Here is a 72089-nt window from a genome sequence, read left to right as displayed (position 1 = left end):
CATGCAGGATTTGTCAACACTGAATCCCTAGGGATATTTTCTGCAAGAATGAAGGTGTTATGGATCTTGGTACTGAACTCCCAAGGACTTCTGACTTGCCATTTTTACCCTGGTTCTGCACTGGGGACCCAGACCTTTCCTTTTCCTTCCTGTGACTGGGTCTTGAGGATTGTTTTAGTTTCCTGTTCTCAACTTGGTTTCTTCCTTACCGCAGTGAGATAAACATGTATCATGGGAATTAACTGACACATGTTAGTGAATTTGTAAATGAAATAGATGTCATACAAATGAACATGTTTAATTTCACATTTTTTTTTAAAAATGGGCCATGAGAGAATCATGGAGTATTCATCTGAAAACGTGGTAGAGTTGGAATATTGGGTCTGAAAACAGAAAATTTTGGAAATAGCAGAGGCAAAAATCCTGTGGGTCTTGTATTTCTCTATGGAGTATGGATGGATAATGTATTTAGGAAACATGTCACAGGCATTACCCATCCAGTTCTTGTTCCCAGTTAAAGGGAAATTGGAAGTCATTCTAATCAAATGACTGCATTTTGCAGAGACCAAAAGGAAAACCCAAAGAAGTTGAATGTTTCCCCCTCTGTCCTAAGACCTGTTAATGTCTCAACCTCATGCTTTAGAGTCTCTGGGTCCAAAGCTCTTTTATAACCAGTTCCCAAGTCAAAACATTAAATGTGAAAACGAATGTTTCATTTAGAAAAGTGATGACTTTTCTAGGAAAAAATTATGACAACTGAGTGAGCTTTATCATAAAATGGGCCTGAGATACTTTTTTCTTTTTGAAGCATAACAATAATAATGGTAATTGGAGTTATCTGAGCTCTCCTGAGAGAGCATGATCATCTTTTTCTGAAAAGTGCATGAAGTGTACCACACATTGATTGTTTTTTACTCTCCCTCAGGAGTTTTCATTTTATTTTTACTTGTTTTCCTTCAAAACCTCAAGGCCACTTTCTTTTTCATCCCCTATCTTAGAATCAACAAAAGTCTGGATAGCGCTAAGCCATACGGGATAATGAAGAAAAATGTACAAGGAAATTCCACTTGTCACCACAAATATATAACTGGACATATAGCTACAATCCTGTGATTAGGACTGCAGGAAGGGGCAGCACGAGGAAGTCATTTTGAAATGATGGAATTGTTCTGTCATGATTTTGATCATGGTTACATAACTCTATGCATTTGTCAAAATTCATAAGACTGTCCAGGAAAGAGTAGATTTTCATGCACATAAATTAAATAGATAAACAGATGGATGGATGGATGAATAGATAGATGTAGAGATGGGGAGATGGATAGATGGCTGGTAGATAGATAGATGATAGATCTCATGATTACGTATGGTCAATTGGAATTACTTTTTAAAAGTTAAATCATACTACAGTAATCATCTCTCCATCTCTTACACTTCTGTTTCTCATATGAATATTATTTTATAATTTGTCATATTATATTTATGTTATATATAATACAAATATATTATTTATATTATATAAAATATGATATATATCATTATATTATTTATATTATATTACATATATAATATAAAATATTATATTAAATAATATTATTTGGGGAACATTTTTTAATCCAACATGGACCTTCTCTTGAACCCGGTCACGATTCTTCCAAGGTGTCCTGTATTTTTTCTGCCTCCACATCCTGACTCATGCTTTTCTTCCTGCCCCTGTCATCTCCTCCACATATGGCAGGTATGCCTGATCCTGCCCCCCAACCCCAATCTATTGCAATTTCTCCAAACTAGGAGTCTCAACTTCTCCATGAAACTTCCTAAAGCCCCTGTGGTCCATACATTTCTTGGTCTTCCAAACTCACAGAGTTTATTGTCCTTATATTTTTGTCTGTTGGTACTCCTGCACTGCCTGTGACATATTTCAATCATTATTTACCATATTCTCACCATTTCACGGTGAATTTATTTTCACTTACCCAGTGAAATAAACCATAACCCCCTAGGGATGGATTCCGTGCTGTGCTTATTGTACTTGCAAGTGATGAACCAAAAGGTTTAATTGATTTGACGACTTGGGGTTGGACCTGTCGGATTTAAGCAATATGGGTAGGTTATCATTGTCATCTGTCAGGTGGGGATAATAACAATGTTATTATATTATATTATATTATATTATATTATTATATTATATTATATTATATTATTATATATTATTATATATTATATTATTATATTATAATATTATATATTATATTATATTATATTATATTATATTACATTATATTATAGGATTGTCATTTTGTTAAATGTGGAAACTTATGTAAAATGCCAACAGAGCAACTGCACACAGCTAGTAATAAGTTTGTGGCTATTATTTATTCAACAAAGAATAACTGAGTAATTGCTGTGTGTTTGGGACATGGCAAACAAACAAGGTAGATATAATCCCTGATTTTGTGAAGTATATCTTCTGGAAGGGAAGAAGCTCAAAAGTGATTTGTATTATACTTTATTGTTGGAACAAGGTACCCCCAAGTCCTCAAGTTTTCTGTTATTATCCAAATATATGGGTATGTGGTATGTGAGATGACTCATCTCACATACTTGGGACATCTGGAGCTCTCCCAAATATTCCTGAGTATCCTTTGAGTGTCTTACAGTCCTCTGGCCACCTCCTTCTCAATCCCTGTTCCCACAGATCCCTGGCCTCCAACTGTGTCCTAGGCAAGAACACAGCCTCTTCTCCTTCTTCTGCTCTCTTTTACTAAATGTTGGAGGAAGAGAGAGGTGGACTAAAACAATGTATAGAACAAAAGCCAATTTCAAACTAAATGGCAGATATGGCAAATTAAGGACAGCTACATAGTTTTTGACATTTTTCCCATGGAAAGGTAGCATCTCTTGCCCCTGGTTGAATCTGAGTGAGACTGTGATGACTTTGGCCAATACAATATGGTGAATATGGTGCTACACCTGACCCCCTCCAAAGCCAGCAGCTCCCACTTCCTGTCTGTTGGAACTCTTGCTCTTGGAGCCTGAGGTGCTCTGCAAGACATCCTACTGACCTGTAGGGGAGACCATGTAGAGAGGCCACAAAATCTATAAGAGGAAGAGGAGTCATAGTGAGGGACTGACCAGAGCCCAGCCTCCCTCCAGCACAACCCAGCTACCAGCTGAATCCCATTTGATGACCCCAGTAAGTGCCTCATGGAGCAGATGAATCACGAGACCTGCAGATTGGGAAGATGATAAAATGACTAATAGTTTAAGCCATAGCTTTAGGTGCTTCGTTCCCTAACTGTACATAATCAGAGCAGTCAAGGACATTGACACTTACTGCTATGTGGCCAGTCCTCTCCTCTGGGTCTAGACCCAGCCCTAATCTTCTTCCTCCCTTAGCCCCCAAACTCCTTGATGTACATGTAAAACCCAAAAATTGAATCTCTGCTTCAACCACTCTTGTTTCAGGCTGGTTTGATACCTGGTGCCCATCTCCATGCACACAAAGTTCCTTCGCAGTATCTCCTGAGTCAGTCTTGTCAACCTTGTGCCCACAGTTCTGAGAGGTTTAAAATGATAGTGTTTCTTTAATTGTCTCACATCACATTCTCTAGAAGCATCTCTCTCACCTCTGAGACATAACCCAAGGAGTGGCTAGGTGGGTATTTCTCCAAACTATTTGAATAAACATACAATCTAAGTAAAACCAACGTACTTGTAGACAAATATGTCTTCTAGACAGCTCTCTGAGTGCCTCTGTCCACACAACCAGGTACCTGCTCATCAGCCCCTTCCAAAGAATAATTTGGGATTACCATTCTGTCCCACTAAGCATAATTGAGGAGCGCAATAAGGTATTTACATGCATTCTATATGGAATAAACACCAGGAGTCTTGTTTGTTGTTCTTCAGATTACATTATTCTAGCTATAATGTTTTGATTGATTATGTATCCCTGAAGAACTAGGGCCACATGCTGATCGCCTGCCCAATATGTGCACACAACTTTGTAAACAGGAGAAACCACAGCAGGTGAAGGGAGGGTGCCTTGACCCCATCCTTCTGGTCTTGTGGGCAGGTTATTAGTTGCCCCTTTCATTAATAGACAATATTCAGTCCTGCCCAGCCTAAAGACACAACCCACAGAGAAGGACTGGAGCTTTCTCCTCCCAGAGTCTGCCAGAAGCCAGTCTCTTTCATAGAAGATGAAGGACTACAGAAAAGGAAAAGATCAAATGTGAATGTGTGGCATGCTTTGAGAGTGACTAGAGCTGGACCAGGCTAGGTCAAGTGGAGGGCTGAGAAGGCCATAAAAATCTCTGGACAAGACACCATAGGCATGAGTCAGATGTGGCCTTGGGCCCAAGACTGCCCTGTTCACCATGCATAAGCTGCTCCGCATGTCATCCTTGTCATGAAGGAAGGACTTCTGTTAACTCTTTAGCAGTTGCTTCAAAAGCTCATGACCTCAAGCCAGCCCCCATCTAAGAGCGGCCTCCCAGGGGCCTGTATAATCTGAAAACTGTGTGTCTTCATTCCTGCTCTAGTGCTGGCTCAGTGCATAGTACTGAAATTTAATTAAAAAAATAAAAAAAAACAGGAAAGAAACATGTCAAGGCAGCTGACACATGCCACTTACTCCAATAAATGTACTTTATTTTCAGCTGACTCAATTATAAATAATATGAATCAAATAATGGGTGAAACATCCATGTTACTTCAAAATAAAAAAAAAATTTTCAAAGTCTTACTTGGCTTCATACAGCTTCTTGAAAATACTTTCCCAAAAAGCACTCTTAATGCAGGTAAGTGGGGGCAGGCCTCCACTTTGCAGATTGGAGGTAAGGCCTCCACTTTGCACACTGTCCAGCTATCTGCCTTCCTTCGGTCATTAAAACAAAAGCAGAGCTACAAGTGTTTCTGTTTGTAACCTTTAAATGTTGGACAGGATATTTTAGCTTGTAGAAATTACCTGAGAATATGTGCACACAGGCAAAATGAAATGAAAACTTGGGCCCACATTCTTTAAAAAATCCAAGTGGGTAGAATAGCTCTTCCCAGACATAAGCCATTCCCTAAATTGTCAATGTAAGTGTGGATGCCCTAACTTAACAGGGTGTTGCAAATCCAGATCATTGTGCATATGGCTGTAAGCTGTCTAGAACGTGGTAGGCACTGTAACACAGCACTCTAGAGACAGTCTAGATGAAACCAAATTCCAAGGCCACCACTTGACCAGCTGTGAGCAACTCATAGTCATCCGGGTCCTCTGTTCCCATAGCTTTCAAGTTAGTTTGGAAAGAGAAAGGACTGATCGGAACATTAAAGTTTAATAGTGCCTGGTGCAGAGTGAGTGCACAAGGTCACTAGCTATTACCATTAAGAAATTTTGAGGGCAGCCCTTTGGGTTCGGATGGGTGAGATACTGATAACCTCATTTCCCAAGTGTCCTCACTGAGCACCCGTGCATGTGGAGCCTTGGAAATAGGCAAACAGCCATGCTCCCCAGCTCCCAGTCACTGCCTCGTGGGCCGATCAATCAGTACAGAAGGGTGCCTTGCAGGTGTATATACATAGCTTTATATATCCTAATTGATGTATATATGAATAATACAGGACCATCATTTTTGCTCAGATGCTATGAAAAGATGTAAACATTCTCCTTTTCTACAATGGTTTTAGTCATCCGTATGAGTTGGGAAGAGTTAGGAAGGGATAAGCTTCAAAGTTATCAAGCAGGCGTCCATGATTTCTGTTTTAAGTCAGTGAGTTGGCTCCCACCCCTTGAGGTAAGGCCTCCACTTTGCAGATTGGCACCTGCTTTAGGAGAGGCTGGTCTGATGCAGTGCCTGGGATGGAGCACAGAAGGTCCACCAGGACCTGTGCTGGGACTGACTGACCAAACTGGCAGTCCTTGCCATTTGCGCTGTGCCACGTCTGACTCTTTGCAGACTCATTATCTGGTCCTCAGACTTCTGCTTTCACTTCCTGTCTGAATCAGGGCACCAGGAGCAAAGCTGCAGCTCCCCATTGGGCACTAGACTTTCAGATGCTGAGCAGGGACACTCATGGGGGGAGCACTCAAATGTCCTTCTGGCTTTCTCCCTCCATCACTTAGTCCTTATCAGGACTTCAGCCTGGAAGGGCGGGGTCCTCTCCCTGCATGTCCATCATCAATCCCACCACCCTCTAGGAGGGGAATGGGAGTGTTCCTTCTCCTTCTCTGGCAGGGTTTCCCCCAATCCTTCCCCCAGGGACAAACCCTCAGGATAAACTCCATTCTCTGGGAAAGGTTCTCTATGATCCAAACCCACCAGGTGAGACTGTTGAAAAAGAACCATCAAGAATGAGAACAAAGGTGAAAATTCACTGCTTTGTATCTCATAGCCACCATGCCCAAGGGTGTGAGTGTGTGTGTGTGTGTGTGTGTGTGTGTGTGTGTGTGTGTAGAGTTGTTAAATAGTTGCTTTTCCACTTAAAATGAGTCATCACTTATGAATACAAAGAAAAAGGAAAGAAAAAGAAAAAACTGTAACCACGGGTGGTGACAGGTGTTGACTAGACTTACTGTTATCATCATTTTGCAATGTATACAAATATCAAATCCTTATGTTCTACACCTAAAACTAATATAATGTTATATCTCAATTATACCTCAATAAAAAGGAAGGAGGAGAAGGGAAGGAAGGAATGAACAGAACCAAGGAAGGAAGGGAGGGAGTGTGGGAGGAGGGGAGAGGCAGGAGGGAAAGAGAGAAAGACTGTCAAGTGAAAAGTTGGGGAAGGCGCTCTCCATCCTGTGGTGCTGAGAAGTTACCAGGTAAAGGCACCAGTAGCGGTCTCTGTAGAAGAGAGTTGGAGGCAAGGCTGAGAAGGAAGGTAGAGGCAGGGATGCAGATCATCAGGAAAGAAGAGTCTGTGGAAAATCCTCAGGGGACCCACGGGCTGCAGGGAAGGCAGCCAGTCTATGCTGAGAATGAAGATCGGATGGGAGGGTGGGAGGACAGTGTGTGTCCATGTGTGTCTTGCTCAGTAGTTAGGGGGAGCAAAGAGCAGTTGTAAATGAGAAATAGGGTGGTAAGTTATGCTGGGGATGCAGAGGTTGGGGATTCAGAAGTTGTTGACAGGGCTGGAGAGCCAGGCAGCAAAACTGAGATTCAGTGCCTAGGGCAGAATGGAATCCAGGCAGATGGAAGCCTGGACAGGGGTGTGACAGGGCCCCCAGCTGAGGAAGGGTCTTCTCTATAGGATTCCCTGGGAGTTCTCAAAGGAAATAGAGGATTCTGTAGTTGGGTGACAGGACCCTCCACACAGAGGGAGGCAGAACTCTTACAGTCATCACTGTCTCATTGCAGTGTTAAGATGTAAAATCAAGGCTCAGCATTTTAAGCCTCCTTGACATCTGGTGAAGCCAGGAGGGCCTTGAATACTCTACGTCCCAGTTCCCCTCCCTACTCTGCTCTTGCACATGAGGTCTCCTAGCCAAAGCACCCTCCTTATGAAAGGGACCAGACCCAGATCTTACTCATCCTAGAGCAGAGGGTTTCAGTTCAGCCTGAAAAACTATTCAAACAGCCAATCACAGCCTGCCTTGGGGACCAGGGTTCTTGAAGAAGGAAAAAAAAAGGACAAAAATATCCTAGCCAGTTGGCTTAACTATTAACTATTTACAGTAGTAGCCCACAAAAAACTACCTGGACCACTTTCCTTCTTGGGATAAAGGTTTCGAGCAGTCATTGCTAAGTGGAGTTTTATTTTGCCATAAATTGTATGTGCATATCATTGTATTGCTATTTTGTATATGCTACAACATATTAACATTTTAAGGGAATAAGATAAAAATTACTAACTTATTACTATCATTAAAACTCTAGTATTTTCTTCCTCCCTGTAGACCCCTAAGACCAGGCAAGGTACTAATCATTCCAGAGAGTCTAGTTAGCTCATCCCGGGGGCGGGGGGGACAAGACCTCTAGAATCTGAACCATCCCTTTTAAGGCTGTCCTGTCAGCTCAGGAATTACTATCCCTGCATTCCAGTTCATCTGGGAAGACACGTGATTTGACTCAGAGATCCCATTGTTCCTGGGATGACACCGCAGAGAGCCTGGTCCCTTGATAATGTCTCATGATCAGCCTCTCAGATGCCTGGCCATAAAAGGACTAGAAGAAACACAAGGCCCAGGGGAACAAGGAGGCAAATGTGGTGGTCACTCTGTTAGTGGAAATGTCAGCGTCCTCTCCCAGGAGTGTCATTTTGCTCAGTACTCTAGACTTTCTCCTTACAGATGTCATAAAAACACTTAGTACAATCATAAAAATGCCTTTGGATCAAAGTGACACAGAGTCATCTCTCTGCTTGCATCTGAATATTCTGATGATCACTCCCAAGCTGACACAGAAAGGTCGGCAGGAGGGTTGCTGCCAAAAATCTTTGCTCTCCCTCGCCCTTCCACCAACAAAGCTACAGACCAAAACTCACTTCTGTCCATCCTCTCTGCTTCTTTTCCTCTGCAGCCCACAAAGCCAAGAAATTCTCTGCCACCTGCTGTTCCCTCCCAAACTACCCACTACTTGCTTGTTCTCAATGTTTCTCTCTCTCCCTGTCAGATCACTCTTACCAGGGTATGAAGTGATCCATGACTAAAGGCACCTCCGGGCCCTCTTCCACTCAGCTCAGGTTTCTCCTTTATTTGCTCTTTTCTCTTGTGAAGCAAACTACACCTATGACTCGTTGTCTGAACACGGTCTCCTCACCAGCCCTCCACCCTGGTCCAGTCCTCCCATGATACTCATATCATCTTGCCAAGGTCTGTGACCTGTTTCTCACTGTCAAGCTCATGGCACCTCTGTATCATCCTCCTGTCTAACCACTCAGCTGTATTTGGGGTAGCTGACCACCTCTTTCTTCCCAGCACATCCACCTCTCTTGAATTTCTGATGCTGTGCTCATGGCCTTCTCCCTATGGTTTTGTGCGTTCTTCTCCATCTTTGTTGTTTCCTGCTCCTTCTCTGTGCAACCTCTAAATAGTGCACTGTCTTTGAAATTGGCTTTAGTCTTTCTTGCTTCTCCAACTATACTCCCTTCTTAGGTCTTCCCAGTTAGTCTCATACCACCTGTGTTCTTTCTAGTCGAGAAGTGCATCCTTAGCTCAGGCTTCTCCTCTGAACTCCAGATTTGCATTAACAATTTCGTGCTTGGTACCTTCACTTAAATATCTAGCAGGAATTTCAAACTTAATATGACCAAAACATCAGGAGGGTTTCTACCCATCAGAGTCTACTTATACCTGAGTTTCCTATATATGATATCATTGCCCACTGGATTACCAAACTAGAAACCCAAGAGTTTACCCTGTCCTCCTACCATCTCTACCCAATCAACCACCATGTCCCACGCATTAGTTTCCTGCTATAAGGAAGTGTCACAACCTTGTGGCTCAAACAGCACAAGTTTATTATCTTACGTTATGACATAAGTCCCCCTGGGCTAAAATGAAGATGCTAGCGGGACCATGCTCCTTTCTGGAGTCTCTATGGGAGAGACATCTTGTTGGCATAATTGTCTTCCTGCAGTTGTGGGACTGAGAACCCTTTCCCTGCATGGCTGCCAGCTAAGCATATTTCCCAGCTTCCAAGGACCACCCACCTTCCATCCATCCATCCATCCATCCATCCTTCCTTCCTTCTTTCCTTCCACCACCTTCATACAGTCCCCTTCCCCCATCCCTAAAACCACTAATGGTAGGTCTAGTCACTCTCATGGTCTAAATCTCTTCTTCATCTATTACATCTCTCGGATTTAGCTGGGAAAGATACTATGCTTTTTAAGCATCCATTAGATTAAACACTCTTGGTAATCCAAGGTAGTCTTTCCATCTCAAGGTCTGCAGTCTTAATCACACTCACACAGTTTTCTTGACCATGTGGGGTCACACAGTCACAGATTCTGGGGATTAGACACAAACATCTTCAGGAGTCATTATTCTGCTTTCTTCCCATCTTTTCTGTACCCAGTGCTTATCTCTGATGGGTTACCATTTCTCTTTCCACCCAACCACCCTCAACCATACCACCATCCTCTGTCATTGGGTTGACCCAATGGTCAACTCACTGTTCTTTCTGCTTCCACTCTTACACTTCCCCACAAAGTAGAAAAAATGATAGACGCATAATCATCTCCTACCTCCAGCATAACCCTTCCCTGTTTGTTACTGAGACTCAAATTGAAATACAAAAAGGCCTTTGTGATCTTGTACTTGCTCGCTTCTCTTATGCTGGAGGCTTCTCATCCCACAGCCCTTGTGCCTTACTCACCAGACAGTTTTCTTCCCTTGGAAGATTCTTTATCTTTCTCCAGCTCTTTAAATTTTTTTTTAAGATTATTTATTTATTTATTTGACAGAGAGATCACAAGTAGATAGGCAGGCAGAGAGAGAGAGGGAGACAGGCCCCTGGTGAGCAGAGAGCCCAATGCGGGACTTGATCCCAGGACCCTGAGATCATGACCTGAGCCGAAGGCAGTGGCTTAACCCACTGAGCCACCCAGGCGCCCCTCTCCAGCTCTTTAAATGCATGGCTGGATCCCATCCTTAGGCAGCAGACCAAACAATGTTTCCTCAGCTCCACCTTCCCTGGCCATCTGATTCAAATCAGCCTCTGGTCTCACCCATTCCAATTATGAGCACTTTGTCCTGCTTATTTCCCACACAGTAATGATCACAGTTTGTCTTTATTTTGTCTTTTTAATTTATATCTCACTTGTTTATTGCCTCTCTCCTCAAGTTGAACAAAATGGAGGACAACCGTTGTATCTGCTGGGACATCTCGTCTCTCCAGTAAGTAGCACAGGGCCTCATACACAGCACATGTGTGATAATTACCTGTTGACTGACTGAATGAACCAATGAATTATGACCACTCCTGAAACCTTAGTGTGAGTCACAGCTGCATGCTCAGTCAGAGAGGAAAATCCTCAAGAAGTATAGATCCATGCCATCGTTTTATTAGTGTAAACAGGGAAAAGTTAGTCTGATAATAACCATGAATACTACCCAGATTCTGGGAAGCAGAAAACCAACAGAGAAAAAATATTGCTTCTGCCGTAAGAATTAAAAGAACCTGAGCATTCTGTTAGAAGGTAAGCATAGGTGAGGTAGAGAACAGATTATGTGAGTGTAGACTTTTTCAACTCCCAAAGATCCATGGCGAGTATTATCACTGTGATAGACAGGTCCTGCTCACCACAGGCCCAGAATAAATGGCTGTTGCCATGAGCTCTTGCTTGCCCGTGCTTAGTATACAAGGAATGTGCATGTGTGACTATGTGCAATCTTTTTTATTATTGACTTTTACAATTTGCATTGCCTTTCTAGAGACAATTTGTTCATTGCTTCAGAACCATTCTACTCAAACAGTTAAGTTCTCTATTGTTTGGTTTTTGGCTTCCATTCCCACACACACCTTTTCTGAGACAACTTTATGGCTGGGTCACTATTCATCTAAAATCTATTTCTATGTTCTATACTCCTACCCTGACAAGCATTTCAAAAAGTACAGCTTGATCTCCTTGCTATAGATCTAGAACAGTGGCACTCATTTGGGGCAATATTATCCCCTAAGAGACATATGGTATTGTTGGGAAAAATTGTTGGTTGTCACAATTTGTGGGGCGAAAGAGGGTGGAGCTGGCACCTGCCAAAGGCCAGGATGCTGCTAACCCTGCTACAGTGCACAGCCTGTCCCTCCACAACAAAGAGGTATCTGTCCAGAAAGTCCATGGTGCTGAGGTTGAGAAATCCTCTGTCAGACAGGGAAAGAGCACACCTCCATCCTCTGCTCCATCATATCTTGGCAGTATATCAGGGAGTTGAGAGGGGATATCACCCAAGCAAAGGCACATTTGTCCACTCAGAGATGGGACCCGGAGTTTTATTCCTCTTTACAACAACGGACCTAAAGATTAGCATCCCCAGCTTAGACAACTCATAGTAGCTTAATTTTCTTTATTCCAAAACAGGACACAGCAGCAGGTGAAATCCATTTGACCCTCCCTGTGCCATGTGGTGTCTCTGGTGGCACCTGAAACCCCTCTTCCTTTCTCTCAGGACACACGTTCCCTGGGTGTCCCCCTCGACTACTTCCTCCTTGTCTCCTTTGTGAGCTTCTGTCCTCTTGCCCTCCCACACTGTGGCATGTCTTCATTCCACATCTCTCCTAGACAATCTCATTCACTGTCTATTTTTAACTCTACCTGTATGCTGATGATCCCAGAAGTACATACCGGGGCCAGAACTCCGCTGGGCTCCTGACTTTACTGTCTGGTTGCTTCCAGTTCTTTATGAGAATGTCCCTCAAGCATCTCAAATTCAGTGCATCTAACATGGAGCTGTTTTTCTGCTTCCCATCCACAGTCTTGATTTTTCTCCTCTTCATTAATGAATGCATCACAGTCTACCCAAGCCCAATCGTGGTGGTCAGTCTCATGTTTTCCCTTTCCCACACAACAATTTCCAAACCTCAGTTCAAATCAGGAATTGAGTCAGGTTAATGTTTCTCATTGATGCCTCTCCCATTCCCTTCCTCTCTTGTCCTCACTGACGCTGCCTTGATCACGTTAGCACCATTTTCTCAGCAGCCACTCTAGCCTTCTCCTAGCAGGTCTTAGGGATTCTGGTTTTTCCTTTTCTCATTGGAGTTCCTCTCACCCACCAAAGTGACTCTCTTAAAACAACAATGTGATCATTTCAATCTACTACTTAAATACTTGGGTGGCTCCTGTGTGCTTGGCCTGCCAAGGACTGGCCCAACCTGCCTTCCCAAACTTGATTCTGTTTGCATCTCTACCCACATCCAACATTTGAATCCTACTGAACGTCTTTCATTTATCAACCTGCCTTGCCCATTTCTCACCTCATATCCTTTCACACCCCACACTCTGGTTTCTACCCAGAATTATTAGAGAGAGAGAGAGAGAGACTAGCTCTAAGAACCTTCCTGAATACTTTCCCATCTTCCTTCCACTTGCACAACCGAACAGCCTCTCTTCGGAGCTTCACTGTTGTAGTAGGTAACTCTGTCTCAAAATCTATAGTTTATTGTTCTCATTTGTATTCTTTATGTCTTCTTTTCGATTGTATCCTCTTTGATGGCAAAGAGTCATGTTGTGCACTGCATGCCTAGCAAACAGCCTAGTAGCAGGAACAGATCTGGCACAATAATTATTTGTTGAGTTAATTAATTGAATAAGCATCAACTTTGCTCCAAACACCTCTACCATCCTCGGTGCAGCTAATCATAGGGACTGAAACATCAACCACTCTGGTAAGAAATCCAATTTGCAACAATCTTTCTTTGTATCATGGAAGTTTAATATTCACTAGGCTTGAGGAATTTAAATATAAGTAATAAATTAATAGCCATTCTCCACGGAAATAAAAGGCTGTGATAGACATTTATGTAAATCATTTTCATCTTAAACCACCTCACTTTTTCCAATTACATAGTCTCAGCCAACGTCAATACCATACGTCTTTCAGAATTTCCTAACCATAAAGTAACTTGTAATTTTCTACTTACTTATAAAAATAATTATTAGTTCTGTGATCTATAGCAAATCTAGAATTATCCAGTGCCTATTAAAGCTAATGGATTCAAAAGCTTACATACCATTTCTCTATCCTCCCGTCCTTTATGTCGTTCTTCCCCAAATATAATGAGCAATTCAACACAGGGAAGGATGATTGTGATAATTTATTCAAATATTCCTTTATGAATGAAATTCTAGTTGGTAATAACATTGAGTTACCCCATAAAAATATAACCAATGACTCAAATATGTCAAAAGTCATGAAATTATCAACTTCATCTCAGAAGCTTATTAAACAATGATAAGCATAAAAATATAACTATCATATATTATAAAGGGAGAATTGATAATGTATGTAGGCCTTACTCATTACATGGCATGGCATGTAGATGTATTACTTAATATCCTTAGGTCATAAGCAAAAGACCTTAACTCTGTCTAATGAAATCAAAGGTACAGAAAGATTTTTTGGAAGAATACCAAGACCTCACAGTATCACTGGGGGAGATTACAGAGTTTTGCTTGGAAACAGGCAATAGAATGGGCAGCTCCAAGAGACAAGAATGTAGGAATAGTAGGGATATCCGATAATGGGAAACATGTGATCAGGGGCCTATAACACAACTGAATGAACTCCAACTATTTTTATTCTCCTCCCTTTGTTCAAGACTCACTTCCGGGAATAAGATGTCCAAATAGCTCAGGTTAGAGCATACCTTCCCATTATGTAGAGGAGAGCAGAGCCCTGCATTTTGTCTGTCTTAGTTAGCTTGGGCTGCCATAACAGAATATCACAGAATTGTGGCTTAAACAACAGAAATGTATTTTCCCATAGCTCTGGCGACTGAAAGTCTGAGAACAGGATGCCAGCATTGTTGGGCTCTGGTGTGGACCCACTTCCTGGCTTGCAGAAAGCTGTCTTCTTGCTGTGTCCTCACATGGCAGGAAGAGAGAGGGTTCTCTGGTGTCTCTTTTTACAAGGACGCTAATCCCATCATGAAGGTCCCACCCTCATGACGTCATTGAACCCTAGTCACCTCAGAAAAGCCCCTTCCAAATACCACCCTATTAGGGATTAGGACTTCACCATATGAGATTTAGGGAGACACAAACATTCAGTCTGTAGCTAGCATTGATTATAGCCCATGAGGAAGACGTAAGTGCCCACAAAGGGCATGAATCTCCCTGAATAGCCAGACAATAACAGATTAAATTAATGAGTGAGATGACTAAGTGTATGAGGTCACAATATAATTATGAGAGACCACGAAACTTTAACATTCTTGATTAAATTAAGAATAACTTGGGGCATCTGGGTGGCTCAGCAAATTAGCCTCTGCCTTTGCCTCAGGTCATGGTCTCAGGGTCCTGGGATCGAGCCCCTTGTCAGTCTCTCTGCTCAGTGGGAAACCTGCTTCCCCCTCTCTCTCCACCTGCCTCTGCCTACTTCTGGTCTCTGTCTGTCAAATAAATAAATAAAATCTTTTTTTAAAGATCTTTTTTTAAAGATTTTATTTATTTATTTGACAGACAGAGATGACAAGTAAGCAGAGAGACAGGCAGAGAGAGGAGGAAGCAGGCTCCCCACTTAGCTGAGAGCCCGATATGGGGCTCAATCCCAGGACCCTGGGATCATGACCTGAGCCAAACGCAGAGGCTTTAACCCACTGAGTCACCCAGGTTTCCCCAAATCTTTTTTTTTTTTTTTAAAGAAGACTGGGTATTAACTAAGTTGGGATAATTTTAAAGACAACTAAGCTATATTAATGCATAATTCTATGAAAAGGCAAATCGTTGAAATATGCATTATCATGTCCCTTTCCTTGTTTGATTTTACCCCTTTCATTAGTAACTTCCCTAACAGAGAAGCAGTGACTAAACTCTGAAATGTTATGAAAAATAAATAAGGAGCCAAAAGTGAACACCGCCAGTATCTTATCTGTTACACTCATTTTGAGATTTGGTGAGAAAATCATCAGATTTTGGCAGCAGAGTATAGGCTCCAAGGGGCACAGAGAGTGAAGGGCAGGCACATTGCTGATCTCTTATTGTGGGTCAGGCATTATGCTAGGGCTTTACAGGTACTAATGCACAATGACTATATGAGCTGAATGTTATTGCATTCCCCATTTAACAAATGCCTTGTGCCTGCAACTTCAGTTGGTCCCCTCTACTTAAATCAGAGCCGAAGTAGTAACAAGCATGTGCATGTTGAGGGCTGGGATGTAGGGTGGTCCAGGTACCCTGTCAGGTATGACAGACAGAGTGATGAACAAAACAGACAAGACCCCTGCCCTCATGGAGCTGCCCTTTTAGGGAGAGGAGCCATATGATGGGTAAGAGTAAGAGGTAAATAAATACATAGTATGTTTGGAAGTGATTATGCTAAGCAGGGAAATAAAACTCAGAAGCAGCATGAGGACTTGGGAGGAATGAGGAGCACCTTAAACAAGGTGGAAAACAGCAGTATTCCTATGGAGAACGGACCTGTCAATATTTAAAGGGGTTAGAAATAGGACTTTGGGAACCATTTCTCAAAGGACCATATGTGTGAACCTCCCAGTGTTACAGGAAACACTAACCTGATGAGAAGCTGGAGGAAAATCAGCCCATGTCTTTCCCTCTAACCACCTGCTTCCACACAGGGTTGGGCCCAGTTACCAGGCATTCTGCAAGTCTTCACTGCATGACTTACTCATGTTAAGAGAACACTCCTTATACTTAGCAGTTTTACATGTCCAACTAGTCCAACTAAACTTTTTTGTTCCATCAGGGGAACACAGCTCAAGTGCTGATATTTGCCTCTGGGGATGGTGGTCATTTTGGATTTCTGCTTGAGCATCTTTCTGGCGATATCAGAATTAGAACAAGATGAGGTTTTCAGGCTCTTCTGCATTGATCAAGGGTGGGGTGATCCCATGCCCTATACCTCTTCTCACAAGCCTCTACTGTCTTGCCCAGTCTAAAGGTTTTCTGGCTCGGCATTTTTCTTTTTCCTCATCTGGCAACTGTACTCCCTACTGTCCACACGAAGCCTGTAAATTCTTACTATCTTTTACCTTCAGGGCTCCCTAAAGGCTACTTTTCCTGAGTAAATCAAAAACCAAACTGATGACATCTGAAAATGAAACAATCCCAACTGCACTCTCCCTGAGTTATTAATGTAGCAGAGCTTTGCCATCTAATGTCTCTTTTCTGAAAGCATCAGATTCCCCTAAGGAGTCTCAACATTTAAGCACATAAAAGAAAATATATTTTGTGGTTCAGAAGGTGCTCCTGAGCAATTGCCAGCCACTGAACACCACCGGGAAGATCCAATGACTCTGATATTATGCTCAGTGAGGGGGTGAACATACTTACCAGAAAGGAAAGGGGGACTGGATTGACCGCCAGTGACAAAACCCAGCAGACAAGGAGAACTGACAGGAAAATAAAGAATCAGGAAGGGGGAAAGACACAGGAGGGTAGAATGAGTGGTAAAGTTGGGCAGGCAGCATGGCAGCCAGGCCATGGACAGTCTGGCACAGCAATAATATTATTGTCACCACACCCTGGACAGTGACTGAATATTGATTGGAAAAAAATACTTCTGTGGGGTTTGGTCATTGGACCTCAAACTGACTGTGGTGTGTTGAATTGTGTCTCCCAGAAAGATATGTAGTTCTTAACCTCTGATCCATGTCCCTGAGAACTTGTTTGAAAACAGGGTCTCTGCAGATATAATCAGGATGAGGTCACACGGGATTAGGATGAGCCCTAAGTCCAGTGACTAAGATATTAATAAAGAGAGGGAGCTTTAGAGACACACAGAGACACAGGGAAGAAGGTCATGGAAGAAGATTCAGGGACTGACATGATGTAGCTACAAGCCAAGGGATGCCAAGACTTGCCAGCAGCCACCAAAAGCTGGAAAAGCAAGGAAGGACAGCCCTACAGTGTTCAGAAAACAGTGTGGCCCTCAAGACACCTTGATTTTGGACTTCTGGCCTCCAGAACTGTGAGAGAGTAAGTTTCTGTTGTTTAAGCCACCCTTTTTGTAACAGTTACTTAGCCCTATGTACTAATACAGACAGCAAACTGATCCCAGGATAATGCCTCAATTTGAGTGAGACAGTAGCTGAACTCACCTTCCAAGTTCAGAGTTAATGTCCTATATATTTATTTTCATTAACTTCCTCCTTCACTTCCCACCTTACTGGATCCAACCAATGGATTATGAAGTTTTCAAAGCACATATTAGAGAAGAGATTGTATGAAGAAATCAATCCACCATGGAGGTTAATTTTAGGAACTTTATTTTTTAGATGCAATTTTTAACAGAAGTCAGAACTCTAAATTATCATTCAAACATCAAGAGAGCTTATAAAGGATTGTAGGCTATTGGAGGCTTGTGTCATGTTGGCCAAAATGTCTTCTCCTTGGAACTGGATTTCTCAACCTCCACACTGCTGACATTTGGGGTTGTCATGAGGGCAGAGAGATGGCCTGTTAGAGGACATTGAGCAGCACCTTTGACCTCTGTCTGATAGTTGTGAATAGCACTCAACCCTCAGTCATGGCAATCAAGAATATCTGTTGGCATTGCCCAATATTCCCTAGGGAGAGGAAGCAAACTCATCCCTGGTTGACAACCAGGGTTCTAGGTTTAGTATGCTTATCCCATGCCTGCCCCTTGCCCAGATCACATCAGTGGGGAGAGAAACATCCTCCTGCAGCCTTTACAAAGGAATCTGGGATGACCAAGTAGATGGAAATTGATGTGATCTGGATTAGCGATATTGTATAGGCATGGGTGATCCCAATGAATCAAAGGGGACTGGGCTGATATGAACAGGAGGGTTTGGGGAGGACAGCACTCAATGAGAGACAGAGACAGGCTCAAGCTTCGATGCCCTAAGTATGCAGGGAAGCTGGTACATGACGTTGGCTAAGTGCCCCTTAGGAGTCTCGCTCCCAAAAAGGACAATCGAAATCGGGTTCTGAGAGCATTAAACTCAGTGCCATTCACCTTTTACATCCAAGTCAGCATCTGTCAGTCCACTCAGAAGGCTGCATGGTGCATGTCAAAATAAACATTGTGCATGGCAACCATGAGAAACTACTGAGAAGATTGAATTATCATTTATATGAATTAAAGATAAAATAAATATAAATTAAACTAAAAGTGGAACTCAGACTTCAATGTTCTAGGGAATAAGAGAGTGGCCCTTCAGCTGTCTGGTCAAATAGTGATTCAGATTCTAGATTCAGAGATATTTATTTAAGCAAACCTTTACTCAGGAATCATATACCAAAGTCAGTAACATTCATAGCTTCTGAAGCCATAGAAAAAAAACACTAAAACTATTACTGAAGGAGGCATGGCAGCCTAAATAGACCAAGCTCTCACATAGTCAAAAGTGACCCAAATTCTTTACAGAGCAGAGGTGGAAGTTTGACTAGAGCACATACAACGGACCAGGAGATCGATAAATTAGCCACCTACAATGACATTACATTTACAGCTCTAGGCAACAGGTGAGTGGGGGTTCCTTCCCATTAGAGTCCATACCTATAAGTCCTTAATCAAAAACTTAAAAAAACAGAAGATACGGGCATCTGGGTGGCTCAGTTTGTTAAGCTTCCAACTCTTGATTTCAGCTCAGGTCATCATCGTAGGGCTATGGGATTAGCATTGGGTGGGGCTCAGAGGGGGTCTGCTTAGGATTTTCTCTTTCCCTGTCCCTCTGCCTCTCCCTCTGTTTACACACACTTGTGTTCTCTCCACCCCCCCATAAATAAATAAATAAATAAATAAATAAATAAATCCTTAAAAAAAAGAAAAAGAAAAACAGAATATGCCACCGAGAACTTCCTGTGAAGCTACACCATTCTCTCAAACTGTGAGGACAGGGTTTTCCATCTCCTGTCATGTCCCACCTGTGTCCCTCCTGGAGGACTCACAGCCCACATTGTCAGCAGCAACTGTTGTATGATCACATCATCAGGCAAAGCTCTTTGTCTGACAGGCTGGATATTTTATGTATATATATATTTGCCTAGGGGATTTAAGATATTCACAGTGATCCCAGTAGAATATTATGATTTAATCAACTTTACCTTTCCTAGACTCAAAGGAGCCTTTAGATCAATGTGCTCAAAAGCAGACACCAAATCATTCCAAAGCAAGAGCCACAAGCCAGTCGGGCTGGGTCTCTGTTTCCCTTGCTCCTGGCTCTTTCTTCAGGACTTGAATTCCCCAACTGTCTAGAACCAGATTGGTGGCTTAAGAAGAATACACAATTCCCTCTCTGAAGAAGTGGGGGCCCAGAGTCAGATCCCTAGCCAGGGTCCAGGTGGCCTGGGCTCTGAGAGGGGAAGAGCAGGAGTCAAGAGGCAGCTAGACGGTGCTAACAGCCAACACAAGTGCCAGTCGAGGGATGGGATCATTGAGATGGGAGATGGCGAGAATGGGTAGAGAAGGTGGGGTGATAGAACAGGCTTCAGAGCCTGGAGTCGGACATTTCCTGAGGTTGCCCAAGCAACACCAGGGTGGTGTTATGGGTTTAACTGGGTCCCTTAAATTCCTTGTCGAAGACCTAACTCCCAGAACCTCTTAACATGGACTTCTTTGGAAATAGGGTCTTTACAGATATAATTAGTCAAGATGAGGTCATACTAGATGATGGTGGGCCTTAATTCAATACGACTGATGTCCTTATAAAAAGGGGAAATTGGGACACAGACACACAAACCTTGTGCCTTGTGAGGCTTGCATTTGTGTCTCTGTGAGCCAAGGAATGACCAGAAGCTAGAAGAGAAGGCTGGAACAGACTCCCTCAGAGTCCTCAAAAAAAAAAAAAAAAAAACCAAATAAACAACCACCGCCACCAAAACCCAACACTATCCTCATCTTGATCTTGGACTTCCAGCCTTGTTTATTGAGGGCATGGCTGCTGCAAACCCCTGCTTGGTATGAACAAAGGACAGTTTTATTCATTATCCTTCTTAGAACAACACTAGAAGACATTACTTATCTTACACCCCAAAGGAAACTTGCCACAACCAAGTGTTTGAATATTAGCAAAGTCTTTCTTTTTGAGACTCAAGTTTTGATCACTTCATGCCCAATAGTTAAAAGAGTTTTGCATGGAGCACTGGGTGTTGTGCAAAAACAATGAATACTGTTATGCTGAAAAAATAAATAAAATGGGGAAAAAAAGAGCATAGAAATATATCTCTGTGCCAATTCAACTTATATGTTTTGGGCAAGAATACTATTTGATAGTTAGAAACCAGTTTTGTTGTGTTTGCATCTCTGAAATGTGTTTTAAAGATCACATGGTAACTATTCCTCATTCTACAAATTTTTCCTGTAGTTTTTATGCCAAAACCAATTAAATTTTGACCTCAACTGACCCAACTATCTCTACAAGATAGGAGTCTGGTTTTGCTTGGCCTCCTGTGGTTTGATAGATTAATAGAGTGTGCCAGAATGGTATGGAAGACTGGGATGTCTGGGTGGCTCAGTCTTTAGGCATCTGCCTTCAGCTCAGGGCATGGTCCCCGGATCCTGGGATCGAGCCCTGCACCAGGCTCCCTGTTTGGTGGAAGGCCTACTTCTCCCTCTCTCACTCCCCGTGCATATGTTGCCTCTTTCGCTGCCTCTCTCTCTGTCATATAAATAAATAAAATCTTTTTAAAAAATGGTATGGAAGACAAAGTAATTGCTGGACAGAGAGCTTAGAGAAATTTTGATGGAATTTGCAAATTAAAGCAAATCTAGCCCCCCCCCAAATTCTTTCACCCTGACGAAATACATCATAAAACAAAAAACAGCAAACTTCTATTTGTAGAGAACTAAATTTGTATCTCAAATATTGGTGGCAAGGCAAGGCCCAAAACTATATACATTATCAACTCATAATATGAAGCTGTAATAATCAGACACTGGCTGTTTGTTCCCATTTAGCAGTGAAATACATACATTTAAATGACAAAACGTCATTTGCTCAGAGATGTTAATTATATGATGATCCTAAGGGCAGGCATGGAAGCAGTGATTTGTTAGTGAAATCACAGTCTCACCAGTCACCTGAAGGAGCCCCAGCCTCAGAGGGAGACAGACGTGGATCTACCACATTCCTCACTTGTCTTCCTGCTGTTGGATCTGCTGTGCTTACTCATTTTCCCTCAGAGTCAAATTATCTTTGTTGGTATCAAACCAGCTTCATTTGTCCTGGATTTATTTATAACCTTTCTGATGACAATTCACAGAACGAGTCGTCCCCGCAGTGACAGCATAATTATCTCTATGCATCAACTCGAGGTCTATGGTATTTGTCCCAACATCCATCGCCGTATGTTGGAAGAGGAATGAGGAATTGAAAATACTGAAGATGGGTTAAAATCTTCAAACACTGAAATGGGGGTTTTAAAAAGAGTGTAGTGGGGTGTCTGGCTGGCTCAGTGGGTTAAAGCCTCTGCCTTCAGCTCAGGTCATGATCCCAGGGTCTGGGATCAAGCCCCATATCAGGCTTTCTGCTCAGCAGGGAGCCTGCTTCCCCATCTCTCTCTCTCTGCCTGCCTCTCTGCCTACTTGTGATCTCTGTCTGTCAAATAAATCAATAAACTCTTTAAAAAATAAAAATATAAAATATAAAAAAGAGTGTAGAAAGAAAGATACACACAAACTGATACAATGTGTGACTGCTAATGTGGGTCAGAGCACATGGAGAGCCAGCCTTCTAACACCTCAACAATGCAAACTGATGCAAGACAGTGATAAAGTCCGGGACAAAAATGTTCCAAGAGTTCACAAGGAGGAAGCCCAGCTGTGTCAGTTTCCCCCTCAAAACGAATACCTTTCCAATACCTCCATTTCCATCTACAAACACTATCATACTCCAAGTGACCCAGACTTGGAGGCTCATTCACTAATTTGACAAAGCTTTATGCACTAAGTCCCCAGATTGCTGGGTGTGTGGGGGGGTCAGAAACCCGGTCCCACAAGATATGCTCTGAGCAATGGCAGAGGAACACTGGAGGGTCTGCCAATGGGCGATCGTCCCGCCCAGCCCAGGAGGTGGGCAAAGCCTCTTTCAATATGTCCAAACATTTACCAAGGAGAAATTGCACTTCACTTCCTCAGAATGACTAGGGAGAATGATGTGTACCTCATTTCTCATGAGAAGGGAGCTTCATTTGGCCTTTACTCACTTTAATTAGAACAAATCCAATCAAAAGCAATAAGCAAATGCGATTTTATTTTTCGCCACTGGAACTTAAGTGCCACAAAAGCAGAATTATTTTCCATTTTGCCCACTCTTGACATTTACAAGCAGTCAATTAATATTTGTCAAGTGAATGAATGAATGAATGAATGTGTAATAAATGAAAGAAATTTCATCTCTCTCCTTCCATGACCAGTGTGAGTCAGTAGTTCTGGGTCAGTGACTCTGTCTGGGAGACAGGAGCAAGCTGGGGTGGACTGAATCAAAGACAGTGCAGAAGGGAAGGAGGAAGCGGACACTGGTCCGCCTGAGCCATCACCTGACTAAGCCGGGTCCTCCCACCCAGCTCTCATCACTGATAAACCAACTGATAAACATCCCTACAAGTATGGATCTGTGTATTCTGTCTGGTCAGAATTCATGGGGCAAAAAATAAAAGGAGCATTACTTATTGAACCCTAACATCCCCACATTTGGTATATGGAATTTATAGACAGCACTGGGTGTAGATTTCTGGATATAAGCCAGAACCTTGAGTAGTGAAGGAGAGTTGGTGAGATTAAAGGTTGTGTCATAGTGGAGACATGTAGCTGCTGGAGCTTCTGCAAATGGCCACGGCTGTCCCCTCCGCCATCCTACAGGGCCAGGGCTTGCGGCCAGCAGCTGGTGTTCACAGGGACAGAGCTTCTCACAACAAGGGGAAGTTTAACATCCCTGCCCCTTCAAGCTGGCAATACCGGGCTCACCCTGCAGATGGCTGCCATTTATTCTTGAAACACACAAGTGCAATAAGCCCGCGCATCCGGTGTTTTCTTGGCAATGGTGGTGGAAAAATAATCACTGCTTTCTGGGTGATCTCAGCCAGGTCTGTAGGCAGGGATTTTAAATTATAATCAGTTAGCTCGCTGTATTTCTAGGGGCATCAGGATCCAGTTTGAGGATTGATAGTATCAGAGGACAGGACCAGCCGTGTTGCTATTCCAAATTCCATCTGGCATGGAGAGGAAAATGAGGAGCTAAGCTTTCCTCAACATGTGCCTTCTCCAGAGGCTTCAAGTGTCACACCAGCATTGCTCACCCACCACTACTATCCCCATCACCCAGTCACCATCACCATCACCACTCACCTTCATCACCTCCACCATCACGACGACCACCATCACCACCTTCGTCATCTCCTCTGTCACCACAACCACCATCACCACCTCCATCATCACATCGTCATCACCATCATGGCGACCACCATCACATTCTCCATCACTGCCACCACTATCTGTCACCCCTGTTGTCACTATCACCTCACCTCCACCGCCATCATCACCACCACCATAATCACCACCATCGCCTCCAGCCACACCACCACCACCTCCGCTATCACCACAATGACAATCACTTCCATGGCTCATGTAGTTACGGAGGTTGGCAAAGCCAAAATCTGCAGTGTAGACTAGCAGGCGAGAGCCCCTGGGAAGTCTTGCTGCTCAAATCCAAAAACAACCTGCTCGTAGAATTCCTTCTTGCTCAGAGGAGGTCAGTATCTTTCTCTCCAGGCCTTCAACTAACTGGATGAGGCCCACCCACATCACAGAGCATAGTCTGTTTACATAAAGTCTATTACTGATTTAAATGTTAATCTCGTCTAAAAAAATACCATCACAGCAACATCCAGACTGGTGTTTGACCAAATATCGGAGTACTGTGGCCTCACCAAGTTGACACACGAAATTAACCATCATGCCATGCCAGAGACCATGACGCAATTGGCTGGGGTACAACGTGAGCCTCAGGATTTCTAAAGCACCCCACACCAAGTTTTCTAAGTTGCATTCAAAGATGAGATCTATGCTCTAGGAACACAGATTTTTGAAATGTTCAGTTACGGATTTTTTGAAACCTTCAATTAAGGGTTCTTTGATTCACTGAAAACCAATGTGAAGACCAGAGGGAAATCATTCCCAGAAGCCAGATTTCCTGGACTTTTGTAATTCCACAAGAGGCAACAGAGGCAAGTCACTATGTCACAGGACATAAAATTTGGGATCATAAGATTTGGGAGCAACCACACCACTGGACACACCCTCAAAGCAGCCTAAGGGACATCAAAGACAAGACTCATAGGGGAAATGAAAAGATTAGGAAGAAAAGATGGGGTGCTGTGGTGGCTCAGTGGGTTAAGGCTCTGCCTTCTGCTCAGGTCATGATCTCAGAGTCCTGGGATGGAACTCCATATCAGGCTCTCTGCTCAGCAGGGAGCCTGCTTCCCCTGCTCTTTCTGCCTGCCTACTTATGGTCTCTTTCTCTGTCAAAGAAATAAATGAATAATCTTAAAAAAAAAAAAAGAAAGAAAAAAATTGCCACCACCCGAAATTCATGCTACACAAAGAAATAGCATTGTTCTAAATGTGTCTCCAAAATGCCTCCTCCAAAGAGAGACAACATATATAGGTCAAGCAATGCTACAACTGACCTCTTGAAAGACAGTTTTTTGCCAGGGAGTGAACTTCCTAGATCATGGTGCCCTGGTGCCAATAACATCCTCCTAAGATGAAGCCATCGATCCTGTTTTTTTCTCTGTCCACTAACCTGCTCTCAGATCCCATGGAGCTTCCACTTCATATTTGATATCAGTAACTCAGGTCAAGACTTGACCAAGGATGATGTCCTGAGAGCCACACTTCACTTGGGGTGTCTACCTAGAACTTGAGGTTGGTTAGTGTCGTAAAGTCAGTGTTGTGATAATTCTGTGGGTTCCACAATCACCTTATACTCTCTAAAGTGGGAAATGAGAAATGGAACTAACTCAACCTTGAAATCCAAAGGCATTAAGCCTGTCATGATAGATGGTGGCCTGGTTCACACATGATTGTTAGAGAATCCCAGGCTCTAACGAACACAAAAAGAAAAGCAAAGGGGCCTTAATTTCATTGAACATTCATTTAAAATTAAGAATTATGTATAGCCTTCAGACTTGACTTCCAAAGGGCAAGAATGTTTAAATTTGGAATTTATTACCTCAAAAACAAAATTAATTGAACAGTAACTTAGAAGAATATGTAATTTTGTGGCTTCTAATTCCTTCCTGAAATTTTGTGCTGGTCCTTACAGCTGTTTTGTACTATTCTGGCTCTTGTCCTCCAGGCACGTGGGAGCACTGGGCTTCAGTGCCACTCTTGAACTCAAGCATGCCATGTCACTTGCTTTGGCTCATGACATGTGAGCAGAAAAGATATTGTCACTTGCAAGTGAAACCTTTAGGCATCGGTGTGTGCTTAGCTAAGGCTGGTGCTCCCTCTGCCAGCAATATTCCAGATGGTGGTTCTCCCAGCTAGGGATCAGAGAGAAGAGCTCAGTGAAGCAAAACAGACCCCCAGCTGCCCAGTGAAGTCCTCAGGAATAAACCTTCTTAGTATTAATTCACTGAGATCTGTGGATTGCTTGCAACTGCAGCATAACCTGGTCTATCCTACTAAGACCGAATTTAATAAAGGAAGGGCTTGTATTTAACTTGCACCATCTCCAGATTGTTAACATTTTATTCCCAGATCACTTTAATGTTGACATTTAATCACATTGCTGAAGCTCTCTTGGGTAATATGGCTAGAAAAAAATGCAAAGAAGTAAAGAAAGGAATAAATGTCTAGACTTAACTCCAATGTGGCTCAAAATTAATTTTAATATTTCACTACTTCAACCCAATTGATGGTTTCTGGGAGTAAAACATATACAGCCTAGTGGTATTTCTAGGAATGTACCCCAAGGGGATGTGGGCTGCTGGAAGTAGGAACAGGGCTAGCCAGATGGACAGCTCACCAGAGCAGGGCAAGACAGCCCTGGATCCAAAGGTTAAGAGAACAAAGGCACAGGGTAACTCTCAGTTCCCCATTCCTCACATTTACGTGTGGTGGGAATGCTACTTGAATGACTTCTGGCCTCTTGCTCTGGCCTCCCTGATTGCTCACCATGGAAATGCAGACGATTGCCATTAGCTTATGTTCCATGACTGCATAAAACTGATCTCTTAGAAGACTGGAAATAACAGGGATTCAATCTCCTTTCTTCCCTTTCCACCTAAGACCCATGGGAGGCAGAAATGGGGTACAATTTCTGACTTGGAGATCCCAACTTTACTATCAAGAGAGCTGCTCCACAAAGCAGATGGGAGAAGGGACAAGCAGAGAGGCAACAAGCCCATCAGGAGAAGGCCTAGGCTACATCAAATGACCTCCCTTGGATGAGCAATAAAACTGATGTTTTTGTCTCTATCTGTCTGCTTCTGTGTCTGCTTTCCTATTGGTTCATAACTCTGGCAGGAAAGAAGGGATATTATTTATGAACTCCTAAATATCCCATTAGTGTCTCCTGCTGAGTGGCCATGTGAGCTTATATGGAAAAACAACAGCCATGATGTGGCCCCAGTAGCAGCAGGACATCTGCCTTGTGCCCAGGCCTTATGGTCATGCCAGTTCCTTGTGGCTTCTGCTGGTATCAGCTGCCACTAAGACTGAGGCATCCTCGAGGGACAGGGACTCTCTGGCAAACTTGCAGAGAGCTGCTAGGTAGCTGGGAGGGGTGTGTGTGTGCGTGTGTGTGTGTGTGTGTGTTTCTTTAGGGGTCCAGAGGGTACAATTATGTTGGAGACGCAAAGGATAGGAAAATGTCTCTGCCTTGGAGAAAAGTTGTAGTCAAGAGAGTGGCAAGAAATCCTCACCCACTGTCAACAAGGGGAGACATTTTGAAAGGCATGAAGCCCAGAAATAGTGCGTATTAATTAATTGCAACTCCAGAAAATATCTGGGGGCACCTGGGTAGCCTAGTGGGTTAAACATCCATCTCTTGGTTTGGGCTCAGTTTGTGATCTCAGGGTTATGAGATCGAGCGCCCATGGGGCTCCATGCTCAGCACATATTCTGCTAGAGAATCTCTCTCTCCCTCTGCCTCTGCCCCTTCCCCAACTCGCATGTGTGTGGGCTCTCTCTCTCTCTCTCAAAACAAAATCTTTTAAAAAAGAAAGAAAGAAAATGTCTGTCATCCATTTAATTTCAATAATACAATTTGGGGTACTTCACAAAGTTCTTGGCAATATTATTTAAATCTTTTCAATAAGAAAAAGGAATGAAATAATGATATTTTTATCATTTTTCCTAACTTTTCCCTCTCACTGTTAGTGCCCAGTTCAGGCCTTTAGCACCGTTCCTCTGGGTTACTCGGTGCAAGCCATGATGCTGAGAGAGATCAGTATTCCCCCAATGACTTCTCCATCCATGCCCACTTTGAAAGGAGACCAAGGCTCTGCATGGTGGTGAGAAGGGCACAGGTGGCACCTGGCTGCAGCTCACCATCTCCGTGTGCTCCGAGGGTTCTCGGGCTGGGCGGTCCCAGCCCCATCATCCAGAGGAGAGTGAGTCTCATGGGAGGAAATCCACAGGGAGATAAAGCCAGATGTTCTCTTTCTCTGTTGCAAGGTGAAAAATTTTATAGTGATATCATTATAAATATATCTATCTCTATAGATGTATACTATAAGCAGAGTTTTAAGAAGCTACAGATTCAGAAAAACATATAAAATAATAAAAAGGTCTTATATTGGTAAGAGAATATAATAACGTGATAGAAAATTGGTTCGGAGAAAAGCCAGTTCAAAGGAGCACCTTTGAATATGAGAAGAAAGATACTCAAACTCAGGAGTAAGTGACAATGTGTCACAATCATAGATAGACAAATAGAAAACAAAAGCCCCCGACCGTGTTGAAAATATGGAGAAATAGGAACTCTAATGTAGGAAATGGGAGCATGAGTTGGTCCCTCCTTCTGCAATGTGATCCTGTAAAAACCTATTAAGATGCAGAATCATCACCTAGTTTCCCATCCCCCCACCCAACTCCCTTTCTGCAATACTCAGTTTGTTTCCTGGAGTCAAGAGTCTCTCCTGGTTTGTTTCCCTCTCTGATTTCTTCCCATTCAGTTTTCCCTTCCTTCCCCTATTGTCCTCTGCACTATTCCTTATATTCCACATATGAGTGAAACCCTAGGGTATTAAGGAGGGCACATGATGTCATGACCTCTGAGTGTCATATGCAACTCATGAATCATCGAATATCATAGCAAAACTAATGATGTCAAAAAAAAATTGCGTTCTTAAAAAAAAAAAAAAATCCCACCAATCCCAGTCTTCTGGAATTATCCCAGAGAACAAAGATCAGCATATACAGATACATGTATAAGAATGGTCTGCATAGCTTTGTTTCCATGAAAAAAAATGACAATCAAGTGAAAGCCCATTAAGAGAGAAGCGGCAGAATAAACTCTACTCACTGTGGAATTTTATACAGTTATTAGAAAATGAGTTAGGGCACTAGCCCCTGACTTGTAGAAACATCATGTGGCATTGCCAGTTAAGAAAAGCAAGATGTGTGGGTGTGTAAAATGATTGCATTTACAGAAAAACAAAAACCATAAAAACAAGTGTGTGTGTGTTAATATATGACTAATAAATGTGTATTAATATATGACTAAGTCAGCACAGAGAGAAGCACCAGAGGAGAGATAATTGGGGTAGGAAAGACAAGTACAATTTTTTTTTTAAAGTGCACCACAAATATTACCATGTCTGGTATAATTACCATGGCGTAAATTTGCACATGTGTATACGGCGGCATGAAGAAGGGGGAAGGTAAAAGACAGGTCGAATATGTGAACACTGTTATTTCTTACATGTCACAAAGAGTAGAAGGTTAACTAGCAGTATAACTAAATAGTAATGCTGCCATGTCTCCTTCAGACGAACAATTCTATTAAAAGTGTTCAGATGGGGCGCCTGGGTGGCTCAGTGGTTTAAGCCGCTGCCTTCGGCTCGGGTCCTGGTCTCAGGGTCCTGGGATCGAGTCCCACATCGGGCTCTCTGCTCGGCAGGGAGCCTGCTTCCCTCTCACTCTCTCTGCCTGCCTCTCTGCCTACTTGTGATCTCTCTCTGCCAAATAAATAAAATCTTTAAAAAAAAAAGTGTTCAGATGAATTAAGTAAGTTGCAGGTCTTTGCCCACAAATATGTGGCTATTGGGGGCTTTTTGTTATATGAAACTGGGACTGGAAAGGATTATGCTTTTGAGGAATGGTATCATGATCATGTGATGGTATCATGTATCAGGATGGTCTCATGATCACATGATAGTATCATGTGATAACATTGGGGGTGAGAGCCTCGATTTGGAATTCCAGCTTCAGCCGGGAAGTGTTAACACTTACGCTGAGCTTCCATTTCTTCTCTCTGAGATATGGGCACAGATTCTACTTCCCATGCTTGTGTAAGATTGCATGTGAAAATTCTGAATAAATCGTAGTTGTTGTTACTAACCTGTGGGGAAAAATAGATCCATATCCACGAACTTATTGAGAGATCTTTTTGATACATTCATTGAGAAAACATTTTGGTAAAAAAAAAAAATGAAAATTCCCAATTTTTTATAGTTGCCTAGGAAAGATTTATAGGAACAGGAAAATAAGGCAGAGGAAGCACGTGCCATTAATGTTAGGTCTCCAGGTCGGTGGAGTTGCAGAGTGGTCTGGGGAGAAGATTCTCTTTTGTAAAAACAAAACAAGCATGCATGACTTCTGCAATTTGGAGAGAAAGTCTATTGTCAAGGCTTTGAATATGACTGGGTTTTCAGGAACTCTTCCTAACATAGCCTATTTTGTGGTTTACTGTAGTAGCAATGGGTTTTGATAAGGTAAAAATCAGATGTAAGCCTGCTGTATGCCTCTGTCAATTGCCCACTGGAAATGCATGAAATCATTTTGCTGAAAGCAAGCCCTGACTCTTGGGGTCCAATTAGACTTATGTCCAAGACAAACAACTTTCCATCCTGCCCATCCCTGGTCTGGACTGACGTTGTGTCCATCCTTGTGTGGTCATCCCTAGGATTGAGATGGCCCCTGTCTTCAGCTCCTTGGATGTCCCTAGCTTAGGCCATTTGTTCTAGCTAATGTTGGCATTGGGGCCAGGCACCTTCCTGGTCTCCCAATTCTTTCATAGAGGTAATTAGAAACAATTGTTGTTATCACTTTTATTTAATATTTTTTAAAAGAGTTAAGCATTTTAATTCTTAGATGTTATGGGTGAGTTTTCTCCTACCTACTAACACAGTTCCCAGAGGAGGAGGCAACAGCGAAAGCAGCCATAGGTCCTTCTTGGTGCCATAGATGAGGTATTTAACATACCTGCACATGCTGGGACTATCCTAGAGTCATGGACATGGCCCTGAAGAGAATTTAGATCCTGCCTCAGCCTCCCTCATGAGCAAAGGAGGAAAGTGACCCTCACAATTTCTTGGAACTTCACTTTTTAACATTTTAAAGGTTATTTTACAAAGCTTGATTTAGAAAATGTGAGGGGAAAAAAAAAAGACTGGTGCCCATAACATTGCAATCAGTCCCTCCAAGAGGACATGTGACATTTAGGGTCGTAATGTAAGAGGCACATTGTAGCGCACTGATGGTAAAGCCAGCTTATCCTCATCGTTCTCAAAGCCACTGTGTGTGTCTCAGTCCAATTATCGACAGAGCAAGCAAGTCCAAACTAAAAGCCAGAATGGGACGCAATCAATCAGAATTAATTTTACCTAAATGATATTTGAGATGCACCGATATAGCTTTGTGATTAGAGCCTGAAGCTGGCATCCTCCCTGCAGAGAATACTAATGCTGACATTCTAGTCCCGAGTGGCACTTGGCGTCATCACCAGCAACTGCCAACCCGCGCCCTGCAGGTCCTCCTGGAAAACCAGCTTGTCAAATGTCGAGAGTCCTGTGATGAGTCTGCACAGATCCATTTAGAACTCCAGATCCTTCTCATTCATATTCATTACAGTTAGTGTGAATTCACAAGTGATGGCGGCATGTTTCTGTCAGTTCCTCATGCCTCTTAGAAATATGGGCATTTTTAACAAGTGCTTGCCTGATTGCAAAGCAAACACTCTGAGGTAATTTCTTCCAAAGAGAGAACACTTTGTTAAAACAGGACACATCCAGCAGTCTTCTGCTCATCTGTCCCCGTTCACTGTGTCAGTGTGCCAGTATCGTGTGGACAAACCACATGGGACACATGGACTGTTCTCGTAGCTCTTCCTCTTCCTGATGCAATGGCCATACTTAGATGGAAAGAGTATTTTTTTTCTTTAATACAATACATGGAAGAAGAACATCAAGGGCAGCATTCTAAGAAGAGATTGAAGAGAAGTGGGAAAGGACGGGGCTCTTCTCTCTCCTTCTTTCTGTGGGAGGACTGGTGTGACCTTGGGAATTTGCTAGAACAGCACAGGGAACTTCTGGAAAGAAGAGCTGCTCCTTCTGTGGGTCAGCACCTACATCGGGGACTGCCTGGAGCATTGCAGAAGGCCCAGTTCTCCAGATGAGCACTTGCTTGTGCCGACCATCATGTTACCACCTGACCAGGCCAGCTCCTGAATTCCAGCACCTCAGTGGCTCACATTTAAAAAAAAGGATGAGCATTATGACACCGACTTCATAAAGCTGGTGTGAGACCTAAATGCCCCCACAAAACTCTTAACACAGCACCTGGTGTATTGTGTGTGCTCAAGAGATCGTAACTTTTATGATAATTACTAATAACGTATTGAAGTTTCCCACTACTAGAACCTTCCACAGATCTTGTCTTTTCCAAAATTGGTCATAGGTGTTATATTTAACCAAAGATATACATGTATGAGATAGTTTCCAAAGGGTGGAGATGCATTGTGTCCATAAAACCTTTTTTTACAGATCTTTCTTAGATGCCCACATTGCCTTGCCTGCTTCAAATGCAGTGGGTAAGTCATGCCTGCTCTAGAAATTAGAAACACTACATGGAGAGCTTAAGGACCTAATGGTTCTGACTGTGTGACTTCCTGGTACAGAAAGTCATTCCACCTACTAACCCTCAGATTCCTCAATAGCATGATAAGTTTACGGCATAATCTCAGAAATCCTCTCTAGGCAAAAATTACAGTAAAACAGTTTTATAACCCAAGCTTTGGAGAATTTGTCTGCCATTTTTCCCTCTTTCTTTATCTCTGTCACAGAGAAGACATTAAATAAGCATTTGTAGATTAAAAACACGGATAAATAAAAAAAAGATTCTCTTGAGAAAAATAAATCCAATCGATCCTTCTCCACTTGAAGAAAAAAATAATTATTCATTGATTAGATACTTCAACAAAAATTAATACTTCTGTCCAACTTATCATGCTGTCCATGTATTGACTGTATAAAGCTATAATAATGCCTTCTTTTTTTTAAATTTAAATTCAATTAGCCAACGTATAGTACATCATTAGTTTTTGGTGTAGTGTTCAATGACTCATTAGTTACATATAACACCCAGTGCTCATCACATCACGTGCCCTCCTTAAAAAGCCCATCACCCAATTATGCCATCCCCCTGACCACCTCCCTTTCCACAACCCTCAGTTTGTTCCCTGGAGTCAAGAGTCTCTCCCATTTTGTCTCCCTGTCTGATGTCTTCCCATTCAGTTTTCCCTCGCTTCCCCTGTGATCCTCTGTGTTATTTCTTATATTCCACTGCCTTCTTAGGCTTACAATAAATACAATAAAGTATAGTTCAGCAATGATATGTAGATTGTGGGAATAGTAAATGAAGTTAAAGTATTCTAGTGTCCTATTTTTTTCTGTCCTATATTTTCTGGGAAAAGATCAGAGGCACTAATTTATATTTGTCTGTAGTAAGTCAAAAGAGCATGTTTTACCATTGATTGTCGTTACTAAGGAGTTAAGTGAATGTATTACTTCTGTAGTGCATTGAATGGTGACCCACAAAAAGATATGTCCACATCTTAACTCCTGGAGCTTATGAATGTGGCCATATTTAGATACAGAGTCTGCACAGATGTAATTAAGTTAAGGATCTTGAGAGATCATCAGAGATTGCCTCGGTGCACCCTAAATCCACCCTAAGAGATAGGTGTCCCTCTAGCAACCAGAAGAGAAGATGGACGCACAAGGACAAGTCTATGGGACAACAGAGGCAGAGATGAGAGTGACAATGTCACAACCCAAGGGATGGGAACAGTCACCAGAAGCTAAAGAGGCAAAGAAGGATTCCCTCCTAGGAGGACTAGAGAGAGCATGACCCTGTCACTCCTTGACTTCATGCTTTTGGCCTCCAGAACTGTGAGAGAATATGTTTCTATTGTTTTAAGCCACCATGTTTGTGATAATTTATTGCAACAGCCCTAGGAAACTATTTCAACTTCCAAATTCATAATGGAAAAAACAACTTTTAAAAACAAACAAAAAAAATAACTTCTCTTTATAATGGTCATAGAGGTGACAAGGAATTTGCATAGAAAAATAACAATTGGCTTGTATTTAGAATATAGAAAGAGCTCCCATAAATCAATAAGAATAAACACACAGCAAATTAGAAACATAGACAAGAGATTTGAAGAGAATATGCCCACGTGACCAATAAATATATGAAATTTGACAGAAATTTCAAATTTAGCTCCAGAGCTGGAGATTGTAAGGACTCCATTTTCATTTTCATCCTTTAAAGCAGTGTAGAAAGCTTTCAGGGAAAAAAAAAACATGTAGAGCAATTGAAAGCTACTCACTTACCTTGACTCCATGTCAAGGGTGGTGCAATTCCTCACAGGGCAAAGATTGAGAATCAAGGCAACAGGTACCTCCCCCAGATGATGCATGAACATCCACCTAAAACCAAGTTCAACAATCACAGAGAACTGCAAGAGCCCAACACTAGGGGGAAATAGTATATAAAATTCATAACTTTTCCCCATGATTCTTTAAAGTCTATTCACTACTTTTTTCTCTTTCCTTTTTCAACTAATTTCTTATTTCATCAAATCTTTTTTAAAAATATTTTTAATTTTCATTTTTATATTTACATTCTATCCTTTCATTATATTTAATTTTATTTTTGTATGTATATATAGGTTTTTCTTTCTTTACAATTTTGGAATGAAATTTCTTCCAACAGACCAAAGTAAACCCAGAATCTAATATATGGCTCTGTTTTCTTCACCTGTCTGATCATATTCTCTGTATTTTACCTTCTTTTTTGTTTGTTTGTTTGTTTCTTAAAGTCATTTTTAACATTCATCTTTACACTTATATTCAACCCATTCAAAGTATTGAATGTTATTTTTGTATATATATGTTATTCCTTCTTTACAATTTTGAGATGTAGTTTTTTCTAACTGAACAAAACAAACTCAGGATATAACATAAAGCTCTGTTCTGTTCACCTGTGTGCACTTTTTTCTTTTTTAACTTATTTCTCTTCTTTCTTAATTTTCATTTTTACAGTTATAACCTATCCTTTCATTACATTTCATTTTATTATTGTACACATATAAGATTTTCAGCTTTTAAAACTGTGGAATCTAGTTTTCTAACAAACAGACGAAAATATACACAATATCCCGTGTAATGCTCTTTTCAGTTCACCTGTCTGATTATATTATCTGTTTCATATTTAAATTCTAATTTTTTTTTCGGTTTCAGATCTCTTCCATTTTGTTTGGGTTCATTGTTTCCATTTTGGTATTTTGTTCCTAGTTCATCTATATTCTTCATGGACAGAATGACAAATGGAAAAACGGACCTTAGGAAAGGGAACAAGAGGCAGTACTGAGTTCCAGGTAACTGAAGAGTATGGATGGATGTTAAGTAAGATGTTGGAACCAGAGACCAGAATAATGATAATAAATATACTAGATGGGCTTGGGAAAAAACATAGAAGACATGAGAGAATCTCTACCTGAAGAAATAAAAAAACTAAAACCTACTCATGTTGAAATCAAAAAGGCAATTCAGATATAGCGAAATATGGAGGGAGAACTTGGGACCTTTGCAGACAGGACCAGAGTCCCTTCTAGCAGAGGGAAATTTCAAATCAGGAGAATGGGCCTAGGCCAGGGAGGAGGCCTTCACAATCCATCTGCCCTAACTTCTCTTGTGGACACGGAGCAAAGGGACTCTGCCCTGCCACGAGCCCCTTAGGTTAGCTGGAGGGCCAGGTGGGCCGGAGGGGCTGAGCCCAGCTGGGCATGAGCTCTTCCCAGGTTCCCTGGGCTTGTGTGATTGACACAACTTGGTCCTGGACAGCAAAGTCAGGAGGAACTCTTTCTAGAACCTGGCTGGCCTCCCCTCCCCCAGTCCAGCTGCTCTGCCCTGGTTGCCAAGCACGGGATGACCTCAGACACAGAACTCTCCACAGGGTTCTAAGTGCTCAGTTGGGTCACCAGGATGCTGGCACTCGGAGACGTAGCTGTGGAGCCCAACGCAGCCATGGAGGGACCTCCATTGGCCAGCGGAGCCACTTGCCAGGTGGTCCTAGATGTGTGGGATGCGCTGACACATATCCCTGGGTGGCCCTGGGCGGTGCTGCTAGGGACCATGCTGCTGCTCCTTTGCCTGCGGAAGAGACGACTCCCTCCGAGAAGGGTGAAGGTGCTGGGACGAAGGTGCTCTGCTCGCCGCCTAGTCTTCAGAGCTGGCTGCCAGAATACGGGCCCGACCACACAAGCCCAGGACACCCGCGAGCCACCCAGGGTGTTGGCCAGTCCACCCTCCTTACAGACACTGTGCTTGGCAGCCATCAACCAAACGCTGAGCAGGCTGGTCCTTGGGGACAGTGCCAACGACCTGAAGAAGGACCAGAGGAGTCAGCCCCGTCAACGTCCCCAGGGCCTTGGAGAAAACGCCGTCGGGGGAACAGCAGGCGAGGATGGAGAACAGGCCGGGAGGAAAAGAGGGAGGGACGGCAGTGACCACACTCCCGTTGCAGAGCCACTGAGACTGCTCAGCCAACAGGGTGCCAGAGGGAGGCAGAGAGGGCGGGAAGAGGAGGGGGAAGAAAGGCTGGAGCCGACGAGGGCACACATGGAACCGATCCCAAAACATCGAACCTGCAGGTCACCGTCCCAGGCAGGACCCGGGCTGCATGCCATCCCCCCGCCTGACCTCCCAGCAGGTGATGCTGGTGCGAGGACCTGCGGAGTCCCACCAAAGAGCGGAGCCCGGAAGGGCGACCACCCCGCCCCTCGGGCAGCCCTTGAGCCACAGGCTGTCACGGAGGACACTGGCTTCCCTGTGTCCCCTCCAAGGCGTGAAGTGGATCCTGAAGACCGAGCCACATGCCTGGAGGCAGAAAGGCAAGAGATCGCCGAGTTGGCCCGACACATCGGCCATCTGCACACCCAGGAAGCAGCTCTGCAGCGGGAAAATGGACAGCTGGACCAGGACATACAGCAGCTGAGGCGGAGCCTGCAGAAGCCACTGGACGAACAGGACGAACTCGCCCTGCGACTGCACAGAAACCTCTTTCAAGGGGCAGCTCAGCTTGAGACCCTGAGAAAGAAACTGGCCGACCTGTATGGAGACCTGGAGCTCATGGGCCAGTTGCGCGACCTCCACAAGGAGATGGCCCGAGACGTGCGCCGAGAGCTGCAGAGACACAGCTCCCACTGCCGCGAGCTGGTCCTCTTCCAGCACAACAGAGCCGCGAGAGGCTGGGAGGCCGCTGTGTCCAGCGAGAGAAAGTTCTGGGAGCTGAGGAGAGAACATGACCGCCTGAGGCAGATGCTGGCCAGCCTGGAGTCCCGCCACCTGCCTGTCCCGAGTGATCCTCTTGCTCCTGCGGCTCCTCCCGCAGCCTGCAGACCTGGAGAAGTGTCAGGGGGTCCCTGGGGTCACCGGGCCCCTGGGGAGTGGGGAGGTCCCCGTGCGAGGGCACCGGGATTGGGGGTCACCTGTGGGTGGGACCGGGTTCAGGGCCGCTCGGCGCTCAACAGCCACAGCCCGGCTCAGCCTCTGCAGGGAGGTCCGGGAAGGATGTCTGCCGGCTCTCTCTCTCGGCAAGAGCCTGGGTCTCCACTGGGGCCCCAGGGACACTCAGCCGTGTAGCCCGCTCACCCTGCCGCTGCACATCCAGACAGACCTCCGTGCCTATTGTCCTCGCTACGGACTTTCCCCATCAGACCCTCTACAGCTGTGTAATGTAGGATCGTGTTTGCGTTGAAATCCATGTCACTGGGACTGAAGACATCCTCTCTTGTGGACATGGACAGAGACTCCAAACACGACCGTTTCTGTGGGCCAGGACTGGCCTTCTGGATGTGCAGAAAGAACTCCATATTTACGGGAATAACGTGGAATTGCCTTAAAGAAAAAGAGAAGAAAACTTAAACAAAACAACATTCCACACAACTGTAAAAAATTGCTAGTGTACTTCTCAACTGAATTTTAGTCTGAACTCATAGTTTCGTCCTAAATCCAAGTTTCAGCCTTTAATTCAAACCTTAGTCCTAAACTCAAATGTTAGTCTTCCATTCATAGTTTAGTCCTAAATCCATAGCATTAGTGTAGTATTAAATTTATTGATAGGAAATCTTAAGAATTTGCAGCCATTTCTTCCTTGTTTTGTAACACATTAGCTTCATCTTTGTTAGTTTGGTTAAGATACTGCTTGTTGTTTCACATTTATGAACTTTCAGCGGTGAAAAGACCAAGTGTTCTCTGGATGGCAGACACACCGGCCCACGCACGAGGGCGCGGGCACACGCTCACATGCCCGACGCCGAATCTAGACGATTGTAGTTGCGTTGTGAGGACCGGAAAAATGTAAAAATACAGTTGGAAAATTTAAAATAGATTTACATTAAATTTTAAAGAAATTCAGAAATGTATCTGGAGATCAATAAATTACTGGAAATGAACAACGTGTGTGTGCCGTGTGTAAGGATTGGAAAGCCTCCGTGCTCCTCCTCCCAGAGAACAGAGTGCCCTGAGGGAGCAGGGAAGGTGGCAGCAGGGAGCACTGTCCCACGGGGTGCAGAGGAGCAGGAGGCCAAGGGACAGTCCCCAACTGCAGCCAGGAGGAGGGCAGGACCAAGGAGGGGGCTCCCAGGCTCCAGCCACAGGAGAGGTGGATCCTTCCCGGGGCCTGGAGGGAGATCAGAGAAGTAGTATTTGCTGAGCCCAGTGGGGGGCTGTCCCAGCAAGGGGCCTAATGCCCACCTCGACCATGCAGGCCTCCATGGACTGCTGGTGCAGGGCAGCCCCCAGAAGACCTGGGAGTGCAGGCAGGGGAGGCAGCCTCAGGCCCAGAGCGAGCAGGAAAGGGTCAAGAAGGAGTTGGGAGAAGGACCCACCCCTGTGAGTCTATTTGACCCAAATGCACCTGGGGGTGACTGCCTGCCTTCGCACCCACACATGGAGTATCTCTGCAGCTTCTCCAATGTCTTGGGTGCTGGGCAACCCTGGCTCCCTAAGTGTCCCTGCTGCAGGCTGAGGTGGGATGGGATGGCAGGGCAGGAGGGCTCCCTGGAGGAGGTGGCCTCTTATCTGAATCCTGATAGAGGAGCAGGAGGTATCAGTGGTGCTTTCACAATGCTGGGCATCTCCCTCTGGAGTCCACCCCTGCCCATGACAGCTGTCCTCTTCCTGGGAGGGTCTAGGGACATTGCTGTGCTCTTCTCCCAGGCATGGTTCTCAAAGCGAAACCCCACCCCGGCCTCGGATTCACGACGTCAGAGGGAGGACACTAGATCCCTAGGCTCTGCTGTCCCCTCACATCAAACCCCACCAGAGCTCATGCCTAAGCAGCAACGGCTAACCCCCTGGTAACCTGTGTGAGGGACTGTGTCCCGAGTTAGGTTTCGAAGCGTCCTCCATCCATTGCTAGGATGACAAACCGAGGGTGCTCCCTCTCCCAGGACTCACCGTCCGCCCACCTTCCTGGAAGGGCAGGCCATTCCCACCACTCCCAGAGTGACCAGCCTGCTCCTGGGCTCCATGATGGACCCCAGACTATCAGGTGACGGGGAAAGCCTGCTGGTCACCCACAGGCCCTCCTTGGGGGCATAGGTTGTAGACAGGGTTCCCCACAGGGGAAACAGCCCAGTCACTGGGTCATCCTGTAACAGAGTCACCCCCTTGCAGTGACCCTTGGGTGGAACAAGGACAGCCTGGCTCCACAGAGTCCGTGAAACTCTGAGACCACGCCCGTTCCTGCTGAGTTCTCCCCAGGTATTAGCACCGGTGTCCTGGTTTCTGAGTTCACACCTTGGAGCCAACAATTGGCCTCAGACCCACAGTCACCTGCCTGCCCACAGTGACCACACAGACAAGGAAGGGAGCTCAGAAGAAGGGACAAGCTGGCACCTTTGCAGACAGGACCAGAGTCCCTATAGCAGAGGGAAGTTTCAGATCAGGAGAACTGGCCTCGTCCCCGGGAGGAGTCCTTCACACTCTGTCTGCCCTGACTTGTCTTGTGGGCACGGAGCAAAGGGACCCCACCCTGCCTCAAGCCCCTAGTTTTCCCGGAGGGCCAGGTGGGCCTGGAGGGGCTGAGCCCCAGGCGGCTGTGAGCCCTTCCCACCTCCCCTGGGCTTGTGTGACTGACACAACTTGATACTGGACAGCAAAGTCAGGAGGACTTCTCTGATGTCTTGGACGCTGTTCTGACACATGGTGGGTGGGGGTGGGGCAGTGATGGAGAAAACAAGCCAGTAAGGCCCGACGACCCATGGAATTCTGTCCTAGTGAGGGGCAAGGCCAGGAAGTCAAGAACAAGAGGACAAGGAAAGCAGTTTCTGCAGAGAATTCCAACAGTGTGATGGCAAATAGAGTCAGAGGCCATACCCAGAGGTGTGTAACAGATGAAGGTAATAACAGGTAGTCTGGGAGGGCCAGGGGCAGACTGTTCTAGGGAGCATAGGAGTATAAATGCTGAGGTCTGTGCTTCCAAGGCTGGAGAACCAGGGCAAAGATGACAAGGTAGGGGACAGGGAGTAGGGCCACTGCACAGCATTTCTCTAGGGCAGGGTAGAGACACCATGGGAGGGTGCAGACCTGGAGACACAGGGCACTGGTGTACACGGGTGTGATGTGTGTTCTGCACAGATCTGCATGATGGTGGGGACAGGGGATGGAGGGGTTGGGGAGACAGGGTGGGATCATTCTGCAAGGGGGCTCTTAGGGTCAGCATGGAGCACTGGGGGCTGGCCCTGGTGTGTTTATCATGGAGATGGTGGAGGAAGACAGCCTGGGGCTGAGTTTGTGCAGTTGTGGGGTCCAAGGGTAGGTGCAGGAAAGATGGGCACCTTTCGTAAGAAGCCTGTGTGTTGTCTGGTATCCTCAAGGAGCCCTTAGAAAATATTTGTGTGTGTGGCCTTGAGGAAAGTCAGTGAGATGTGGACTCATTCCACCCAGTGGGAAGCCTGTTGTCTGAAGCGTGGGGTGTGGAGGAGGCTTGTGCGTTTGGGCTGCCGCCAGGTTTCCACCATCCCTGAAGGCCCTCGTGAGCAGGTTTTCTCACCTCCCAGCAGCTCCCACCACAGAGAACTCAAGGACAGCTTCAGGAATGAATGGAGTATAGGGTGAGGATTCCCAAGGGGACTCACATCCTCCCTGATCGAGTCGACGCTGCCACCAGTGGGAACCCCAACAAGTAATCCGGGTCCCCCCACAGAGTCCCAGGCAGCAGGAGACAGAGGCTCGGGGACTGAAAGCACTCATGAGTGTGGCGTGTGCCCTCACTATTGGGCCACCCTGTCTCTCTACCTGTCCATGCTGCAGGCTGCCATGGGATGGGATGGGATGGGATGGGATGGCAGGGCAGGACCGGAGGGCTCCCTGGAGGAGGCAGCCTGTGAGCTGAATCTGATGGATGAGCAGCAAGGACCAGTGGTGCTTTCATGCTTGAAAGAGAAGGTGAATCTCATAGACACCTTGTCACAGAAAGATTCTGATTCCCCAGGTTGTGGAGCTGAGACCCCGCATGCATGGTCCCCATGTCCTATCTCTGCTGGGACCAGACCTGGAGTAGCAAGGATCCTTAAGTGATGATGGGATATGAGTGGGGAAGTTGATTTGTGCAGGGGCCTTTCTGGCAGAAGGCATAGCTTAGGCCAAACACAGGGCAGTAAACAAGCTAATCTCAGTGAGCAAGGCAGTTAGCTCTGAGTCCAGTTCTGACTGGCTCATAGGGGATTTCTACCAAACGTTTAAAGAACGGGTAAAGAACAATTAATACCAATTTTTCTGAGGCAGTTTCAAAAAATAGAAATGGAAGGGAAACTTCCAACCTCATTCTATAATGCCAGCATTACCTTGATCCCCAAATCAGAAAAGACCCCAACTAAAATAATTTCAGAACAATATCCCTGATGAACACAGAGGCCAAAACTCTGAGCAAAATACTAGCCAATAGGATCCAACAGTACAGTAAAAGGATTATTCACCCACTACGAATGGGATTTATTTCAGGGCTAGAAAGGTGGTTCAATATCTGCAAATCAACCTGATACATCATATTAAGAAAAGAGGTCCATATATATGATGGAACATTACTCAGCCATCAGAAAGGATGATTACCCAACTTTTGCATCAACATGGATGGGACTGGAGGAGATTATGCTGAGTGAAATAAGTCAAGCAGAGAGAGTCAGTTATCATATAGCTTCACTTGCTTGTGGAACATAAGGAAAAACATGGAGGACATTAGGAGAAGGAAGGGAAAAATGAAGTGGGGGAAATTGGAGGGGGGGGGAACCCACCATAAGAGACTGTGGACTCCGAGAAACAAACTGAGGGTTTTAGAGGGGAGGAGAGTGAGGAGGTGGGTAAGCCTGGTGATGGGTATTAAGGAGGGCACGCATTGCTTGGCGCACTGGGTGTGGTGCATAAACAATGAATCTGCATTGCACGGGAACACTGCATCAAAAACCAATGACGTGCTGTATGGTGACTAACAGAACATAATAAAAAATAACTTTAAAAAAAGAAAAGAAAGGACAAGAACAATATGATCCTCGCAGAAAAAAAAATATTTTACAAAGAATAACATCTTTTTTTGGCTAAAACTCTTCACAGTGTGGGGATAGAGGGAGCATACCTCAATATCATAAAAGCCATCTACAAAAAGCCCACAGTGAATGTTCTCAATGGGGAAAAATTGAGAGCATTTCCCCTAAAGTCAGGAACAAGACAGGGATATCCACTCTCACCACTGCTATTCACCATAGTACCAGAACTCCTAGCCTCAGCAATCAGACAACAACAATGAACAATAACATAAAAGGCATCCGAATTAGCAAAGAAGTCAAACTCTCACTCTTCACAAATGTCATGGTATTCCAGGTGGAAAACCTGAAAGACTCCACCCCAAATTGCTAGAACTCATACTGGAATTCAGCAATGTGGCAAGATATAAAATCAATGCACAGAAATCAGTTGCATTTCTAAATACTAACAATGTGATAGAAGAAAGAGAAATTAAGGAATCAATCAAATTTCAATTACACCAAAACCCATAAGATACCTATGAATAAACCTAACCAAAGAAGAGAAGGATCTGATTCAAAAAACTATATAACACTTATGAAAGAAATTGAGAAAGACACAAAGAATATGTTCACAGATTGGAAGAAATATAGTTAAAATATTTATGTTACTACCCAGAGAAATCTACACATTCAATGCAATCCCTTTCAAAAACCATCGACATTTTTCACAAAGCTGGATCAAATAATCCTAAAATTTGTATGGAATCAGAAAAGACCCTGATTAGCCAGAGGAATGTTGAAAAAGAAAACCAAACCTGGGGGGTCACAATTCTGGGCTTCAAGTTCTACTACAAAGCTGTAATTATCAAGCCAGTATGGTACTGGTATAAAAACAGACACAGAGATTAGTGGAACAGGATAGAGAACCCAGAAATGGACCCTCAACTCTATGGTCAACTAATCTTTGACAAATCAGGAAAGAATACCTAATGGAAAAAAGACAATCTCTTCAACAAATGGTGTTGGGAAAATTGGACAGCCACACGCAGAAGAATGAAACCGGACCATTTCCTTACACTCAAAGTAGACTCAAAATGGATGAAAGACCTAAATGTGAGACAGGAAGCCATCAAAATCCTAGCGGAGAACAAAGCAGCAACCTCTTTGACCTCAACCACAGCAACTTCTTGCTAGACACATCTCCAAAGGCAGGAAAACAAAAGCAAAAATGGATATTGCGACTTCATCAAAACAGAAAGCTATTGAACAGGAAAAGATTTAGGCGACAAAACCAGAAGACAACTGACAGAATGGGAGAAGATATTCCCTATTGTCTTAGTAGATGTAGGGCTAGTATCCAAGATCTATAATGAATTTATTGAACTCCACACCCAAAGAACAAATAATCCTATTAATAAATGGGCAGAAGACATGAACAGACATTTCTGCAAAGAAGACATTCAAATGGCAAACAGACACATGAGAAAGTTCTCCACATCACTCAACATCAGGGAAATACAAATCAAAACCACAATGAGATACCAAATCAGACCAATCAGAATGGCTAAAATATACAAGTCAGGAGACAACAGATGTTAGCAAGGATGCAGAGAAAGAGGAACCCTCTTATACTGTTGGTGGGAATGCAAGCTGTTGCGGTCGCTCTGTAAAACAGTATGGGGGTTCCTCAAAAAGTTGAAAATAGAGCTACCCAGCAATTGCACTACTGGGTACATACTCCAAAGATACAAATACAGTGATCTGAAGGGATACGTGCGCCCAAATGTTTATAGCAGCAATGTCCATAATAGCCAAATTGTGGAAAGAGCCCAGATGTCCATCAGTAGTTGAATAGATGAAGAAGATATGGTATATATATACCATGGAATACAACTCAGCCATCAAAAAAAAAAAAAAAAGAAAGAAAGAAATCTTACCATTTACAATGATGTGGATGGAACTAGTAGGTATTATGCTGAGTGACGTAAGTCAATCAGAGAAAGACAATTACCATATGATCTCACTCATATGTAGAATTTTAGAAAACAAAACAGAGGGCCATAGGGGAAGAGAGGAAAAAATAAAAGAAGACATAATCAGAAAGGGGGATAAACCATAAAAGACTCTTAATTGTAAGAAACAAATAGAGAGTTGATGGAAGGAATGGAGTTGGGGGTGGGGTAACTGTGTGATGGGCATTAAGGAGGGCATGTGGTGTAATGAGCACTGGGTATTATATAAGACTAATGAATCAGTGAGCTCTACATCTGAAACTAATAACGCATTATATTTTAATGAATTGAGGAGGGCACGTATTGCATGGAGCACTGGGTGTTGTGCAAAAACAATGAATGCTGTTATGCTGAAAAAATAAATAAATTTAAATACTGAAAAAAAATAAAAAAAATATTTTAATGAATTGAATTTAAGTTTAAAAAATGGTAAACTAAGTTAAGAATAAATTAAAGAATGAAAAATTCAGGTGTTAATTTAGGAAAGAGATTCAGTGCTAAGGACTGACTATTGTTAACTATTTTCCATCTATAATTTTTATTCCTATAACCATATCCTGAGCTATCAGGAAAATAGAAACATTGAATAAAAAGTATAACCTACCACATTACTCAGAGGTTGTGGCCCACCATCTTGAACAGAATATGCGCTTGAATAATAAATAATAATTAAATGATCTTTGACAAAAAAATCAATGTACTTCCTCTACATCCAAAACATGTTTTCTAAATCAGGAATTTCTTAAATCAAGGCTTCATAATGTTTGACATTGGACAAAACATGCGAATTAGTCTACGCTGGCCTGGATGCCTGATTTCTAGGTCTGGGAACCCTACCCAGGACTTCAAATCACCCTTGAACTTCCTTTTTCAGCGGATAAGTGCTTCTGTGTTCTCCGACCCAATAGGAAAGGGGAATGTTACCTTGAGTGATCATCAGATGGGCACTTGAAATGACTGCGTCTGAGACTCTTACTACATTCTCTCCCTTCTGAAGCTAACTTCAGTTCATTAATCTAGGAAGACTTGCTGAACTTTATGGCCAACTTGACTGACTTTTCTTACCACAGCACATATGCAAAATGAGTCATTTTCATAAGTTTCAAAATGGCTGTTGGGAATAACAGTTAAGTTGGCATTTATTTTAAGTTTCATGCCCTCCTCTCCTCACAACTTCCCCTGGGATCAGCCCCTTCTTCTGTCCAGTTAAGAATCAAGTGCCTGGCATGGTAATTGAGGAGAAATCTAGCAATGAATTTTCTTCACTGATTTTTGTCATTTAGAGTAGAGCTCCAAGACATTTGTGTGGGGTAAACACTGCTGTTTTACAGAGATGTTGAATAAAGAGAGATTCCCTTAGCTCACCAGACATCGTAGGGTAATAAATGCTCAAGATTGTCTCTTATGCTAAATGCTAAATTCACATTTCCCTCTTCTACATGTACATCAGTTTACAAGAATGAATCCCAAAGACGAAACAAATGTATTTCCCTAAGTGGTAAGAATCAATCATCATTCTATTATATTAAAGTTATATTATATTAAAATACCTCTTTGGCCATTTTTGTTTGATATGCAAAGATCAATATTAATTTCTCATAAACACATGCAATTCTGTACCCAATGGCTTTTATTTTCAGTATGAAGAACATGCTTCAGGAAAAAGCTGGTATGTTCATGAATAAATTCATCCCAACAGCTGCATCTAACCTCTCCCATAACCTTGAAATCTGCAGATGTCTCTCTATCCCAGTGTGCTCTCTGGAAGGGCCTTTAATACTGCAACTGAACAGAGTAGAAGAATGCCTGGAAATGCTCAAAAGTGCCAGGCAAATAGTTTCGTGCTAGCTTTGTAGCTGGAAGACAAGTAGCTGATACACCATTCTTTGGTTACAACAACAAAGTATAACTTGAAGGTCTGTTGACTTCTGTGCTTTCAGGGGACACAGAAAAGGGAGATGACATTTTTAAATAATAAATGAAAGTTGTGTGTAAATAATATAATAAGCACATTTTTGAATGAAGGGGAAAAGCCAGCATCAGGAACTTCTCAGTAATAGAGTGATGACTTAGCTTAACATTTTCAGTCCTTTTCATTCATGGTGGACTTACTCCCACTCTTGCAACAACCATATGGGGACAGGAAAGGCTTTATTATCCATAGATGAAGAATTTTGGGTTTCAGAAATATATATATATATATTAAAGATTTTATTTATTTATTTGACAGAGATTACAAGTAGGCAGAGAGGCAGGCAGAGAGAGGAAGAGAAGCAGGCTCCCTGCTGAGCAGAGAGCCTGATTCAGGGCTCCATCCCAGGACCCTGGGATCATGACCTGAACTGAAGGCAGAGGCTTTAACCCACTGAGCCACCCAGGAGCCCCTTGGGTTTCAGATATATTAAATGATGTCTGTGGTCATAATGCTAGTAAGCCACTGGGCATGAGTCCTTAAGCCCCAGTGTTTTCCTTTAGGTAGGAAAGGAAACTATAACCCGCTCATTATAGCTTTGCTCAGTTATAGCTCATTAACCCCAAGTAGTATTTAAAAAGGTCAGCCTGGCCAGGAGAAAGAGGAAAGATGCCATCAGCATAGGGTGGGAGGTAGTAGCCCACCTGGACTGAGGATACACATATTGGGATATTCAAAGTTCTCAGAAATCAGAAGAGTCAGTAGGTAGAATGGAAATGCAAAGGCAGCCAGTGTGGTTATATGATATGAGTGGCTGGAGATGACAGTCCACCAACAACCAGAGTAGTGATTGTGTAGGTGACAACAAAGGTTGAAACACCAGGTTGGGTCTCACATTTCATTGGGATGAGGTGAGGATTTTGTGATGGCTGTTGCTCTTGGACCATCCACATATCCAATGCAGAAAATCTGGCTCGTGGGATCACAAGTGGTTCTAATGACTTCACGGTACATCCTAGGAAGAGGCTGAAAGCACAAACCCAGCTCAAGGAAGCACAGTCTTCCAGAAGCTCATTAGAGAAGTTTATCTCTGAACATCATCAAGATCAAGTAATCTGGACCCTCTCTGGGAGGGTAAATCAGCACCCAGACACAATGGCCATGCTCCGTTTCCTAGAAGGGAGTTTTGCCAAGCCTTGGAATCCACCACAATTTCTTCAGGGAAACATGGTTCATGGGAGAAGTTGTCCAAAACTGGGGATGTGGACCTCCTTGGGGGCTGGAGGCTAGTTCTCATTTTAGGTTGCAGGCGCATTTGGGGAGGTGGTGTGTGGAGGTGATCACATCACAAAAGCTGTGAAACTGGGAAGGTAGGTGAAGGAGAAAGAGAAAGCACCCACAGATGAAGTTGGCACTGAGGGAATGGGGTGGTCTGCTCTTACAGATCCAGGAGGCCCACGCTGTGGAAGTCACCTTCCTTGACCTTTTTCACTGGAAGGTGTTGTTCCCATTTTCATGACCTGCTGCTTACAGCTCTGCCTGTTTCTTACCCAGTCCACCACGGACCATCTTCTCTTTTGACTGGGACTGCCTGTAATGGACCCAGAACATCCACTTAGCACCTACTCAGCGCATGCTCAGCAAATAGTTCTGGTCTATTGTTTTCTGTTCCTTGAGAAGAAGGAATGTTTTCAATTCCTCTTCTCTGCCCCTAGTAGGCAGAATCATCCCAAATAGAATCTTCTAGCAATCATTCTTATCTATAATTTGCAGAACTGATTTTGAAACAGAGTTTAATCACAAGAGAAATATGGGGGCACCTGGGTCACTCAGTGGGTTAAAGCCTCTGCCCTTGACTCAGGTCATGATTTCAGGATCCTGGGATCAAGCCCCTTCTCAGGCTCTCTGCTCAGCAGGGAGCCTGCTTCCCCCTCTCTCTCTGCCTGCTTCTCTGCCTACTTATGATCTGTCAAATAAATAGATCATCGTGGATTTCTATCTTTACTATTTTTTTTATCAGTGTCCCCTGATTAAGAATTTCCCTTTGTAAAACTTTTCTGGTGTTTTCCATGGGTTAGAAAGGTCAGGTTCTTCACAGCACAGCATGGTATTTTGGCCCATTCCCTGGACCCCATTTGTAGCATAGGAGGAGATGGGGAGTGGGAGAATAGGAGCATCCTTCCTGTGGGCTGTATGGTGAGATGGTGATTAGCAATTCCATTCAAGGGACACTTCCAGTCACTTTGGTATCTGGAACCTGACATATCCTGCATAGGATGCCACCTGGGAGTCAGGAGGATTTTTGGTAATGGACCTTCTCTAGGCTTCTCCAGTTCATAAGGACTCTCCCCTGGCATCCCTTTTAACCTGCTGGAACCAATTCAGATTGCAAAATTAAAAAAAACAAAACTGATCTTCTGTAATGTTGTATGGCCTCATGAGATGAGGAAAATGACCCACTAATGTGTCGTTAAGCTTCAGTTCGACCTATCAGTTAGATCTCTTCTGCAGGACAACAGGGCAAATTGACCGAGGTACCCTGTGTCCAGCCGTGAATGGCCCTAAATCAGGACCCCAATCTAAGGGTCTTTTCCAGAATGTGTCTGGCCACTAACCGGACTGATAAACTCCCTCCTGATATATTGGATGATTGTTTAAACAGGCCTCCTCCAAACACACCCAGGTCGCTGGAGGAAACAGGAGCCATCCCTGACAAAGGGGACGCTGGCACTCTCTTTCACTGCTCCTCCGAACAGACCCAGGTTACTCTCCTGTAGGTAAGGGCTTCTCCCTCATTCATTTCCTGAGTTAATAGCTATGATCATTGGAGCCAACTCTCTGGTTCTTCTACCTCAGGACAGGGACTTAAAGGAATATTCCCAGACAGCTGTCAAACTCCTTTCAAGGAAGCTTCCCCACCAGTGCCCCTGGTAAAAACCGCCCGTGGGAAACAAAATGATTGAATTAAGTGTACATGGATCCACATGGAACATATTCAGTATTTAAACTAACAAGTTTAATTAAGAGAGACATGCCCTTAGAGCTTTCAGTATTAAATATAAAATTGTATTCTACCAAGGTTTGCTGATGGTCAAAGAAGCTCATGATCTCTGTGCAATTTGTCAGCAAAAGAGGATTTAAAATGATGGTTAATTGTTTGTGTCTCAGAGCTTTTATGGGTAACTGTTAAAATAGCTTTCAAAGTCTTTAGTAACCTGAAATTTTAAAGTTTTGCTTGGGTGGTAAATTAGATTGAAATCGTCTTTCCAAATGAGATAAAATACTGAAGCATTGATTGTTAACCATAAGGTTTATCGCTTTTGGCTTCTTCATTGCAGAGAAAGCTGAGGATACTTGGGTCTGTTGGCAAATATGCTTTGTGCTTTATTAGAATTGTACGAGAGAAAGCATTTTTTAATTATAAAAAGTATTTATAAATTTCAGATCTAAAGAATTCTGGTGCAACAGACCATTCACAATCAGTTAATAGTTTTCACTGGAGACTAAGGTTTCTAAGAGTGAAAATTCTGCTAAATACAATTAAGACAGTTGGGAGGGAAAGGTTTAGGTCAAAATCTGAATGAGTAAAAAAAGTTGTAAAAGGTTTGTAAAGGGATATCTTTGGAAAGAAATTTTATGTGCAGTCAGAATGGACTAAGGTTGAAATGAATGAATTTTAAAAGCATCTTGGTATAAGATTGAAATTCTGGTTTTCTCTCAAGAAAAAAAAAAAAAAGACAAAAGTTTGCTTGGATTGTTGGTCTGTTCTTAATAAGAAAATGTAAACAAAAGCTTTTTTCTCTTTTGTCTGCCCAGAAAACCCAAGTTAATTCTGTTTCATCATTGTCAAGTCTTTAATTACTTAAAATAGTTAAAACTTCTCAATATTAAGGAAGCTGTTTCACTAACTATATAACACTACATATTTGCCTTTGAAATCCCTTATTGCCACCAAATTAAATAAGTAACTAAGTTTTAAGTTTTACAATGATCCATAATCCTATTTAGGCATGTGCTTTAAAAGTTTCTAAGGGTTTTAACAGACCTCCCTAAGATTTGAATTGTAAATGAAGTCTTTTTGACCAACTAGTCTTGTTTATTTGGTATGTTAAGTGACTTGGAAAACTGTCAGACAAATAATGACTAGCCTTGGGTTGTACTGCTTGGGTAAATGTTATAACCATTTATAAGCTTATAACCATATATAACTACATACACACACACACACACACACACACACACACACACACACACATGTATATATATATATATATAATTTGAAATATATATATTTGAAATTCCTGAAGTTTTAATATGTTGTGCAATAAGATCATCACTTGATACTCTGATTTTCGAAGTGTTAAATGTTACAGAAATAGCTGAATTTCCTTGTCAGCTACATTATAGACTTTTATCATTTACAAAATGAGTTTCATCTTCAAGGAGATTCATAAAAATGAATTTATTAACAAATGCAAGTTTTTGATATCTTTAAAACCATAAAATTAAAATTGGCAAGAATTTTCAGAACTTAACTAAAAACTGCCTTCAAAGGGAAAAGAATTAGTAACATGGAACTAAACAAATTGAAGGAAATGATTACAGTTTTGTGACTCTTCTTTAAAACACTGTGGGTTCTGCAGTGTTTGCTCTCCCAGATTAAGGGAACGTTCTCATAAGATACTCCTAATATACAGAAATAGCAGAAAATATTCCTTTGTGAACAAATTGGAGCATTTAATTTTTCTCTCTACCTGAACCCTTTAAAATTCAGAAACTTTCAGTGACTAATCTTTCTTCCATGGCATTTATAATCATTTGCATAAGTTCAATAAGAATCTGTTCTCCTCATAACAGGACACCATTAGAAACATTGATTATTTTACCCAGGCTTTAACTGGGTTGTTCGTATTTGAGAGACAGGTGTAATCTCAGATATGACCAGACAGTTTTAAGGAGTTGAGGTTGACTTTATGAAACATGGAGTCAATAGAGCCCCTTGGAACTGCTGGCCTGATACCTTGCCTGCAGAGTTCCCAGCAGCCTCACCAGGTGAGTAAAAAATGTCATTTGCTGGAAGGTGCTGGAACCTCAGGATATTTTGGGGACATTGAGGACAGGAATTCACCCAAATCTGCAGGCATTGCAAGCATGTCTGATGTCAGATATCTGGCTTGGCTTCTGGCCTGGAAAAGTTCAATCTAGATTCTTTTTGAAAAGTTCCAACAAAGCAGATTTTGGAAGATCTGTATGATCAATCACGATTCTGTTGAGCTTATGTAAATAATTAGACCAAGTTTCTTAAAATTAAACTTACTTTTCAAATGAATTAGTCTTGACTTGGCTGTCTCTGAAAATAAGGGTGATTTGGAGAGAAAAATTTTGTTTCAATAACACATCTTTGAGGATGCTAAATTCTAGGTCTTATTGTCTTTAAGTGTTTGTTATTTGCCTAAACTAGACAATTTGAGGTAAATTTCAGAGAAATTGCCACAACAGTTCATGTATTGACAGTCTTCTTGCTTGTTATTCTTTGGGAATAATAGGACCCCATGGGCATAAGATTATTTGAACAGCTGGAAAATGGGATGGATTCCCCCGAAATTGTATTATTCAGCTTTCACCTTGGCCAATTGGTCAATGGCTGGGGTGACAAAATTGCTCCTTAAAAGCCAGCGCGTACTCCACTCTGTGGGGTTAACTATGGCCTGGTGGAGGTAATGGATGGCTCCACTTTCCATAGGATTGGATTGAGTGATGCAGTTTGGGACACCCATATCCCCAGACAAATCTTTTCCCACTCTCCAGTGATTCCTAATAATTAGACTATAGTTAACGTTAGCTATCAAACAAAGGGTTTCTTGGTGGTTTCATCCCTTAGCCATATTTGTACCAGGAGACACCTTTATTGATATAAAATTGCAAACAGAGGTTTAGCTAAACATACAGCAACCACTGTTAACCAGGACCAACTTGTAGTCACCCACAAATTGAAAAGGTGGCCCTCCAACACTGAATGGCCCTTGATATCATAACTGCAGCTCAAGGAGAAACCTATGTTCTATTTCAAGAGTTATGTTTATACTCCAGATTGCCACAAAAATGTCACAAGGCTATTAAAAGGAATGACTCCCCAAACTGAGTCTCCACAAAATCATTCCCTCTCTTTCAAGGACTGGTTAAGTTCCTGGTTCCACAGAGGACTATGGTCAGCTATTAAGGGTCTCTGTTGGACTTCTCATTATTATAACCATCCTAATCCTAATAGGTTTCTTTTTCCAGTATTTCTCCACTTGGTGCCAAGACTCCATCTCTACAATAGCCTCACATCGACAGCTGGTCCGGACCACCCACAGAGATACCTCTTTGCTTTCCACATTGGACTCTGCCGGCCCTGCCTTTCCTAACTCCCCCTTATGTCCCCTAACTGAACAATGTTGACCCATAGGCAGGGACATCTCTATGGCCCTATTCAACAGGAAGAAGCTACAGAAGATGAGACCTCCCACATTCAACAAACTTAGAGAATTAAGGATCAAAATTGTTCAGCAGTGGGAGGGAGAGGGGGTCGGAGATGAGGAAAACAAGGCAAGAGAAATGTAGCTTAAATTAAAATCTCCTTACAGCTTGCATTCCACTGATAAATCATGGAGACATACCGAGCATGATCTTCCTCAAGGAACTCATGGCTGCCTTAATGCTAATGATTTGCTGGAGACCGAAAGTAACCTTATCTTAACAGTAGGTAGCCCCTCAAGGTCCTGAAAGCTTTGCTTCAAAATACCTTGGAAACGTACTTTATCCTTCCCTTCTCCTCCCTCCACAAACTTAAACGTATATCATCAGTCCCTCCTCACAATCCCCGTGGAGCTCTCTCTCCCCATAGGTCCTGTCCCTGTGGTACAATAAAAACACTTTTTTGGCCATCTGGATGTGGCCAACAGACACATGAAAAAGTGCTCCACGTCACTCGGCATCAGGGAAATACAAATCAAAACCACAATGAGATATCACCTCACACCAGTTAGAATGGCTAAAATTAACAAGTCAGGAAATGACAGATGCTGGAGAGGATGTGGAGAAAGGGGAACCCTCCTCCACTGTTGGTGGGAATGCAAGCTGGTCCAACCACTCTGGAAAACAGCATGGAGGTTCCTCAAAATGTTGAAAATAGAACTACCCTATGACCCAGCAATTGCACTACTGGGTATTTACCCTAAAGATACAAACATAGTGATCCGAAGGGGCATGTGTACCCGAATGTTTATAGCAGCAATGTCTACAATAGCCAGACTATGGAAAGAACCTAGATGTCCATCAACAGATGAATGGATCAAGAAGATGTGGTATATATACACAATGGAATACTATGCAGCCATCAAAAGAAATGAAATCTTGCCATTTGCGACAACGTGGATGGAACTAGAGCGTATCATGCTTAGTGAAATAAGTCAATCGGAGAAAGACAACTATCATATGATCTCCCTGATATGAGGACATGGAGAAGCAACATGGGGGGGTAGGGGAATAGGAGAAGAATAAATGAAACAAGATGGGATTGGGAGGGAGACAAACCATAAATGACTCTTAATCTCACAAAACAAACTGGGGGTTGCTGGGGGGAGGTGGGATTGGGAGAGGGGGAGCGGGCGATGGACATTGGGGAGGGGAGGCGAACCATAAGAGACTATGGACTCTGAAAAACAACCTGAGGGTTTTGAAGGGTCAGGGGTGGGAGGTTGGGGGAACAGGTGGTGGGTGATGGGGAGGGCACGTTTTGCATGGAGCACTGGGTGTTGTGCAAAAAAAATGAATACTGTTACGCTGAAAAAATTAATAAAAAGGGGAAAAAAATCTTAACACTAAAAAAAAAAAAAAACACTTTTTTGCACTGTAAAATGTCTCAAGAATTCTTTCTTGACCATTGGACTCTATGACTGCGCTTCAAAGTGACAAGTGTTCCAGAAAAATAAGTGACAACTGTACACTATTTAGCACAGTGTTTGAAAAGAAAAAAGTTAATGCTCCCTTTGAAAAGGTAGGCAATGCTTTAATGACAATTCAGAAGGAAATCCAGGAGGGTCAACTGGAAAATTGGAAGACTGGTTGCTCATAAAATACAGGGGGCATAGGAGGAAGGCATTTAGAAGGGAGTAGTACTTCCCTAAATTAACTTGAGGTATACTTTTGACTTCTAGTACCATGTTAATAGTCAATATATTTTTAAAAATAAAATTAAACCTGTAGAATGAGAAGGGGGAAAATAAAAGACAAAACTGAAAGTAAACTGAAAAAAGAAGAGAGAAAAGAAAAAGCTCTCCATTTCCACTCACAGCAGCACAACCCACGCAGGAACATATGACCATGTTCAAAGGGCAAACTATGAAAAGAACTGTTGTTATTCTGAATCTGCATTTCCTTATGTTTTGAGAGGGATAAAAAATGGAAAATCTCTTCCCAAATCTACTTTTGCGGTAAAGATTTTTTAAAAAGTAGAAGAAACAAAGAGGAAGGAAGGAAGGAAGGAAGGGAGGAAGGGAGGGAGGGAGGAAGGAAGGAAAGATTACTTACAGAAAAAGCATTTTAAAAATGGATGCTAACAAATATTGCTTAAAATGATGCAAATGTGTAATTTATAAAAATTCTAATATCTGCAGAGAAAATAAAGTTGGAAAGATTTTTAAAAAATATTTTATGTGAAGAAGTTCGGTGAGATTTAAATCCATGTATTAAGTTTAAATGTGTATGCTTATTTAATTTGTCTTAGGTATGATTTGGGGGAGGGTCCTCTCTCAGAAGAGAAACTAAGAGATGTTGGCTGGGAGAGGGGAAGAAGGAGAGAGGGAAGGATGGAGGGAGGGAGCCTGGAAAGGACACACACACACACACACACACACACACACACACACACACATATACTGGCCCCTCAGTAAATAATAGTTGAAGGTTGAATTTGACATGTAGATCCAAAAGTCTGCTCTCTTGGCTCTCTTGAGCATCAGGGGTGGGGGCAGATTTTCACTTTTCACAGAAGGGAGACCATCCTGAGACACCCCAGAAGTGATGGAACGTCAGACCTATGCTGAGGCTCACCTTGGACACTAAATAAAGTTGTCCCCATTAAGCCCCCAAAGGCAAGGGTCTTGAAAGAGGAAATAGATTTGCTCTGGGGGTTTAAATGAACCTAATTTCTTCTCCACTTCAGTTTTGAAGTATTTACCATGCTAAATTAGTTCTAGTTCACGCTCTGTTACGATTTGTTCCCTTAATAATGAAAAAGTGAATTGGCTAAGGACCTATTTGTAACTAGATTATTTGAGAGGCCAGAACCACCAGCATGAATCTCCAAATGCACTTTCTCATATTTGAAGAACAATCAGAACTGCTTAACAATAATCAGAAATTATTATCAACAGTTATATGTCAATAAGTTAAGCAACCTAGATGAAACAGATGCATTCCTGGAAACATAAACTTCCAAAACTGAATCAAGAAGAAATTGACAATGTGAATAGACTAATATCTAGTAACAAGGTTGAGGCAGTGATCAAAAAACCTCCCCCAAAACAAGGTCCCAGGACCTAGAATTCTCCCTGGAGAATTCTACCACATATTCCAAGAAGAAATGATACCTATTTTCCTGAAGCTGTTTCAAAAAATAGAAGCAGAAGGAAAATTTCCAGACTCTTTTTATGAAGCCAGAATTACCCATATCCCCAAACCAGGCAAAGACACCACCAAAAAAGGAGAATTTCAGACCAATAACCCTGATGAATATGGATGCTAAGATTCTCAACAAGATCCTAGATAATAGGATCCCACAGTATATTAAAAAGATTATCCACTACGACCAGGTGGGATTTATCCATGGGATACAAGGGTGGTTCAACATTCACAAATCAATCAATGTGATAGAACAAATCAATAAGAGAAGAGAGAAGAACCACATGGTCCTCTCAATTGTTGCAGAAAAAAACATTTGTCAAAATATAGCATTTGTTCCTGATTAAAATGCTCCAAAATATAGGGATAGAGGGAACATTCCTCAACTTCATAAAATCTATCTACAAAAAACCCACAATGAATATCATCCTCAATGGGGAAAAGCTGACAGCCTTCCCTTTGAGATCAGGAACACAACAAGGATGCCCACTCTCACCACTCTTGTTCAACATAGTACTGAACATCCTAGCAACCACAATCAGACAACAAAGAGAAAGAAAATGTATTCAAATTGGCAAAGAAGAAGTCAAACTCTCTCTCTTCACAGATGACATAGATACTTTATATGGAAAACCCAAAAGATTCCTCCCCCAAACTACTAGAACTCATATAGTAATTTAGTAATGTGGCAGGATACAAAATCAATGTACAGAAATCAGTTGTTTTCTTATACACTAATAATGAAAACTTAGAAAGTGAAATTAGAGAATTGATTCCATTTACTATAGCACCAAGAACCATGAGATACTTGGGAATAAACCTAACCAAAGAGGTAAAAGATCTGTACTCGAGGAACTACAGAACATTCATGAAAGAAATTGAAGAAGACACAAAAATATGGAAGAACATTCCATGCTCTTGGATCAGAAGAATAAACATTGTTAAAATGTCTATACTGCCCAGACCAATCTATACTTTCAATCTCATCCCAATTAAAATTCCACTGGCAGTTTTCAAAGAGCTGGAACAAACAATCCAAAATTTGTATGGAACCAGAAGAGACCCTGAATTGCTAAGGAAAAGTTGAAAAAGAAAAACAAAACTGGGGGCATCATGTTGCCTGATTTCAAGCTTTACTACAAAGCTGTGATCACCAAGACACCATGGTACTGGCATAAAAACAGACACATAGATCAATGGAATGGAATAGAGAGCCCAGATATGGACCATCAACTCTATGGTCAACTAATCTTTGACAAAGTAGGAAAAAATATCCATTGGAAAAAAGACAGTCTCTTCAATAAACGATGCTGGGAAAACTGGACAGCGAGATGTAGAAGAATGAAACTCGACCATTCTCTTACACCATACACAAAGATAAACTCAAAATGGAGAAAAGGCCTCAACATGAGGCAGGTATCTATTAAAATCCTAGAGGAGAACATAGGCAGTAACCTCTTCAACACTGTCCACAGCAACTTCTTTCAAGATATGTCTCCAAAGGCAAAGGAAACAACAGTGAAAATGAACTTTTGGGACTTCCTCAAGATCAAAATTTTTGGCACAGCAAAGAAGACAGTCAACAAAGCGGAGGCAACCCAAGGAATGGGAGAAGATATTCGCAAATGACGCTACAGAAAAAGGGCTGATATCCAAGATCTATAAAGAACTCCTCAAACACAACACACAGAAAACAGATATTCACATCAAAACATGGGCAGAAGACATGAACAGCTGCTTCTCCAAAGAAGACATACAAATAGCTAACAGACACATGAAAAAATGTTCATCATCATTAGCAATCAGGGAGATTCAAATCAAAACGACATTGAGATACTACCTTATACCAGTTAGCATGGCCAAAATTAGCAAGACAGGAAACAACAAGTGTTGGAGAGGATGTGGAGAAAGGGGAACCCTCTTACACTGTTGGTGGGAATGCATGTTGGTGCAGCCACTTTGGAAAACAGTGTGGAGATTCCTCAGGAAATTAAAAACAGAGCTACCCTATGACCCTGCAATTGCACTACTGGGTATTTACCCTAAAGATACAGATGTAGTAAAAAGAAGGGCCACATGTACCCCAGTTTACAGCAGCAATGGCCACAATTGCCAAACTGTGGAAACAACCAAAATACCCTTCAATGGACGAATGGATAAAGAAGATGTGGTCCATATATACAATGGATTATTAGGCCTCCATCAGAAAGGATGAATTACCAAGTTTTGTATCAACATGGATGGAACTGGAAGAGATTATGCTGAGTGAAATAAGTCAAGCAGAAACAGTCAAGTATCATATGGTTTCAGTTACTTGTGGAACATAAGGAATAACATGGAGGACATGGGGAGATGGAGAGGAGAAAGGAGTTGGGGGAAATTGGAGGGGAGATGAACCACGAGAGTCTGTGGACTCTGAGAAACAAACTGAGGGTTCTGGAGGGGAGGTGGCTGGGTGATGGCTGAGCATGGTGGGTATTATGGAGGGCACGTATTGCATGGAGCACTGGGTGTGGTGCATAGACAATGAATTTTGGAACACTGAAAAGAAATAAAATAGCATAAAATGGAAAAATTCTTTTTCCATATATCTTTTGCGGAGATATATAAAAAGATGGTAATTCTGTGTGTGTGTGTGTGTGTGTGTGTGTAGAACTGCAGTGACAATACTTAATCTGGTGTTTCTTAAAGTTATTTTCTGTAAAGTTATGGCCCCATCCTGGTGACTCAGCGCATATGCCTAGTAAATTCCTGGTAATTTTTATAGGAAAGAACCCCTGTATCTTGGATTAACACAGTAGTTACTGTATTTGTATAACCATAGACTCTCTACCCTGTTTTTGATTGAGTTATCCACTAAGACCCTATGACATGTGATTAGCGTGAGAAATATTAACGAACTGTTAAAATCTTAGCATCTTGTGGGCTGCACAGGACACAGCTAAAGGACCTAAGGAAAAACCTTAAGTGTGGAGGATAAAAATGTCACAGTATGACTGACTGGTCAGCTCACTAGCCAGCATTTTTGTTAGCTAAAAATGACTAAAATCATCCCAATTCCACCAAAACTGGGAAACATAGTTGAGTGAAAGTAATAAAATCTGGAAGGGAGGGAGCAAGGGGTAGAGGTCTGGGAGGGAGGAAAGTAGAAAGAGGGGAAGGAAAAGACATACCTCGTGAAGAAGTCCATGTACTGGGCTGGGCTGGCTGCATTCCCTTCCCAAGCTCATTCAATCTGCACAATTGGAAAGTAGAAGTTCTGTTCTTCCAGTTGAGGAGACTGGGCTCCGGATGACACACCTGATAAGCAGTGCTCCTGGGACTGGAGCTGCTCTCATGACCCTTCAGCAGAGGAGAGGCAGCGGCTCTCAGTGAACATGGAGGGAGCACAGAGATGCCTGCAGGGGAGAGCCATGCCTGGCTTCAGCGGCTGCATGGTGGCCTGGGGGAAGGCAGCGTGTGGAGGTCATCCCCCAGCTGTAGTAGACTCTAATGTCCATCTTAGGAGGAACTTTTTCAGATCCTGGTATATATAGAAACTGGTAGTATTTGTAGAATGCCTGGGGATGGGAGGGAGAAGGCTGCTTGAAGCTCCCAACACCCAGACCTCAGCCCAGCTTCCCTGTGGCCTGTAAAGGTCACAATCCCAGGGACTGCACCTGGTTGGGAAGCTCTGCCCTAAGTGTTTTCTATCACAACACAGAACGTGGAATTGCAGGGAAAGCTATGTGTGTTGGTGGTGGTCATTGGAAAAAGCGGGATGCCAGCTTCTGTGGCAAGGCTGAGGACTGGTTGCCACCTACCCTCATCTAAGGTGGCATCATGCTTTTACCAGTGGTCTGTGGAACAGACTGTGGGACTGAGGTGGGGGAAGAAACAGGACATTTGATTCCCTTGAGTGTGGAGAGCCAGCTGCTCCTGGTCTCTGAGATAGAAACTTTGTACTCAAGAAGGAACTTCCAGGCAACAGAGGATGATGACCTTACATGGTAGGATGACAGAGCAGAGGGGGATGGAGGTGTTCCCAGTGATGGAACTCACTAGCCCATCAGAAGCTGGTAGGGTTTTTGGAACTAAAACAGAAATGGATTTTATCATAAACTATAATATCTTTATTTCCTTATAAGAATAATACATATTTATGGTATAAAACCTGAAAAATAGCCTAAAAGTAAAGCAGGGGAAAAAAGATTGGTGGATCTCCTAAAAAAGAAAGAAAAGAAAGAAAAGATTTTATGTATTTATTTATTTGAGACATAGAGAGAGAGCACGCATGTGTGCACACACGAGAGGTGGGGTGGGTGGGGAGGGTCAGAGGCAGAGGGAGAGGGAGAGAGAGAATCTCAAGCCGACTCTACGTTGAGCATGAAGCCCAACATGGGCCTCCATCCCACAACCCTGAGAGCATGGTTGAGCCAATACCGAAGTTGGACACTTAACTGACTGAGCCACCCAGGCACCCCAAGAATGACCTTCCTGAAAATAAAATTTTGTTCAGAATACTCTGTTTTCTTAGACATCAGTGTGTGAGTGTTAAGTTAAATGATTTATAATGAAAATTGTTAAAAGTGTAAGTTTTTATTTCCATAGACTTAGTTTTTTTATTTCAAAGACATTTTTAAAATTTGAAGTACTTTTAGATTTACAAAAAATTGCCCAGACTGCATGGAGCCTTACCTTGGAGACAGCTCACCCAGTTTTAGCCTCCCCTAATGACAGCCTCTCACCTTAGCATGGTGCATTCGTTGAACCTAAGAAATCAACACCGGAACTTTAATGTTAACTAAACTAAATAGACTTTATTGACACCTAGGTTTACTTTTAGATTCCTGTAATACCTCTCTCTGCATCCATTTTGCAGAGCACTTATGAAAGGTCTTGGGTTTTCTATCTCTCACTCTTGAATACAATTACCTGATTTAAAACACCTGCCTCAAATTTCTGGCACTCATCTGCACTGTGAAAGAATGTTTCCTATTTCCAGTATATGATTTTATATGTGATAGCCTGAGTAGGATAACTAAGCCACAACTCAACAGATCCTACTTGCCGAGATTATCATCATCTTTAGTGACCAACACCGCATTGTGAGGTTCCTAATGAAACTGAGATTTTTCATGCCTTCCAATCATTTTGTTCTTCCTCTTTCTTTATTCTGTATTATTAAAAGAAAAAGAAAGGGGAGCTGTATCAGTCAGAGTCCTAGAAGAGAGTAGATGCTCAGGTGGAGCAACTGAGGACATTTTAGTCAGCTGTTGGGTGACAAAGCTACAGGCAAGTTAAAGGACATGCTGAGGGACAGAGGGACACTTTGGCGCAACAACAGTAGGGAGTGGTTATGATCTCCAGGATTGAGGTACCAGAGAGGAGCTCTTGTAAGAATGATGGCGACACAAATGCAAATGAAGTCAACAATGACGTTTGTGTTCTGGAGCAGACATCTAAAATAGTTTGACTGCAAGAATTTGCAGCATTCAGTCTAGTTGCTGTTGTCACATCAGCTGTGTGGAGCTCAACAGAGAGAAATCAGCACTTCTGTTAAAATAAAGGGACAAGTTTGAGAAGTTATTTATAGATCCTGGATATCAACCTTTTGTCTGTACTGTCATTTGCAAATATCTTCTCCCATTCCGTGGGTTGCCTCTTTGTTTTGTTGACTGTTTCCTTTGCTGTGCAGAAGCTTTTGATCTTGATGAAGTCCCAAAAGTTCATTTTCGCTTTTGTTTCCTTGGCCTTTGGAGACATACCTTGAAAGAAGTTGCTGTGGCTGATATCGAAGAGGTTACTGCCTATGTTCTCCTCTAGGATTCTGATGCATTTCTGTCTCACGTTGAGGTCTTTTATCCATTTCGAGTTTATCTTTGTGTACGGTGTAAGAGAATGGTCGAGTTTCATTCTTCTACATATCGCTGTCCAGTTTTCCCAGCACCATTTATTAAAGAGACTGTCTTTTTTCCATTGTATATTTTTTCCTGTTTTGTCGAAGATTATTTGACCAGAGAGTTGAGGGGGGGTGGGAGGTTGAGAAACCAGGTAGTGGGTAATAGGGAGGGCACGTACTGCATGGAGCACTGGGTGTGATGCCAAAACAATGAACACTGTTATGCTGTAAATAAACAAAAAATAAATAAATAAAGGGACAATACGTCTAGTTCAACTTTAGGGCCACAATCTCCCTAACTTTCTGGTAAATGCTGTGCCTAATGGCAGCTGTGTCAGATCGTTGTGAGTTTTCTAGACTTAGGATGGTCAACATCTTTGGTGCCGAAGGAGCTGTCGGCTTCACTGTGTGTCCATACTGTGAACACACACTGTGAACCTAGGCATCTTCTGGTCTGGATGTCTGGACTTGTCCCTTTCCTATGTTCATGTGGTCAGTGGTGGTTTCCTGCCTATGAGCATGGTAAGTGAGTATACGTCCTTACTGTTACTTCTCCATGTTTGGGTGGAGAGACTTCTTGGGTACATTCCTTGTCAGACAATTTGTATGTCAGTTGAGCTTCGTTAGGGCCACCATAATTTCTGAAAAATTTCTGGTTTGATCTGCAGTGTGAGGACATGGATTTTTCAGTCATCATTCCAACGAGGAAAAGCCTGCTCAAGAGCGTGTGCAGACTAATGGCAGCTAGATCGAAGAATGAGTTCATTCTCCCTTCACTCATTCCCGTGTTCATGTTTTGTTAGACACATTTTGGACCAAATAATCAATAACTGGCTGAAACTCCATTTCGTTTGTCATAATAAAAAACCTATTTGTAGAATAGCTTTATTTTAGGATTTCATTAGTAGGTTATGAATTTATGATAAAAATAGAACATTTGAAATTTTTCAAAAGGTTGAAAAAGAAGACGTTATACTAAACTTGTAGAAGAGAGAAATATAAAAGGTAAGTCATTTAAAAATAAATTAGGGAAGTTAGTTTTTATGATTAATGACTGGTAAGAGAATCAATGTCTCCACAGGGAAATTTTCTCTCCGTGTGCTGCAGTGCTTGTCTTTGACATTGTCAACCAACCCTCTGGGGACGGAAATCAATGACATCCAAAATATCATCACTAGCAACAAGAGTAACTACAAGTAACAAGCACTAGCCCATGTACCAGGCTTTGTGCTAAGTGGTGAACCGATGCACTCAGTTAATTCCCACAAGAGAGGGGCCTTATAATGAACCCATTCTTATATAGGAAACAGAGGCAAAGAAATGAAATACCTCCAAGATCACAAAGGGGAGACAAAATTTGAACCCAGTTTTCCTGACTTCATTGCCTAGTCTTAACTATAAGACTCTGCTATCCTCCAGTGATTCATATTCATGCAGAATTGGAAGAAGAGATGCTTGTGAGAATCCTGACAACCCCAAATGATCAGAACCTTGCAAAATTAGATGTCCCATGGTTAACTTCTTAACATAACTACACTCAAAGTCCCTATGCAAAATGAAAAGGGGAGATTTTCAGTACCAACATTTACAAAAATGATTAGAGGTTTTAACGATTAACATTTTTCAAGTGAGTCTACTATAAATTGGCTGCTATATATGCCAGACAGCACATGGGAAAGTGTTCTGTAAGCTGTAAATCACTGCACAATGTTGTCTGTACAAATATGTTGCACTGATGATATTGATTCTACTATAAAAGCTAGAAATGGCCTATGGGAAGTGTTTTGTAAATCATAAATCACTACACAACATCACATGTGTGCAGGCGTATCTCATTTGGTCAAGCTTCACTTTACCGTGGATACTGTATTTTTCAGATTGAAGGTTTGCGGCAACCCTGCATTGAGCCAAGTCTGTTGGTGTTATTTTTCCAAAGCATTTGCTCACTTTGTGTCTCTATGTCACATTTTGATAATTCTCACACTGTTTCAAACTTTTTCATCATTATTCTATTCATTTTGGTGATCTGTGATCATTGATGTTGGTATGGTAAATTTTTGGAGCACCACAGACCACATTCACGTAAAGTGGTGAACTTAATATTTAATGTTGTGTGTGTCCTGACTCCTCCAACTAGCCATTCCCCCATCTCCCTCCCTCTCCTTAGACCTTCTTATTCCCTGAGACACAAAAATATTGAAATTGGGCCAATTAATGACCCTACAGTGGCCACTAAGTGTTCAAGTGAAAGGAAGAATCACACATCTCTTATTTCAAATCAGCAGTTAAACATGATTAAGCTCAGTGAGGAAAGCATGTTGAAAGAAGAGATAGGCCTAAAGCTAAGTCTTTTTGCATCCATAGATTCAAGACAAGTTGTGAATAAAAAGGAGAAATTCTTGAAGAAATGAAAAGTGCTACTTCAGTGAACACCCAAATAACAAGAAAGAAAAATAGCCCGATCGCTGATATGGAGGAAGTTTGAGTGGTCTGGATAGAAGATCAAACCAACTTCATATCCTTAAGCCAGAGTCTAATCCAGAGCAAAGCCCCAACTCTCTTCAATTTTATAAGTCTGAGTGAGGTGAGGAAGCTGCAGAAGACAATTCTGAAGCTCGCAGATGTTGGTTCCTGAGGTTAAAGGAGAACAGCTGTGTCCAAACATCCAAGTGAGAGGTGAAGCAGCAAGCGCCTGTGTTGAAGCTGCAAAGCTAGTGATCCAGAAGATCTAGCCAAGATAGTTCATGAAGGTGGCCACACTGAACAACAGATTTCCAGTGTAGACCAAACAACCTTCCATTGGAAGAGTCACCTAGGAGTTCCATAGCTGGAGAGGAGAACTCAGTGTTTGTCTTCAAAGTCTCCAAAGATAGGCTGACTGTCTTGTTAGGGGCTAATGCAACTGGTAACATTAAACTGAAGCCATTGCATATTGACCACTCTGAAAATCCTAGGGTCCTTAAAAATTTATGCTAAATCTACTCTGCCTGAGATAAATGAAACAACAAAGCCTAGATGACAGCTCAGCTATTTGCAACATGGTTTACTGAATATTTTAAGCCCACTGTTGAGACCTATTACTCACTGGCAATGCACCAGGTCACCCAAGAACTCTGATGGAGATGGACAGTGAGATGAATGTTGTTTTCACATCTGCTAACACAACACCCCTTTTGTAGCCCATAGATCAAGGAGTAATTTCAACTTTCCAGTCTTATTATTTAAGAAATACATTTTGAGAGGCAATAGTTGTTATAGACAGTGTGCTGTGCTGAATCTGGGTGAAGCAGACTGAAAACCTTCTGGAAAGGATTCACCATTCTAGATGCCATTAAGAACATGCAAGATTCTTGGGAAGAGGTCAAATATCAATTGCTCACAGGAATTTGGAGAAAATTGATTCCCATACTCATGGATGACTTTGAGAAGTTCAAGACTTCAGTGGGGTAAGTCACTCTGGCTGTGGTGGAAACAGCAAGAGGACTAGAATCAGCAGTGGAGCCTGAAAATGGGATTGAATTGCTGCAGTTTCATGATAAAACCTGACCGGTTGAGGAATCGCTTCTTTTGGATGAGCAAAGGAAGTGGTTTTCCGGGATGGAATCTGCTGCTGGTGAAGATGATGTGAAGATTGTTGAAATGCCAACAAAGGATTTAGAATATTACATAAAATTAGTTGATAAAGCAGCTGGAGGGTTTGAGAGGATTGACTCCAGTTTTCAAAGACATTCTGTGGGTAAAATGCTATAAAACACTGTGTGCATGAAGAAATCATTTGTGAAAGGAAGACTCCATTGATGGGCAAACTTCACTGTGCTGTTCTAAGAAATTGCCACAGCCACCCCAGCTTTCATCAACCACCACCCTGAGCAGTCAGCAGCTGTCAGCGCTGGGGCCAGACTCTCCACCAGCAAAAAGATTATGACGTGCTGAGAGCTCAGATGATGGTTAGATTTTTTTTGTTTTGTTTTAGCAATAAAGTATTTTTATTTTTATTATGCATTGTTAGTCACCATACAGTACATCAATAGTTTTTTTTTAAGATTTTATTTATTTATTTGACAGATAGAAAGAAAACACAAGCAGGCAGAGAGAGAGGGGGAAACAGGCCTCCTGCTGAGCAGAGAACCCAATGTGGGGCTCAATCCCAGGATGCTGTGATCATGACCAGACCCAAAGGCAGAGACTTAACCCACTGAGCCACCTAGCACCCCACATCAATAGTTTTTGATGTAGTGCTCCATGATTCATTCTTTGTGTATAACACCCAGTGCTCTATGCAATACTTCCCCTCCTTAATATCCATCACTGGGCTCACTCATTCCTCCCCAAAAAACCCCCTTATTTTGATTCCTGGAGTTCATGGTTCATCTCCCCCTCTGATATCACCAACTTCATTTTCCCCTTCCCTCTCCTAATGTCCTCCATGCTATTCCTTATCTTCCACAAATAGGTGAAACATATAGTAATTGTCTTTCTCTGGTTGACTTATTTCATTTAGCATAATCTCCTCCAGTTCCATCCATGTTGATGCAAATGTTGGGTATTCATCCTTTCTGATGGCTGAGTAATATTCCTTTGTATATATGTACCATACCTTCTTTATCCATTTGTCTGTTGAAGGGCATCTTGGCTCCTTCCACAGTTCGGCGACTGTGGCCATTACTGCTATGCATGCTACTGTACTTAATAGAGTACAATGTAGTGAAAATGTAACTTTTATATACACTGGGAAACAAAAAAAATTGACTGGTTTTATTGTGGCATATCCTTTATTGGAATGGCCTGGAACTGAATCTGCAGTATATCCAAGGCATTTTTGTACACTCCTGCTCCAGTGATAGATATTTTTAAAAGGAGGAAGAATTTGGAGCAATCCTCCCTGTTCTTGGCTAGAGTCCACACCATGTTTTTGGAGCATGGAGCTCACAGCTTATTTGCACAGGCTTAGAGAAAGTGGAACATATTATAGGAGAGTCTTTGGGTTAGTGAGGAAGCTAAAACCAGATCCTATGAGGAAGAATAAAAGACATACTGAGGCTGATATCTGCTTTCACACAGCTAGAGCTTCCTCAAAGAAGGAAGATCAGGCTGTTACCTGTGACCACAGAGTTAGAGCCAGAGCTAATGGGTGCAGGATGGAGGTGGATTTTGCTCCACCAAATGGGGAATGACTAGACTGGAGTTGCCTAGTCAGAAAGTGTTGTGTGAGAGGCACAATGTTCAGCCACAAGCTGGATGAGTAGGTGGTGTAGGGTGGTTGATGGCACATAGACCTTTGAAGTCCACTCCCAAACCTGGAAACTTCGTGTCAGTGGCTATTGGGCAAACCCACCAAATTAACTAGTTTGTCTGAAGCTTTGCCAGATTCATCAGTGAAACCTCAATCCCTAATCCAAAAGACACATTCTTATATATATTTAGGCAAACTTTTGTAATGTAATCTTTTTTTTAAAGATTTTATTTCTTTATTTGACAGAGAGAGAGATCACAAGTAGGCAGAGAGGCAGGCAGAGAGAGAGGAGGAAGCAGGCTCCATGCGGAGCAGAGAGCCCGATGTGGGGCTCGATCCCAGGACCCTGAGATCATGACCTGAGCCAAAGGCAGTGGCTTACTCCACTCAGCCACCCAGGCACCCCTGTAATGTAATCTTGGATAGCTTCGAGGTGTGTCCTAAATTGACAGGTGAAACCAGGTAACTGCAGGTCTTGAGTGGCCTGTGGTGATCTGCAAGTGTTTCTCTAGAATCACTTCCTTGACTATAATAGGCTGTAAAGTAACTGGACCTTACTTCCGGAGTGTTCTGAGAGGACCATACACTTTTTAGATCAACCTCTGGGGTCTGCTGATGTCAGAGTCCAGACAATCAGGAACTGCCATGAAATGTTTCCTTTTTCACTTTGGGGAAAGGTGTTGGCAGTGGCTATTTATTACTGTAATCAGAATGTTGAAGAAACAAGGGACAATTTCACTGGTTTTCCCTCTACCCCTTCAACGTTGTTTATTTCCCCTTGCCCTGAGAGGAAAAGTTAGGCCATTGCATATTTCTGGTCAATCTCAGGTATTAAAAAACCCTATAGTCACTTTTAGTCCGGTTTCAGTTCTGTATTTAGAAGGATGAGTCTCACATAAGAGTCTCCATGTCCACCCTCCATTCAAGGTACAAGATTTATGTAGGAGGTCTTTGTGAGCAGAAAACTTTCAACTTGGGGGGTAAAGGGGTTGGATGGATTCTCTTGTCTATGATTCTCCTTCCTCATTTCCAAAACATTTGGCATGCCCCCCCATCCCACCCAGACCAGTAAGAGTGGGGAAAGAAGAGTGATAAAGGAGGCAGGAATAATATTCCTTACCAGGTACTGCTGGAGGCCAGTGTCATGCCCTCTGGACCTGCACAGTTTGTGGAAAGCTGGTGCCTTTCTCTAGCAAGCTTCTTTGTTCAGAGATTGCTTCCTTGTGAAGCAATTCCCTTGGTGCAGATGCAGTCCATTCCTTCTCAGGGCTCATCACTGACTCGTCCTGTAGACCCCAAGAACCCCTCAGTTCCTGTGGCTTCCCTCTATCCATGGCAAATTGCCAAGGAATCCCAATCAAACAGCATTATGATCTCCTGCAGAGGCAGATGGAACCTACCTGAAATTTGTTTTCAAATGTTCAAACTGATGATGCCACACACATATTGAGAGGGTATGGAAAGGTATATAGCTCACATAACTGAAGTTTTTGAGCAGCAGGCCAGGCCTCTTAAAGTAGGCTCCAAGTGGCTTGAGGGAGCAAGGGTAGGAGACCAGCCTGGGCTTTTAATGTGGGGGCAATAGCTCCCACCAACAAAGGAAGTCCCCAGGCTTTCTAGGAGAATGTTCACATGAGGGCACTGGGGGAAGAGGAGGATAAAGCTTGAAAGCCATAAAAATTCATACAGGAAACATGGAGTCAGTTTTCCTCATTACAAATAGTCTCTGCATGTGTGCGTCCTGTGCAAATCAGTGTATGGGAGTCCCTCATGCACACATCTTTTCTCCCTTGAACTTGCTAGGCAAATCATAGTAGTATGGTGAACTGTTAATATGATTTTTATTTATTTATTTATTTATTTAAGAGTTTTTTTATTTGTTTGTTTATTTATTTGGGGGGGGGAGTGTGAACAGGGGTAGGGGCAGAAGGAAAGGGAGCAGACCCCCACTGAGTGTGGAACCTGACCCAGGGCTTGATCTCATGACCTGAGCCGAAATTTGGGTTGGATCCTTAATGGACTGAGCCACCCAGGCACCCTTGAAAGAAAGTCTTTTTATTAAGAGTTTACTGAAATCCAGATGAAGAGAAGTTGGAAGCTGAACCTGAGTTGGTTACTTTCCGGAATGATTTAGGTCTGCGGCAATGAGGAAGCAAGAAAGGAAACCAGAGTGTGGATTCAAAATATGTTGTAGAGATATGTTTCCCACATTTTGTTAGATTTCTCACTATCCAGGACTTGATGGAGGAAAAGCTGTTGTCAATCAGTTCAAGTTTTGTGTTTATATGACGAGACATAGAAATATATATTAATACAGAAAACCATGCAGTGTGGGAAGAGCTTTGGAGAGTTGGTGGACTGTGCTATTTGTTACAGCTAATTCTGAAGACGGTAAGGAGGCTGGGACCCACAATGTGATCAGGATTGCTTGACTGAGCTGGGCGTGAGTGGTTCATTTTGCATGCCTCCGTCCTTGTCTGCCAGCTCCCTTGAAACATGTCCTCCCCAACTCCATTATTCCTACCTTCTTCTGGGCTGATTTTTACCTTTATTCTCGACACCTTCATTTGTTTTGTCTTGCAAGCTTGATTAAAGTTTAAGGAGGGCGGACATTATTGAAAACAGAGTGATTAAAAATTAGAAAACATTAGAGTGCCCCAATTCTAACACTCATCAATCACCATTACGAGTCATTTGGTTTATATTTCTATGCAGTTAGTTTAAAAAGTACCACATCCTGCACCTTAAAAAATCTATTTAGTTGAAAATCTCATACGATAATCCTTTAAATATAATTAGTAATTCCATATTTATCAACTGAACACCTACTATGTACTCAGCATGTGAGATACTGGGCACAGAACGGGGAACAGATGTACTCTGCCAGAACTTACAGTTTGGTGGAGGAGACAGTCATTCACGAAAGACCATGTGGTATGTTGTTATAGACTGTGATTATAATGTGCAAGAAGCACACAGGGTATGATGAGAGGCTGGTATAATTTGGAGGGTCAAAGAGGTTCCCTGTGAGGAAGGGACTTTGAACTGCTATCTCAGGATTGAGTGGGGCATTTAGCTGGTCAAGACAGTGGTAATCACCTACTTACCTTCATGCTTCAGGAGCTGTGTCACTGACCTTGCTGTAGTCCTAGTATAGTTAGAAAGCCCCCCTCTGTCTCCAACCCCCTTTGCTCCTCTTTATTGGGAGAGTAGCCTCGAGATCCATGAGTGTGGCTCTAAGCCTTCATCATGGTGCTGTCCAGACTCCCTGTTCATGTGCCCCTGAATCTCTGTCCTATTATACATTCTTCTCTCTTCCACATTGCTCCAATATCAGTTCCTTTATCAACAGGGGAGAGGAGAGGGATTTTCTGTTCTCATTACCACTTGCAAGAGGCCAAGACAAGCTCATTCAATAAAATATGTGGTACAATAGTAAGGCCCTTTGGTTGTAGGTGAGAAGACTATTTCTCTAACAGAGCCAGAGTCAAATTCATGGCTCACTGACCAGCTGACAATGCCATGTCAGCATAAGCTAGTAAGGGAGAGGCAGGCTTGGTTTCCCAGGCCCTCCAGGGCATGTCTGAACAGCACTTTTGGGAAAACCTGGGTCTTTCTCTTAGTGGATGTATAACTTAGACAGGTTGTTGAAACTTTGCCAATCTCAGTTTTCTCATTGTTGAAGTAGAGATGCTGACTCTGTTGTTGGTTTCTGTTGTTTCGTCTGCTAGGTGTCTCTTTCTTTGGGGAATGGTCCAATGCCATCTGGTGATGGAAGGTTGCCATTCACCAGTTCCACATCTCTGGCCCAGGCTTGATGAAATATAGTGACCCACGTTCTTAGTCATGGAGGGCAAGCGTACAGCTGGGAAATCTACTTGAGTGAGGTCAATCAGAATCCTTCCCTGGGGTCTTATTTATTCTAAAGACAGAGGCCAACCCTGTCTTTCTCCTTGCATCAAGAACTAAAGGTAGCTGCTGAAGCTATGTTTCATCTTACATAGGGGAAAGTTGGTCTGGAGTAGGAGAAAATAAACTGAAGAGAGTCAAATGTAAGTGGGAGGAGGAGAGGGGAAGGAGTACCAGGCTCACAACACTCCAGTAGAGATCGTGTCCCTTGTCATCATCCCCAAAGCCACATTTGCCTCTTGACAGCTTGTATGGAGCTTCCAGCAGGGGAGCACAGCTACTCATATACCCTCCACCAAAGAATGGTCCTCGTCTATTAGGAAAGGTTGTCCTCTCCAACCGTGCACGCAGCCTTGGGAGGGATGCACATGGAGCAATGAGGGGAGAAGGGGTCACCCGCCTAGCCAGCCAGATCAGCTGAATCAACCCTGGCAGTCAATGGGGTGAAAAATGTCATAGCCAGATTGCCCTCATATCCTCCAAACTTCCCTCTTAATGTGTTTCTTCAAAATTCCTTTTTTTTTTTGTTGGTATTAATTTTGGTTGGGTTTTTAACATTGGACACTAAAACTTAAAAAAGTCCTGGCTAAATAAAATATCACCATTATAGAGTTGTGAGCATTAAAGGAACTGTTGTATTTGTCAAGGGCTTATAGACCAGTATCTGAAGAATGGCAAGTTCTTAATAACTTACAGTTAATAGTGTTAGCGGGACTTGTCTTCTTCCTTGAACCCGGCTGATAAAGTGTCATCTATGGCATTCAACAGCATCAGCATCATTTGGGAGCCTGTTAGAAATACTAAATCCCGGTCCTTATATGTGATCAGAACCACAAGCAAGAAAAATAAAACCAGACTA

Source organism: Meles meles, unplaced genomic scaffold (assembly GCF_922984935.1).
Source record: "Meles meles unplaced genomic scaffold, mMelMel3.1 paternal haplotype, whole genome shotgun sequence".
Taxonomy (NCBI): Eukaryota; Metazoa; Chordata; class Mammalia; order Carnivora; family Mustelidae; genus Meles; species Meles meles.
This window is presented reverse-complemented; position numbering follows the sequence as displayed.